Consider the following 60,948-nt stretch of genomic DNA (forward strand, 5'->3'; position numbering starts at 1 on the left):
CAGCTGCTAGCCCCAGTCCAGCTATGCTTTATTGCAGCTGTATATCTTCTGAAGAGACCCTTGCTGGCACCTGAAGATTCAGAAATACTGGAAAAAGGGCTTATGTATGTCTCCAGTCACCCACATGGGCTCACACAAAATAGAGAACATGAAAAGGTAAAAAAAAGGAAAAAAAGAGCAGGGAGATGGAAGAAAAAATAATCTTAGCTAATACATACTCACACTCAGGCAGACCTTATACCTTCACAAACTCCTTCAAAGGAAGTAATATACTCAAATGTAAATCTTGTTAGTTGCTGGACCACTAGTCATTTAAGTTAAACTAACTGATTTTTAACAGTTCACACTCAGGGTACAATTCCTTGTCTTAATGCTGTATTTGGGTATTTATTCTAACACACGTAGTTTTCTGGCACTGCAATTTTGAACATTTGAGCTTCTCTTTAGGGTGGTTAGGCAATGTATCCTGCATTAGACTACAGAGGTAAACAACATGATTTGTAGCTGCATGTGGTTGTTAATTATGCAAAGAAAAACTTTGGGAACAGTACAGTAAACAAATGAGGTTATTTGTAAATCTCTAATTCTCTAGTTTTAATTTCTAAACTACATAATACAAATGCAGTCATATTTTCCTGTATGAAAATAGCATTAATTTTAAAAAAAGGCAAGTTCTGCATCAAAAGATATGATTGTTCAGTTATTTAGAAAAACAAAGATGCATTTCTTCCCCTAAGGGAGACCCTTGAGCTGACAGTTTTTTTTAAAGAGCGTTATTTTCACTAAAAAACATTCTGATACCTCTAGATAACTTAAGAACACATTGTTAGAATTTATTTCAACACCTCTACTGCATAACTGCAGCAGTAGGCTCAGGATAGTTCATTTTATGAAAAAAAAAAAAACCAATCTGCCATTTCCACAAAACTACAATTTAGAGTGGAATGGGAATAATAAGTTGGAACAATAATTCCTGAAGACATCATTTGGATGGCCACCTTTGGAGATGCTCTGGAGGCATTAATTTGTGGGAGAGGAAGGGGATCAACAGTCCGTACTACCCTGCTGTGATGGCCTTGGGCCAGAGGATGTACTGTACATGTTAAGGGATCACCAAGGGTTTCCAACCTCCACCCAGATCTGCAAATTATCATTGATGTCCTGAGCACAATATGAAGGCACTAGATTGAATCAGATTTATTGACAGGAGTAAGACATTGGGGTTTACGGTGTACTTTTAAGAGTTCTTTGAAGGGAACAGAGTTTGGTGGAAGGGCAAGACTGCAGAGAGACCCAGATGTACTCCTGCATATTCAGATATATCCAGTTTTTAAATATTGTTTCACCTGTATTTTTATTTTTTTTTTACTTTTGGACACATCAGAAATTCATTCTTCATCATATTCTGCTTGCTAACTGAGGCAGAGGCAATAAAACACACTACTAATAAATCCAGGGATTCAAACTGCAGCCCTTGGCTGCCACCTAAAGGTTTGCTGTACTTCTTTATAGAAATACCACCAGACTCCATTTCCATGTTTGGAATGTAAAAATGCTTGTCTACTACCATTACAGGCAACCTCCAGGGTCACTATTGCTAAAAGAGAGGGGATAAAATATTTATAGGGTAAAATTATTTTTTATAAAAAAACAAAAAGCCTCACCAAAACAAAATGAAGAAAAAAACCCCACAGTGGTTCAACAGCACTACAGAAAGAATGATTTCTTGTTTTTGCATGCACTTTCAATCTGAAATAACACCTAAAATCTTTTTAAAAATATAAAAAAACAAAGCATGCTTTTTGGTTTTGATGAAAGAAGACAGCCAGATCAAAGAAACAATACAAACTACTGAGCAATGAATGGCTCAAGAACAAAAAAAGGAGTGGTGTGCTCAGCCACCATTTGGACAACACCATGCAAGCAGCAGGCACTTTGCGTAGGTCTTATGCTCTCCACCGAGGGGAGACTGATCTCTCCAGACACTGGAAATTCAAGCCCTTTGAAAACAGGAGGAGCTGAGATGGAAAATAAAATCCTGGACAGGGGTCCTTTCAGCATCAACAAGCAGAATTATGCCTCAATTCTTTAGCTAAGTACAACTATCTGATTGTCATCAATTAACTCAAAATCACTTTTCCTTATTCACAGTGTCTGTACTAGCTGGGCAGTACTGACTTTTTTCAGAGGTTTTTAAAACATTATAAAGTTTAAATTTTCAATTATCTATCATTTTTACACTGATTAAATCATTAAATCATGTGTTGGGAAACCTTTTTTTAAAGTATCTAGAACCTGTAACTTCCATGGTAAATGTTACACTTTGGTCCTTATATGAAGGGACTTTTGCTTTTTTCCTTTCTTTTTTTGTTTTCTTTTTTTTTTTTTTTTTTTTTTTTTTTTTTTTTTTTTTTTTGTTAGACTTTAGAATATTGGGTGCGGATCTGAATGAAAATGGGTGCTCTGAGGTGATGTGGCCAGCAAGAAAAAATGTAAAACTAGCACAGAAACTACATACCATTTTTTGAAGTTTAATCCTTATTTACATATCAAACTCTATTTTGACTTTCCACAGAAACTGATCTGTTTTATTTTTGGTTCATCCACTCCCCTTACAGGAATGACACCTCTCATGTTCTTACAGGAACGAGGACTGACAAAGGGACAACGATGCTCTGAAAAATAAACCAAGAATCTACAGAGAACTAGTGATTTCCACCCACACATGGGAAGAAGCTTAGGGACAGCATTATCTTGGCCTCCATTGTAAAAAAGAAAACACACAAGTAAACAGTAAACTCATAACTGTGCATTTCCAAGCTGTGATCATTGTGTATTTGCAGTATTCCATGGAGGACAGTTAATAGGTAAGGTTAAAGATCTAGTCATCCTCTTATGTCCTTTTGAGTGGTCCATGTGTCTGTGTCATCTGTGGCAGGCACAGTTATATTTGAGGTTATTACCTGGATCACACCTTTTGCAATCATAACTTCCCATGGCAGGTGTTAGGATAGCTTGTAAGGCAAGGAGCATGTCCCTGGTATCCTCTCACACTGCCTAAGGTGCTGGCTGTTCTGTCCTTTATTTTGGTTTGGTACCTGTATTTTTCTGTTCAGCAAGGTGCAGTTTTAGTTTAATTGGATGTAATGTAATCTTTGCCAATTTCAGAGTCAGCCAGGACACATCTGCAGATTAACTTCATGTGTTCTGTTTTCTCTTCCAAAGCCAAGTCATATAGTTCTGTTAATCATCTGTAGGAGTGTGGACACTTAGAAGATTGATAGGATTTAAATCAAGAAGGAATTGTAATGGCAATCTTTTCTGACCTTCTGTGTTGCACAGGCTATGACTTCACCCAGAAATTTAACATTAATGCTTCTGTTTCATCTATAGTCTGTCTCTCATACAACCATTGAGCCTTGAATTCAAGACCAGCCATGATGGAAAATGGTGCCAAAGAAGAAGTTTTATCAGAAACATTTTTCTTCAAACACAGTTAGAATCACTAAATTACTCTGCAATCTCTATTTCCCCTCACCTTCCAGTGATCATTAGTGTGTCATGTCACATGAGGATTATTTGCTGGTACAATATCACATTAGCTAAATTTTAATGAAAAAATAATTATCCTAGCTGTAACTTAATTTTGTAAAATGCTTTCCACTTATAATAAAAATATACGCTGTGGCAAATCCTAAGGTAGCTGTGTACTCTATTCAAGTACATGCTAACAGTGTGGCCTTAATTTTCATCCTCAGTTCATACTGACCTTATATACTGAACAATTCAATTACTCCTGACAGCCCCAACTCAGGTTAGAACTGTCTGTCCCCAAAAAATTCTCTGCTCCTTAGCAATATATTAATCCCATAGTCCCCCTCATGTCTTATCTGACTTCAGTCACAGCTGGTACCAGATGCTTCAGCAAAGGTGGAAATCATCTTTAAAGGAACATGTAATGGTGTGGCTGCAGGGGAAATTTCTGTGCAGCCTTAGAAAGTGACCAGTTTTTGTTCTGAGGTACAAAAGGTTACTTTTGTTATGAACTTTTATCCTGGCTAATGTAAAAGCACATACAATTCATATAAATATTTCATTTCTTTTTAAATCCTACAAATTTCTACAGCCAACTACTTCCAAGAGTTACTTATATATTATTTTAAAAAGAATCTCTATTTTAGCTTAAAGTATGAGCAGTAAAACCAATAACTACAGTTCCACTGGATCCTGGAATTAGACTAGAGAAGACTCACTGACATGAATAAAAAAAATTTCAGAAGTAGAGATATCTTTCAGAAGAAGGGATGAGTTTGTGTGAGGTGCTGCCCAAATACACATGCTCTTATGCCAAAATGAAAACATTGACAAAATGAATCACCTGAGGATAAGCAGGATATAAGAGGTGAGAAGATATATACGCAGACACGTATTTGAAACAATTACAAACATTAATATGCAACGTTTTCTTACTATTTCTAAATGTCCCCATCTGCCTCCATTCTTTCCTGATTTTGCACCTAAATATTTCTCGATTTATTTTAGTTGTCATTTTAGCAATGAGTCTAAAGCTGGTGAGAGAGGAGAGAGGATATGCAGTAAACACCACGCACAGGCTGCAATGTGCACACCATGTTTCAAGACTGAGGACAAAATCAGACGAAATTCTACCAGAGATGTTCAGAACCTTTGATAATTCTGGAAAACCACCCACCTCCTGTCCATATTCTCCATTTCTCCTACTTGCCCCCACACAGAGTTTGCCTGTGGGACTTTTCCATTCATTGGCCACTGCTCAGTGCAGCAGCTTAGCTATGGGCAGGAGAAACGATTTTCACTCATCAATCACCCAATTACAAACTTCTGCTTTTCAACTGTATGACACTTTGAGCTTCATCCATACAGGTTATTCAGAGCTAGAAATGAACTTTAATTTCTGTTAAACAGCACCAATGCTGTTTATGAACCATATCTTAACTTTCCCTTTCAACCTCTAACACCTAATTTCCTCCAAAGTTTCTCAGGAGGAACTTTCAGAAGTCCCAAGAAATATTTCCTACTTACTATCTACTGTATTCTACCTACTTTCTACCAGTTCCTAGTAATACATAACATAGGAAACCTCTGGGAAATAACAAGTGAGCTAATGGTTGTCAGGGGCAAATGTGGGAATTTTCTCTGAAAACTTCCAAAAATGTCAGACCTACTGTACTATTACAAAATATTTCATATGGACATTTGGTAACCCAAGGTCTTAAATCCAGGGTACAGAAAAGGGTAAAATTGTTGTGGAAGGAGTATGAGGAAGAAGATGCAAAGCTGCTTGAGATAGCTGCAGCAGCAGCAATCAGGACCTTGGGACTCTGTTAGGGAAGTGAGACACCGAGGAGTAGGTGGGGAAAGCAAGAGGCCTGTAAGTATCTGAGGATCCATTCAAAGTGACTGAGTGGAGGGAGGGTGAGAAGAAAAAATAAAAACTTTTTAATGCAGATGAGGAAGAAGGCAGAATGGGAGTAGTAGTCTTCAATGAGAAAATAAATTAAAAGAGAAAAAAAAATTTGAGGAAGAAGAAAATTAAAACACCTGAAGTGTAATACAGTGACTTCATGGGCACCTATGTTGGCTCTCAGCACTAAGTGGAGATTACATACCTTTTTCAAGTACCAGAGGGAAAAGTAGGAGACAGGTAACAAGAACAGAAGGAAATGGGTGGAGGTAAAATAAACACACGGAGTGCCAATGTTCTGTGGACAGTTTGACCTTGCAATAATAACAACAATAACAAAAAAAAGTGTGTGACTTGCTAAACTTCACAGTGGCTGTTGTTCCTCTGTATAAATAAAAGTGCTATTTGTGCATGTCACAAAGTATTCTGTGAAATGTGTGTTTTCAGAGTTCAGTTGACTCTGTCTGTGGATCTATACCTACATCTATCAATATGAAACCTGGTCTTCACCTATCCTCCATGGAGCTAGAAAACAACATAGCTTTAAAGATGCTATGACTGTTTTTGGGTGGGCTGCAGTCCTTTGTGAATATAAAGCTAATTAAAACAATATGCTCTTTTTTCTCTGTTAGTCACTGAAGGCAAACAGGAAAATGGCACACAGATTAGTAACAAAGGGTCAGGTCTTCAGTCCTTCAGGCCAAAGTCTCACTGAAATAAGGCTAATGAAATAACTCATCTAGCCTACTGTTCTTCTGTTTGTTCCTTTCAGAAATCAAGCCATGGTGCTTGTAAGTTCATGAAGTAATATCTGGAAAGTATTAATGACAGCATACAGAAGAATCCCAGGTAAATTTTATACTCCAAAGATAGACCACAGGGGACCTCACCTCTCTGAAGTCAGAAGGACTCTCAAAACAGTGTATTTGTCAAAAGAAAACACTGTCTAAAATATCAGTTCAGTCACATAAAAATGCATAGTGGAAATACCAAAAAATCTTAGTGAAACAATATTCTTTAAAACTCTTCATGTGACAACATCTGAAATGTTCTTCTTTCAGAATACATCTGTTCAGCTAAATATACTACTGGGGTTTTTAGTAATTACTTCCAGAAAGAGATTTTTAGACCATTTCAATAAACAACTTCAGCTTTGACCACTTGTTACAATACATATTTTTATGGTCTTAAGTATTCTAGAGGGACTACATAGATAATTTCTTATGCTTTCTTGTGTCTAGAAAAATCACCCTATTCTTTCTTAAACAGAGGACAGGGACACCTTTATGAGCCTCCCCACCGAGCCAATATACAGATCAGCTGCCTGCACTACAGATCTCTTTGGAAATTAATGTGTAGAACTTAAAGCATTGAGTTTAACCTAGTAAATCCTAAACAGAATGATACCTTCTCACCTGTGAAACAACTGCTCTTTCTGTCTCAACTGCTTGCTGACCATTTCTGTCGAGAACCCATCTGCACTGGCTTTTTTTTTTTTTTCTTGAATAGTCTGAAATATCTCAGGTTTATTGTCTTATAACACAGTCTTCTTCACTGGACTTGTCAGAAGCACCGAAGTATACAAAATCATGCTCTGGGATTTCAGGAGGATTACATACTCTATTTTTAATATTAAAAAAATTACAATTCAGTTGGTTATATAAACAAGGAAGAAAAGTGTACCAGTATGGTATTGCAAGTAATGTTCTCAGAAAAGCAGAAAGGAGAAATTTCTGCCACATAAGCCAGAAAAGAAAATAATTTTATAGTTAAAGTTTTCCAAATATATTATGAATAACAACAACATTTAGATGCAGTATGCATAAGTCACCAGGCTGAGTATATGGAAAATAAAAAGTGGAATTCCACCTGTCTCTGCATGACATTGACCAAACTGTTAACACTGAGAGGGTAAATGCAAAAAAGGTATTGGTTCAGATGCTGCCAGATAGTTTCATGCAGGCCTACTGAAGTTGCAAACCTAAGTAAGGTTTGTAAATTCACATAAAATGTCCACCTGAAATCAAAGTAAGCCTTCACAACAAATTAAATAGATTGTTGGACAATGTGGATTACTGTTTTACAGTAAAATTGACCATTTTCTCTTTGTGCCATATACTTCAGGAAGTTCAGTAGCATGCGCTAGTAACTAAGGTAGGTATTAATGAAAAAAATAATGAAAAATACTATTTTGGGGAGTAAAGATTTTTCTAGTTTGGAAACTGACATTGCCAGTTCTTACCAGAACTGAGGCTAGAAATCAAAAACAATGTGCACAGTTTTAATATCTTATAAGGAAATGCATCACATTTTTCATCACATTTGCTTTTTCAGAATTAGAAAATAAAAGCACATTTTGTTAAAAAAAATTGTGTACTGCATTAGGCAGCTGCAATTAAATGTAGAATTTTTCTGTATATAATAGACAGCATAAGTGGATTGTTCATAGTCTGCACTTCTGAGGAAAAGGCCTTCTTGGCAACTGGTTTTTTGGGAATAGTCATTGATTTTGAATTATTCCATCATTTTTAATTGATGAAATATAATGGATTTTCACAATATACTGACCTTTTTATATGAAACAGATGCAGTTTTAGATTCAAATATTGTATAAAGAAATGAACACAAGTTATGATAGCAAATGCAATTGTATCTGACAGACAAGCATATGATTCTTTTTGTTAGTTATACTGCAAAAAAATTCAAATTTTCATGTCAGTGGGATTGAGCGAAACCAACAAGTCCAAAACAATTACTATACTCTTGCAGGATTTTATACTATTAAAATAGGGAAGTTGGAGGAAAGTAGAATTAATTTAACAACACCAAAATGCTTTTTACGGGGATTTTAATTGTGTCTAAGATTCCATAATAACGTAAGAAATCGCAAGATTGAATAAATAATACTTTTCATTTTAAAAAAGCTTTGATACTAGTTGAAAAATACCATCAATCTTCCCTTTGCAGTCCTGGTTTGGACTCCCCCCAAGAAATGGCACATTAAAGATGGTTGGAAACATTCAACCAAAAAAGGAACATGGTTTTTGTAAGAAAAGTTTTGGGGTTTTTGACCAGCTCTAGTTAACATTCATTGCAGATGCAATATTTTCAAAGCTGTTTCCTGAAAAGAGAGACTATACACCAACAATGTGATAGACAATTGCATTTTGTTTCAATAAAGCAAATGTAAATACTGGAAAAAAGCCACAGTTATAACACTTCAAGAAATTTGGGATACATGTAATATAATAACACAGTTTCCACCACAAAAATATGTAGAATAACTTAGTTCGGAAAAAGCCCCCTGAGGCCCAACCATCCCTCTGCTCAAAACAGGTTCAATTAGTTCAGTCTGCTTGGGAACACGGTTCAGCTACGTTTCAACTCTCTCCAAGGACAGAGATTCCACAAACATTGCTTCAAGATTTCACAGCCCTGTGGATAGGACAATGGAGTGAGACTCTAAATCCATTTCCAGTTCCTTTAAATTCCTTGTTACAGGAGTTTAAGAGTTACATACTCTCATATGTGACCTTGGATGACTCCGTTTCTCCACTTGCAAGCCTAGAATTATTATTCAAAACTCCTGCCTAATTATATTATTGCATTATAAACACTGTCGAAATAACAATATATTCAAAGATACTATCACTGCAAGGTAAATGTTTTTAAGTCCTTGGATTTCACCATGAGAAGAATGAAGCTAAAGAAATAGGGCATTTCACATAAAGCAGTAGACTATGCTTTAAGCTCTTACAGCAGCCTCTAGACATTGAGGCCTAAACTATTTGTATCTTCAGTTCTTAGCTCTTTTATTGGTGATGTTATTCAAAGTGCATAGTTTTCACCCAACCCTGGCATCCTTTTCGTTATGTTTTCAGGGTTTAAGTTAATGACCAGAGTAGTTTCATTTTGGTAACCTTATTATCAGATTTTTATGAAAACTATCCATGTTTATTCTTCCACATTAAACTGCAGGTATTGTCTTTCTGCCCAGAATACCAAATCTTTGCATGATGTTCTCATCAGGAGCAGTGCATGTAATGACTGATTCCTACATGTATGATGAACAGCCTTTGCTTAGAAACTCAGAAGATAATTCATGCTGTTGAGGACATAGCCATTTTTTTATGCTGCTTATGATAATTTACATTCTGTCTAATAAATAGTTTCATACACAATGTATCTGTATGGGATATCATCTCTATCATTCCTCCCATCAGCACTACTTAGAACTATGCAGGTGAAAAATCCAAAATAGAGAGATCCCAGTTTCAGTCACTTTTGCTTCTGATGGCATTTTTTTAAAGATATTTCCTTGAATTTCTTGATGTATCATCTGAATCCTTTTTTTTTCCAGATACATTTGAATCACCATAAACTTGCAACATCATGATCTATAAACTAGACACTACAGTACCCAACAGGAGTAAATTGAGTTTATTTCACCCATCACCAGTGTATCCCATTTCAAACAGCACCCAACTGAGTTCTCAAGGGACATGTAGCTCTCCACCTACAGCGTTTGAGACTGTGACCTCTGAAATCATAGGGCTTTTAGGTTAAGAATGTCACAATCTTTGAAGTCCTGTAGATGCTGCATTTCTTTCTGAATGTCATTGCATATGGCTTTCTCACATCCCATATCCCCATTTGGGCTGTGACCACTCAAGGAATGATAGTCAGATGTCTGAAATGGGGAATTTTTCCAAAATGAAGCAAAAAACATGATACATCATTTAAAAACTCCCAAGAGTGGGACCACGAGATTGCTACATTGCCAGCTCTTCCTCAGCACTCTTGAACAAACCTACCGGTTCAGTTTCTGACCTCTGACATTCAGATGCTAAACTATTCATAGCTTCGCAAGGCTTAGCACAGGATCTGAAAAGGCTTCCGCAGCCCTTCATTCGTAAAGACAGTGAAACAGCACATTATTTACACTGGTTGCATTTGCAGGATTTATTAACGTTGTACCCCGCATAGGCAGACTTGGATGCAGCGCAGAGATCCTTTTAGGATCCTGCGTGCACTGTCATCTGCTGCCGGCATCAAAAATTAAGGATGCCCCAGGGCTGGCCCTCAGAGACCCGAGGTCGGCACACATACCCCGTAACGCCGCCGGGCGGGGGCCCGGCCACCGGCGTGTGACAGGGCGAGGTGCCCAGGTGGGTTTTACCTGCCGGCAAAACGCCTCCACCACCCAGAGCCTCCGCGGGGAGCGGAGCCCAGCCGAGGAGCACAGGGGCGGAGATGCAGGGAGCTCCTCCGGGGAGCGGAGCGGGGCCGGGCGGGGCGGCGGCCGAGGTCGCACCTTGGCCCGGTGGGGCTTTCCTGGCCCGCACGGCGCGGTACTTTCCGCACACGGTTAACCTTTGCGTTACTCCCACTGCGCCCGGAGGGGTGGAAACTCCGGGCAGAAATCATTCGGGGAGGGCGGTAAAGCAGGGGAGGCGGTTTTAGGTAGTGAAGTTTTGCCGGCCGCACCAGGGGCCGGCGTGCTGGTGCCAGCGGGAGGGCCCGGGGGAAACGGAGGCGCTCCTGGGGCCGGTGGGCAGCGCCGCGGGTTACGGAGGTCCGGACGGCGAGGGTCGCACAAGCAAGCGGCGGTGGGGTCACATGGAGCGAAGGCCGGCCCAGCCGGCGGAGCGGGGCGGAGCGGCTGCTACAGGGCCACGGCGGCGGGCGAAGTGCGGCGGGGGCCGGCGGCGCAGCGCTCTGCCCGCGGCCTTCGCCCGCCTCCCCGCCCGGGGGCAGCGGCCGTGCCGAGCTCGGGGAGCCGCGACCGAAGCCGGCGCCAAACAAAGGCGCGGGCGGGCGCAGTGACTTCACCGCCGGGCCCGCCCCCGCATTCCCGCCCGCGGAACCTGCCCCGCTGCCGTCTCCTGGCAACCTGCGGGGAGCTGCGGGCCCGGACAGCGCCGCGCAGCGCCGCCGGCCGCGGTCTCCGGCCCTCCCCTCCCCGTCCTCAGCAGACCCCGTCCGCCCGGCGCGGAGAGGCGGCCCCGGCGGCGGCTGGAGACGGCGGCGGGCAGCGCCCACCTGGCCCCGGCGGGGGCGGGCAGGGGGCGGCCGTCTCCGCCCCCCCCCGGCAGCCGCCCTCTCCGCCCGAGGGAGGTGCGGAGCCGCCGCCGCCGCACCCCGCGCGGTGCCAGGAGCCTCCCCGCGCCCCCCAGGCAGCGCGGGCGGCGAGGCGCCCCTGGCCCGCCGGGCTGGAGGCGGATGGAGGGAGCCAAGCTCCGCGCTCGGCCGGGGCCCCTCTGCCGCCGGGGGAGGGCCGGTCCTGGCGGGGCGCGGGGGCGCGGCAGGCGCTGCCCCCGAGATGCGGCGGCCCCCGCCCGCCCCTGCGAGCGCCCTACCTGTGCCGGGCCCGCCGCCGCCCCTCCCCCGGCCCCGCCGCCGCCGCCCCCGCGGGGGCCGGGACTGAGCGCGCCGCGGCGCCGAGACACGGCCCCGAGAAGAGGGAGCGGGAGCAGTGCCGGCCGCGGCGCATGATGTGGGTGCCGCTGCTGGCGTGCCTCACCGCGGGGATCGTCTCCGTGCCCAGGTGCCAGCGCGGCCCCGGAGCCTTCCTTGGGGCGGCCCGGCTGCTGGCGGCCGTGCCGGGACTCTGCCAGCGCTGTAAGTGTCCGAGCGCCTGGGGCTGCCCGCCGTGCCCCGGCTGGTTGGGGCTGTGGCTGGGTTCGGTTTTGGCGCGGGGTCGTGCGGGGGCGGGGGGCTTGCCCGGGCCCGGCGGCTGCCTTGGGGCGCAGCGCTGACAGCTGGGGTCGCCCGGCGCCACCGGCACTCGCCGGCCGGGCGGGCCGAGCTGGCGGGCGGACGGTACCTGCAGGGAGAGCCGGGCTGGAGCGGCTCCTGACCAAGCCTCGCACGGCCGGGGCCAGCCCAGGATTGAACTGCCCAAGCCGGGGGCGTCCCGCCTTTGGGGAGCCGTGGTAGCTCCCGGGAAGCCGGCGGGACTATCGCGCTCCGGGGTGCTGCGGGTCCTGAAGTGCACCCTCCGCAACACTCCGTGAAGCGGCACCCGCGCCCGCCCGGGGAACCGAGCTAGGGATGGACAGTTCTTGGGGATGGCAACACTTTGTTTTTACGTCGTTTCTATGGCATGCAATGGCAGGGTTAAATAGGGATAGAGCTACGAGAAGATTGTCTTCTGTTTACCTTGGGATAACGTGCATGTTGACAGTTTCCCGGGAGCTATGGTTCTCGGGTGAAAAGGGCTCTGGTAAATGTGGGTAACCCCTCGCGTTGTGGAATTGCTTCTCAAAGCCCCCAGCATAAGTTTTAATGTGTGCAGGCTGAGGGGGGTTTGTGCAAATGCACCTTAGGTAGTGCAGCAGTTGACAGAGCAAGCAGGTTAGTCTAGTATTTCATAAAGGATATTATTTAGCTAGCAATGATCATAAAAGTAGATCTGATTGTCAATCATCTTTCTGTATGTTTTTCTGCTTGTGGAATAATTGGCATTTCCCAGTTTAAGCCTGGAGCTGATTTAAAATGTTAACATGTAACCTCTGAAACTAAGATTTACAATGGGAACAATGTATTAGTCTTAAGTTCTTCATTGCATATGTGACAAATTCATGCCTAATTCAGTAGGATTTGCCCAGTGCTATTAAAAACAATGGAATAATTTGTTAACTTTCATAGGATAATTTATTTTACTTTTTTGGCTTCGTACTTTGAATTCAGAACCAAACTAAATGTCAATAGGAAAAATAAAATATATTATTAAATTTCTTATGAAACATGACATCTCGTGTGTAGTATCCCAGATTTTTTTTTTTTATACAGTGCAATTGAGTTGAAAGGCTAATTGAAACTTTATGAAGAGGATGGTTCTGTGCCTGAATGCAGTGTTGTGCTTGCTCATGAGTGTAGTTCCTGGGTACACACTAGTGCAAATAATGCATCAGAACTGAATGCCACAGGGGGGAGGTTGTGCATGGGGCTTTTGTGCCAAAAGATGCTTGCTGTCTTTGTTGTGCTTCATAGTGAAAATATATATGGGCAATGCGTCATGGGTTATGTGTTTATTGTGACAACAGCTCTCAGATTGGGCAGGCTGTAACTCACATAGACCTTGTTTTTTCCTTTTCATTTGAAACCTCTGCTAATTCATGAAAGCTGAAAGCACACTGAATTCTTTCCTTCATACATAATCACTTTACAGGCTACAGCCGCAGTTGAAGCAAGAAGAGCGTTTTGTTTTGTTTTTCTGTGAATGAACACGTGAAATTTTTTGTTATTATTAATGTTATTTGTGATTTTTTACATTTGGCTGTGGTAGCCAGTGCAGCACCACCTGGATTCTTTGAATGTCTGCAGGCTGCTTTGAGAGAGACTGGGCAGCAGCTCCATGTACAGATATTTGGCAGCATGGCTTTGTTCAAGCAGCCACTCCTCTCTGCTTCTGCATCGACAGTGCTGGGCATGGAGAAAAGCATCATGCTGTTCCTGTGCCATCAGCAAGTCCAGTTTATTTATGTGCAGAGTTGGCAGAACCTGCATATCTGTTGCACTGAATCTCCAGTTCTAAAAGAGACTGGAATTAATATGAAGTGTACATGGAACTCAAATTTATTTAATTCTTTTTGGAGCATTTGTGGCTCTTTAATTGAAAAATTGAGAGCTTTATACTACCTGAGGTATTTGTTCTGCAAACTGCAGTTTGAGACGAGAGTCATTGCTTGGGGATAAGTAAAGGTAGAATTTGGTGCAGGGTTTGAAGGTATAATGAGTGCAAAAGGAAATCTCACAATGCTGTAAATTTGCAATTCCCAAATTACAGGTCCTGTAAGCTCAGATAAAAAGAGTAGTGTTGCTGCCTTCTACAAAGAGCCCCTTGTTCAATAAGTCTCACCAAAAGGAAATTCAGTAAGCCAATTATAACAAATACCTGACCTAAGAATCAAGCTAGTTCTGTGGGGATTTCTACAGATCTGTGCATTTATGTTGGAGCATTAAACCTGACAAACTCCTAAAGGTGTAAACCAGTGAACTGAATAAAAGCTGGATTCTGCAGCAAAAGCATGTGTATGCATTGTGCTAACCAGTTGAGTAAGTGCTTACTTCAGTGAAGACAGTTCCCTTGCCTTGTTCAGAAACCAACTGCTGAAACTCTTATTTTTTACCTGCTGTATAAGCGCAGGGGTTATGTGGGGTTCAAGTACTGAAGAATGACTGATTGGTCAGGGTTAATAGATGACATTAGTTCAAATCTCCAGTGTCCCAAAACCAGTTATAATTAATATTAAAACATGAAAATGAAGGTATTTGGTGCTTTCCAAAATACCCAGGGAGTTATTCCTCTATGAAGCTCAAATAAACAGAGTGTACTTGTGATGTGCAAAGAGGAATGGGATGGAATGAAAATCTTTATGTCTGAACTAAAAGTTGGGGAACAGTCATGCAGCAATTCTCTTAGATAATTGTGTTTGACAGGTCTCTTTAATATACCAACTTTAAATGTTTGTATTTTCAGTCTTCTTGAGAGTGTGATTTGGAAAGACCACTGGGGAAAGTGGGGGATCTGTGATCATGAAGGGGTCAGTTGTTAATTGATTTATGCCAATTGCATGACTTCTGATTCATTAATTTTCTCCCATCAAGGTCTTTGGTGCTTCGCCAGTCTGGTCACATCAGATTTCCATGTGACCCCTCTAGTAAGAAAGTTTTATAAACCATTACTCGTGTTACTTCTCAAAGGAATAAGAAAAGCTATTCAAGCCACCCATGGAAGTTTTTGAAGAGAGGTGATCGAGAAATGTCTCATGACACACACACAAGCACACAATAAAGTCTGAAATAAAAGATATATCATGATAGCTTTAATTGGTGTTTGTCTGTTAATTCTCTTGTGTACCCATGCGGCCCATTTTCTATTGAGTCTCAGTGGAAGAAGCTGTGTTATATGGAATACCCAACACTGAGCCAGTTTGGCATTTCCTGAGGCTTAAAACAATGCAAGAAGAAGAGACGACCCATTTTCCATTTCCTGAGTCTGCCTGGGTGATCTGCTCCTGAGGGCTAATGGACCATCTTTGGGAAAGCCAACCTTTTGGAAACCAGCATTTGGGGAAAAACAACCTGGCAGTTTGAGCAGGCTGTAAGTTGCAGTTCTGAGTAATAGTGAGGGAGAGGTTTGTTTATGTGCACATTGCTCAAGGAGCATATTTTGCCAATGACATGAATACATTTGCTTTGCAAATTGTACACTTCTCATAATCGGTTGCAATTTCATGTCTCTGGGGGGCTTCTGTGGTAAGGTGTTTTTTTTTTATTTTATGGTTTTTACAAGTTGAATGAAACTCATTGCATGTGTAGTGTTTACAATGTTTTCATGCTACAGGTGTTTGAGATGAGGCTGGGGAAAGAGAGGAGAGGGGCAGTTTATGAACTAGAAGAGCAATAACCATTCTCTTGGTGCTCTGGAAAGGTTGCCTCTGTTAGTTTGGATATGCTGTTGCTGAGGAAAGTTGTCAAGGCAGTCTGAAGAGTGCATGCATCAGAAATACTCTCTACAGTTTGAAGAGGCAGTTGCTTCTTTTTGGGCCTTTAAACTTTCAAGGACTGGAACTGCAACAACTGAGAAAAGAAAAATTACACCCCATTAGTAAAGAGGCTTAAATGAATAAATTTGATTTTCCATACAATCTAAGTTTAATTTACTTCACTTCCCCAGACCATCGGAAAGATGTCAGAATGTGAACTTCATGGAAGCTAAAGAAAATGTTCACTAAATTACCCCCATTCCACAAGCAGACATTAAAATGTCATATTATAACCACCCTTATACTTTATAGAGCACTTAAATACCGGTAATAATTTTCAAATCCCTGTGAAGAATTTGTGATGACTTATCCATGTTGTGTCTTGAGTTTGGGACAATTAGAACTAATTACCATAGGAGAATTAAAATGGAAGATATTTTATTTAGAAATTGTGTAAGTTGACATGGGCTGCTGATATTTATCAAGACTTTTTAATAACAGTTAACAGTTGGACCAGAGGATTTAAAGGATCTTTTCCAGCCTAAATGATGCTATGATTCAAGGAGGTACTCCTGTGCCTACGTGTGCCTTTCTTATCCTCATCTCTGAAAAGTTCCCCCACTTATATGAAGGTGGAATCATTCAGGACAAAAACTCAAAGAGAAGCCTCAGACAGGTGCATATAAACTCAAGTTTTTCATGAGATATATATCAATGTAGAGGATTACTGGTGGACTTGGCAGTATTTGGTTGATCTTAGTGGTCCTTTCCAACCTAAATTAGTCTGATTCTATGCTATGATTCTGTGAATAGGTCTGATGTAAGGAACATTAACCTTAATTTATAAATTAAATCTGCATTACCTACATGATTATTTTTTTTCAACAATGTATATTTTAAAAACTGATTATAGAAAAAGTGTACTTTCTGAGTTCAGGATAGGTGTATCTAAGGCAGTGATTGGGATTTAATGAATTCTGTCAGGGTAAGAAGAACAAGTGGAATAGCTTGGTGTTCTGAACTTTAAAGTTTGTTTAGTGTTCTTAAAATATATAAATGGCACTAAAGTCATATGTTATATTTTCAAAACTTATATCTGTGAACTATTCAGAGCTTTTGCTGTAACTGGTAATCTAGACATCTTGGTATAAATTTGACTTCTCAAGATGAATTTACTGAAAACAGAAGAGTGGAGAAGGATATAGTTTCCGTTTTGTTAATAAACTTTCTTTGTTTTGGGTTTTTTTTTAAATAAAATTCTTAACACCTCAGTGCTTCTCATTCTACTTGCAACCTCCTTTTCAGCAAAATCTTGTTCTCAAAGTTCCTGTATCTCCTCTACTAATTGCTGACTTCTGTTTAACCAGTGGAAAGCTGTAATAATTCTTTCTCATCTGCTTAAGCAAACATAATTTTTGATGGACAAAGTAGGATATGGTCTGTTATTCTTTTCTAAGTACTTGAACTTCATTAATTTTTTTCCTTTTGACAGTTTACATAAATGGACTTGGGCTATTTAGTTTAACTTTTGGGAAGGAAGTGGGGCTCTAATGAATTAGTTCACTGTACACTGTAATGGAACCTTTCTCCAAGAAGAAAAGTAAGCTTCTTGCCAGCCATTCAGGATTCCCCCTTGTTCTGGTGGCAGAACAAGAATAACCCCTTGAGCAAAATGTAAGTGTTTCAGGATGATCAGAATTTACAGCATTAGAAAGCTGCCAAAAAAGCAACTTCTAGCTGAGGCTAAATTGGCCTAAATTGAAAACTTTGCAAAGCTCATAATTGACTTTTTTCTTTATATGTTTCTCTGCTTCCCATGACTTCATTGTCATATGCCTGTGGTAACTTCTTGGTATTTACCCATGGTGACAATAATAATGAGTCTGAAGTATTTATGGTCATCAAAAGATGCTGAGACAAATATTTTAACTATGGTTATTGGAGAAAGAAATTTCTGTACCTTTAGGCAGGTCAAATGATGTTCCTGCATGTTTGATTTTCATTTTACTTCAGGCCTCTTCTCTGCCCACTGATTTGGGAGTTAGGTTGTTAGCAGCAGTAGTTCATTGGGTTCAAATATTGAAGACTGGTATTTTTGGTGTTTTGCTGTTGTAGCAGTGTTATGAATACAGCTGCATGGTGTATGGTGACATCACAAAAGTAGTCCAAGTCTGATTAAACCAGTAGCTGCCCTTTCTAAAATAAATTCTGTTCCTTCTCTATGTTCAAGGGAATTAGGCTAAGTGAATTCTGTTTGTTCTATACTTGAGAGTACAATTTATTTCCACCTTATCTCTGCAGGGTGGAAAGGGTTAGTACTGTGCTGAGGACAACTTGCTTCTCTCAGATGGGAGCTTCTTCCCAAAATCAACCAAGTTCCCATCTTTTTCCTCAAACAAGACTACCAGGAAATAAGAAAACTTGTAACAACTTACACAATGGCACGAATGACACAAAGTAACTAAATAAAACTAATGACATCAGCAAGCAGCCTCTTCCAAGCTAAGCAGAGTTGTTGGAGTGCATTTTGCTGTTAGAAATGTTGTGGCATTACTTCAGAACATTAAATAAACCACTACCTGTTTAAAGCCTAGAATTTGCCCGTTTGAAGTCTGTCCCTTGAGAGAGCATTTAAGCTGCACCTGCAGACCCTACACAAATGTGAATACTTCTTTGAAAGAGCAGAAGGAGAAGCTTGCATTCAAACAGTCTGTGAGCACCTGTAGTTTACTTATAATTAGTATGTGAGTCCGTATATTTTATAGCCCACTGCCATATTTTGTGTAATCTTTGCCCCCAAATTATAAAATTTAACAGGCTAAACCTAAAATAGATGTTGTACAGTGTCTGTTCCTAGACAGGTTGGTTGGGTTTTGAGGTTTTTAATTATGAAAAAAATCCCAGAAAGTTTTTTACCAATTTGTCTCAGGGACAATAACCATCTTTGGAGATTGAAAATCTTCAAAGATGGTTATTGTCCCTGAGACAAATATTGAAAAGCTCATTACTGAAATAACAAATACCGTAGACTTGGTATTCTAGAAAACAGTAACATTTTTGAAATAGCCCTCTTGAATAAATGCTCCTCCCAATCTTGTGGACTACATACAAATCCTTAAGGAATGGTGGTTATCCTCTCTGATACCAGTCTTAGCTTTTATTTCATATTCTTGAGGTTTTCTCATTGCAAGTGTAAACTATGTATGCTCAATGTCTCTCTAATCCACACGTGCATAGCTTTTGGTTTGTTTCAGGAAAATCTTGTGTAAAAGCACAATTCAGTTTATCATTTTGTGTTCAGAGCTGAGGGACTTGTTCCCCTAGGTTGTCAGCTTTGGGAATTTCGAACTAGAATAGATTTGTTCCAAACCACCATGTTTGCAGATAAAAGAGAATGAAGTAAGCTATTTGCATTGCTATGGACTAAGAATCTATCAGGTTGTCTTTGGTGACACTGTGTGGGAAGAAATAGCCCTGAGCTATTAGGATCCTCTGCACTGCTGCTGGGTATGTGAATGGAGAGAGTGCCAGGATGAGGTCATGCTCCTATAGGGCAGAAAGCAGCAATTTGGTGATGATTAGACATGCAAAAAAGGGTACTTTAGAGAAACAATTAGGGGTTGAAGGCCTGGTTTAAGGAGGTACAGCTATTGAAGATAGTGGGAGATAAACCTTGGGCTGGTCTTTTTTCAAGGTTGATCTTCTTAAGAAGGCAGAAAATAGTCATTTTTATCTACCTTTATAACCATCGTGACCTCCTGATTAGGTAAGACTTTATAGAATACACAGGAAAATACCAACCATTCTGGGCTGTTGATAGGCTACCTGCTAGCAGTGCTTACTAATACAAAAGAAATTAAATTAGCAGTGGTATATGGCAGTAGCCATTCCAGGCTTTGCTGAAGCAGCATGACTGTATTCAAGCTGGTCTACTCTGAGGGAGCTTCTAGCAGCTGTGGATGACTGGAGTACAATTTTTCCTATGCCCATGTTCCATCCTAGGAAACTGAATGAACACAACTCCACACATCTTGAAGTTTCCTTGAAATCAATGGATTAAAAAAAAAACCAAACCTTTTAAGCTCTCTGGTTCCATATGCTTTGCATTTTTATTGGTGTAAAGCTGTACAAACAGGACCATCAAACCTGTGCCACAGAAGCATTAGCTTTTATGACTGTGGGAAATTAGTCTGTTCTAATGATATAATCCTAGTAAATTTTCCTGTATGTTTTATTTGCAAGAGACAGGATAGATTAGTTTCTGAAGCCAAGTAGGCTTTGACTCATTGTTTGCAGGCATGAATTGCATCAACAAAATGTAACCATCTCCCAGAAAAGCAGGAAGTTTCATGGAAAGGAGAGGCTACAAGTAAAGTTGGCCAAGAGACAAAAAAAATTTCAAGGTTGCATTGCTTGTTTTCATTCTGTATTGTCGCTTGGGAACAAAGTCAGACTGGAGTAGTCAACAGTTCTGTCTCTCATAGTCAAGGCCATGTCTGAGGCTGTGGTTTGAATGTTGTGTTTTTGAGTCCTAACTGCAGTACCAGCAGCTACTATGGGTAGTACTTTTTCAAAAAGGCTGTTATATGAATCTTTCGGAAAAAAACAAACCTTCAAAATTGCTATATGTAGGTGAAAAACTTGGGTTGCTATGCATCTGTCTGAGGCTTATGTTCCCCAAGTCTTCATCTTAATGTGCAACCTTCATGTACGTGCTGGAACTTTTCAGAGAGATGAGGATAAGAAAGACTCCGGTAGGCTCAGAGAATTTCAGAAGTATCTCCTTGAATCATAGCATCATTTAGTCTGGAAAAGACCCTCAAGATTCTCAACCTAACCCAGCACAAGCCCACCACTAAATCATGTTCCTAAGCATCACATCCACATGTCCAGTGGATGATGGCTCTACCACTTCCCTGGGCAGCCTGTTCCAAGGCTTGACAGCCCTTTCAGTGAAGATATTTTTCCTGATATCCAATCTAAACCTTCCCCCGCACAACTTTAGGCCATTTTGTGTTATTGTTTGTTAGCTGGGAGAAGAGGCCAACCCCCACCTTGCTGCAATATCCTTTTCAGGTAATTGTAGAAGATGATAAGCCCCCCTCCCCACCCCTGAGCCTCCATTTCTCTAGATTAAACCACTCTAGCTCCCTCAGCTGCTCCTATTAAGACTTGTGCCAGACCCTTCCCCAGCTCTCTTGCCTTTCTCTGGGCATGCTCCAGAACCTCAATGTCTTTTTCACCAGCAGCTTTCCAGCCCCTTTTCCCCCCAGCCTGTAGTGCCACATGAGGTTGCTCTGACTGAAATGCTGAACCCGGCACTTCCCCTTATTGATCTTTATATAACTGCCTCAAAGCTTAATGTGAATATCCTCTCTAATTACAAAAGTGTCCATTCACTTTTATGGGAACTCCCCATCAATGTGCCTTTACAGAGCAGACTTTCAAAGCATTTTCTATCCTCCAGCATCAGCTATGACTCTTGTTCTCTGCCAGGGCTTTCCCAATGCTGTGTTGACAGAGGTGTCCTCCCCTTTTGTCTGCGCTGTTCAGCTGAAATCCAGTGTCAGCTCTCTCCAGTGACGTCACTCAGACCTTGCACAATGTGCAAAAAAGGAAGATCTTGGTGGTTTTTCTTGCGTGCTTTGCAAAGGCACAAACTCATGCAGGGCAGACTTCTGCATGACTTTGCATTTTAATGGCTTTGTAAATCACCTGTGTAGCTGTAACTAATGACCCTCATGTTTAAAAGGTACTTTCTTCATAAGGTAGTGCAGATTAATTTGGGAATCCCAAAACTCTCAGTGTGGGGGGGGGGGGTATATTGGCAGAGTTAGGAATGGGAAGTCCCTATCAGTTATCAGGACTTGTTCGCTAGTGATTATTTTCATTGCATTTATTTCAATGTGCAAAGACTATTTCGATTCTCACTTCTGCCTCTTAACATTTCTGTAACCATATTATGGTTTATCTCTTCCAGTTCCATTTTTCCTATTAGGAACACTGTAAAAGTTGATTCGTTTGGTTTAGAGGGGTTTTTATCTTGTTTGTTTGTTTGTTTGGAAAGGTGTTTTACTCATGTGCCAGATTTACAGAAGTATTTTTTGAGCTCAGAATTTAATAGTGTTTTTAACCTTTCGTTTATACATCTTTATTTTCATAGCAAAAACATGTCCTCTCCCTTGCAGAGTTTTAGTTTACTGCTTCTTTTAGTTACTGGCAAAAAACATTTTAAAATCAGTGTGCAGCTTAGATTCTTTCTGTCTCAATAGTGAAACTAAAGTGCCCAAAAGTTAATGACGAAATGAAACAAATTAACAAATGCCATATGTAATAGGAAAAATAGGAGAGGAAAGAAAAGTTGTTTGGTATTCTTTTGAAGTAATCTTAGAATTTTATTATAAAGCATAAAAAGAGTACAGTATTCAAGTTGAGATCTCCTTTCCTGGGCAAGGTTGAGTACCTCTTAAAGCTGATTTTGAGGTATACCTTGTAATCTTATTGGAAAATCTGGTGATGTCATAGTGTGTTTTTAAGGTATGGCACAAAAGGCAGAGAGAATTATTTCTTATTTGGAAAAAAAAAAAAGGGGGGGGGGGGGGAGAAATCCCTAATTCCAGGACTAGGTTTTAGGATTGGCAGTTAAAGCACAGACACTCTTTTTTTTTTTTTTTCCTGTTATCTGAGCATGTAACTGTTCAACATAATAATCATGGAAAAATAATCCCTCCTCTGTAGCATTTTTATGATGCTTTTCGTTGTACCTGCCTGCTCAGCCAGAGCGAGTGGGGAAGCCATGTGTTAGGTGGGACGTCCACTCTGCAGGGTCATGCTGCTCTGCTCTGAAGACAGAAAAGTGAAAGTAACTGCAGTATACTGCATAAAAGCTGCAGCTTTCCTCATAAATTAGGCTATGCATGAGTTAGTGAAGGCCTCATTCATTATCTGTGCAGGGGGATAGCCTGGCTGATGGCTGCCCTAGAACAAGATTAGATGCACAATTGAAGGAAAACCAGCTCTGTGGAAGCTGGATATTTTCCTGTCTGCTTGCCTCAATGAGTGTTCACCAGTGTGAGGGCCATGATCAGGGAGCATAAGCTGCAAGCTATATTTTGGCTTTCTCTTTTAAGAAAGCAAGTGGTACACCCTCCAAAGCCAGCACAAGCGTGTACCAACTGTGAAGCTGATACAAATCCAAATTCTTGGCTGTACTTGAACAAAGTGCTGTCTGTTTGAAAACCTGTTTAACATCCCCTCTGAGACGCCAGAGTGCTTTATTGCTATTTCATCTCTGAGATAAATACCCTGATTGTGATAAGGTTACTTTCATAATAAGGAGGCAGGATATAATTATAGCATATAGGATGTTTGCCTTGCCTTGATCGATCTTGTTGCAGAGAGTCTAGGCTTGCCACACCTGTGATCACTGTAAATAGCTGCAGTTGTTGGAGCATGGTTGTAATTTTGTGGAGTAGGCTGGAAAAGTGTGGTTTAACCTGATGCACTTTTTATTATATGCATATGCCTTTGCAGTTCCCAGCACAGAATTTGGCCCTTGTCGAAAATACCTTTTGGCATACATCAGTTCAAACTAAGCCAGTAGAAACTAGCCCTTAGCTTTGGCTGAACAGTAACTCAGTCTTGTCTGGACTCTGTTTTTGGTGAAGTGGCAGGAAAAATCTCCGTTCTTTTTTAAGTCAACTCATAAAAAAATATTTCTTGCTTTACCATGGTTTTTTAAAGCAACCGAAAAGTTTATACTTCAACAGTTATGGTTTTAGTGTAGGTTTACAACTAAATACTAAATATTTGATGAATGAAAGCATGTCCCTAAATGTTACTGTTATTATGGACTATGTACTTGGGAACCAGAGTAGTGATGTAGACAGAATAATAAATAAAGAAATTAATTCAACTTTTTCAAGTTTCTTGTTATTAAAAACATAAAATTTCAACCTTTTGTTCCAATGGTACCAGGCTTCTCTATTGCCAATCTGCAACTTAATGTTATGAAAATTGAGCTCTTGAGACTGGAGAGTTACCAGCAAAGAGTTTTGCATCCAGGAGTACTGTACATCTCATTTGTTAATGTGATCACTCTGAAACTAGATTTTAAGATATTGTTTCTGACTTAGCAGTCTGCAAAGTCAGAAAGACACAGACCCCCCTATGTTTTACTGGACAGGCTATATTAATAAACTAAATCAAGTTTCAATAGATTCAATAAACTAATCATACAAAAAAAAATTGGGACAGTTATTTTTCAGTCAGCTTTCCAATGCATCTGGAAAATGGCACATAGACACATATTGTTGGGTTTTTTAGGAAGTGCATATTAAAAAAGGTGTTAATATTGTGCTGTGTGGTCAATGGCATTTAAATTAAAGTATATGTTTTGCAGATAGGATTATATGTCTTAAGAAAGGAGTCTCAGATATTATTGCAGGAACTTAATTAGGCCATACTTATTATTTGGCTTACTTGGTTTACTGATTGCAATGACTAGGAATTAATCTTCCTTATTCCATATCTGAATAGCTAGAAACACAGGTTTCTCATTTTTTTCATGTCAGCTATTTATTCTTATCAGACCAGCTCCGTCTCCTGCAATGAATATTAATTTGAATGGGTAACCTCAAAATTCATGTAATTTTCTCCCTATTTTGCTCCATGGGGGTCTTAAAACCACTATTGGGCTGCAGATCAGCAACTTATATTTTTCCTTGTCCTTTGACACTTTACTGAATTTATCACTCTCTTTTTCTTGTAACGCCTTTCATCTCTCCAATCTTTGATATCCAGTTGAAGATGGGAGGGGTGTTTGTGTGCCAAGAACAATTACATTCCTTTTATTTTTATTCTTTCAACAACTTTTCATTCTGACTCTTTGCACTTTATGAATACTGTCTAGAAAAGGATCTGTGGCAAGGTCTACAACCCTGTGCATGTCAGTACCTACCCAAAATCTTCATACTTTTTCCCGTCTCCTGAAGTATGTGGTAACATTTTCTATGGCCTCTAGGACTGCTCTTTCAGAGTGCAGAACTAGAACTGCATAAAGTACAGTTGCTGTCTTCTTATAATTACAAAAAAAGTTTTATTGTGTTAGTGCTGAATGAGCTTGCTCTCATTTCACATCCAAGTAAAACTTGCTATGCTTGTTTTTATAACAAAAGGAAACAAAAAAAATCCCTTCAGATTTTGTCTTGTTCTTTTCTTTCTCCTTAGCAACTCCTTCTTTATTTATCCCTACCAACCTCTCCCACCCTTTAATCAGTTTTCCCTGCATTCCAGCACCTTCCTGGGCTGCTTTTCAACTTACTGTTTATATCATACCTGTAGCTCTCCTTTTCATTTATGCTTTTTTTCCTCACATTGCCTTCATGGCAAAAATTGTCAGCAGCAGTTGATATGAAATAGAAATGTTGGTTTGACCTTTGAAATTAATTAAATTGCCACTAATCTACACATTATCAGTATAATGCTGCAGCTTTGCTGCACTAGGCTTGTTAATACTGGTATATGTGTTGTTGATAATAATAACAATGTGCAAACTGTGATTAGTGCCTTGCATCAGCCATCGTTCTAAGTGACCTCTTGAATACTAGCTGTTTATATGATACAGGATCTCATCTTAGAATCCACAGATGAAATCAGCAAAATAAATTTTAAAAAAAGATATCTTAGTACATATTCTCCTAATGCAATTGTTCACTATGAGAAGTTTGCCACATTACCTAAAAAGAAAGATGGTTTGCTTTATTATTTCAGGTTAGAAGGAAATAATCTCAGACAATCATGTCACCAAAACTTTGGATGAAAACCAAACTCTTCATCAAACTGTTTTGATATGACGATGCACACTATCACAATGGACCAACTAACATATGTAGCCTTTTTATGCAGAAATTAAATTTATTTTGCTCCCTGTATATTTTCTAATATGGCATGCTGAACGTGCCAGAAAGCAACGTTGTTTAACACAGTACTACCGAGCTGTGCTTTTTGGGCCCTCCATATAACTCCTAGCAGGTGACCTCTGTCTTGTTTAGAGGTGCACTGGTCTGCAAGAGGCTTGTGCTCAACATGGTGAAAGGATACACTAATGCTGACATTCTAGCTGAGCTGACCCAGTCCCTTGAAAAGACTCTTCTTCTCCATACCAACTGCCAAAGTTTCATAGGAAAGAGTAGTAACTTAAGCAATGATCTATAAAACAAAGACGTGAAAAGGATGTAAAGGACTTTGCTGGTAGACATGTAAGTAGGCACAATTTTTGCAATTGTTGGTACAGAATGATGTGTCTTCAATCTGTGACACATGTAGTGTTGGATTCATTTCTATTTGCTTCTGGAAAAGAAAATCTTCCTCTTCTGGGAAACTATTCATTGCAAAAATGAATATGCAGAAGGGGAATATTTATAGAAGGTGAGAAAATACTTTGGGTTTCATGAGGAGTGAATAATGAATGATTCAGTCAAGTGTAAATGACTTAAAGGGAAAATGTCTGTGAAATGATAAGCTACCTAGTAAATTCTTTTCTCTTAGGCAGTAAATCAGCAAGATACATGCCAAAGATAAACTTGCACTTCAAAATTATTCTAAATCAGGATCTTAAAAATTTGGCCTTGTTAATTGTGAATGGAGTTTATTCAATTTGTGCAAATATTTCTAGACTGTAGAGAAAAGAAAATACTGTTCCATTGCCACAGTGCCTTTGTTATGTTTCACTTCTGTTTCAATATATTGTCATCACTCTTAATCTGGAGAAGTAATTTTTGAAATGTTGGTTTAAAATTAGATATTTTACAATTTCACATATCATCATAAATCATGAATGTTTGGGTTTGTATTTCATTGCAGCAGAAAGCAGATGTGCCACTTCAAATGCAGTAACATGCACAAAGTGTCTTGCTTTGGGTCCAGAGTGTGGATGGTGTGCTCAAGAGGTATGGCATTTTACTTAATTACATTTGACTTTATATTTTAGCTGCTTCTGATCTTTTTAAAGATAAAGACCTTTAAACTGAGAAAATTATAGTGAGAAATAGAAAGAAAATCTTTAAATGACCCCTAGAGACAGAACCTGAGAAATCATGTGAAATACATTTTGTTTCCAAAGGGGAAAATGCAATCTTTTATTTGGAAAATTGCAGTAATTTTAAATAAAGTGAGACCTTCCTAATGCATTCCATCTGCTTTGTAGACAGCTTTGGCAGACTTACAGTTGCTTTGAGATTTTAACAGTTTTTGGCTTCCAAAGCAAAATTACTTATCACTACTTTGCATTAAGTCCTTATCATATATGAAAACAAGTCTATACATATATGTCTACTGCGTTTAGCTAAAGGTTCTACTAACAGTGGAGTTGACTTCAACTTCACCCTATATTATGATCATATCACAAATGGAAAAAATGATGCTTTTCTCATTTTGACACTGGAAACTATCAGTTCTGAGACTTGGCACGGAAGATAGATCTTCGGTAGCAAGAATTATTCTGAAATTATTGTTACTGTTCAAGCTGTAAGAATATGAGAATTTTTGCTTTTGTTTGACAGAAAACACATAACCCTGTTGATAGCATGATTTTGAATAATCACTTCAGAGGAGCAAGCTTTTGAAGAATATCACTGCCAATCGCAAGCTCATATGCTCTTTAAGTTCACGTGGAAATTACCAGTGGTAGCTTTCCGGTTAGCAGCAGAGAAGGTAGATAAGTTCCTACCTATAATATAAGGGGTGTATCTGGCAGAGATAAGAAGAGTAATGCACTGGTAATATCTGTGTCTTGGAATTATTAACTTAGTCTGCCAAAGGTACAAGGCTGAGTAATGCAAGGATGGGTAGAGGCACGCAGGGCTTGCTTTCCCAGAGGAAGCTTCAGACGTGTAGATGGCACAATGGATTACAGTGTTCATTATTCTGGCCCCATGTCCTGTCTTACAAAGGGCAAAGCTTTATCCTCCTCCATCTGCATTTATTACAGAACAGCATTTGCTAACTCTCCAGTGCTTTGGAAGCTGCAGTACATCCCCTTCTAAGTAGGCACACGGACTTGGCCAGTTTCGCTTCTGCTCTGCTTGTCCTGCATCGCTTCTCAAGTCAATCCTGAGAGCTGTTCATGGACACCAGGGCTTTCTCAAACCCTCTTAAATAGCTGGCGCACCTACACACCATCCATGGTTATGGAACAGCATAACTAGTATTATTGCAGATGGAAATATTGCAGTGCAGCTTAGCCTGCCTGCTTCACGAGAAAAATCTTTTTAATAAGATAATCAGGCCTGAGGAACTCTTGAAATGCTTTGAATTTATACCTACACACAGTGGACCTCAGAAAACATTACAAATCTATTAGTCATTACTGATAACAAGAGTAGCTAAATTCTTATGCATTTAAAAATCTAGCTTTTTGAAAAGTATCCACTAAAGAATATGTAAATAGCAGTAACTTAAAAAGCAGTCTGTTGGTTTTAATAATAGGTTTGGTTATAGAAAAAATATATCTGGGATAGACTACAAAAAGAAGCTTTGAAGATAGGAAAACAAGATATAGGACTGTCATATTTCATTGTTCAGGGGCTTTCTCTAGTCTTTACAGGGTCTGGATGACTATTTATTGTCTAATACACAGTTCGCTGTAGTTTAGCTTGCTTGTTTTTGCCATTTGCATCTGAAAGATCAGAGCTTGTCCTTTGTTTGGTGGGTCTCCAGCTTTGACTCAGATGGACCAATACTTTCAAAGACTACAAGAGATCTTGTCTTTCCCCCCCACACACACATGTTCAGAATCGTATTAATCATCAGATTAGTGGTCGGGAAGGAATTTTGGATTGGATCATTTTGGCACAATTTTGGACAACTTTTCTCTTTCAATGCAGAAAAGAATGGGCTGCTTCTGACATCATCCTTTTACTAATCACTTTTCATTAAAAATCATAAAAAAGCTACCAGGGCATTTTTATGTTGGTGACATCCTAAACTGTCCACTCCTGTAGTTATACATGGATTCTTCTTTCCCGAAATTGAAATGATGTAGTTCAGCAGGTCTATGGATTTTGTGTAGTGAGATAGATAAATTCAAGCTGGCTAAATCTAGAGCTGACCTCTGGTGCTCCTACTAAATATCAGCCTGAGTAACATTACCAATGGATTCTTCTGAAAACTAACCTCTTTTGATGTTGTGGAAATGATGCTTTCTTGCTAAAATGAGCTCATAGCATGGCACAGAACTTTTTTAAGTGACATAATAACAGTGTGTAATTTCCTTTTTCTCCAAAGTCAGGTTGTTCTGATTGTGCAAGATCCTATTTCTCATTTAAATTTTTTTTTTTGTGTAGAAAAGGGTCAATGTGAAATTAGGTTTAACTTCTAATTTAAATATTGCATCATTGCCATTATTAAAAACATATGGCTTCATGAACTTGTCCTATAATTTATGCAATTATAGTAGCATATTTTATTGTTTCAAAGACCGATATTTTGGTTTTCTTCATCCTTTGAAGTTTATACAGTTTTTTTTCAGCTCAGATTGTTTTGTACTTTTTCTTTCTTATTAAACAGGATTTCATGGCTGGCACAACACAGAAGGGACGCTGTGACACTGTTTTCAACTTAATGAAAAGAGGCTGCCAATCAGATTTGGTTGAAAACCCCATGGTTCATGTCACAATACCTAGTGACCATGAAACAAATACACAAGTGACACCAGGAAAAGTTTCAGTCCAACTGCGTCCAGGTTGGGTCATCTCTAACACATTGATATTATAATAAATTTAAAATAAAAACAATAGTTCTAAGTACAGATATTTTATGAAGAGGCATCTGGAATAATTATTTGTAAGAATGATGCTATAGCATTGTATTGTAGAACTGTGATGGTGTTGCTCCCATATTCAAGTATCATCTTCACCAAGAATTGTTTCTGTCAAACACAGCTCGGAATAATTCAAGTAATAAGTGGACAGGGAATTTTAGATGTTTTTTCCTGTTTTCTTATGTGGTTTCTTGATTTTTTAGCCACTTACACTAACAGTTTTGCCTTATATGTGTATATATATTCCTTCTGAAAGAAAATAGAGTTATAATCCCTAAATTCATAATTTGATAAACTTCTTAATTATTTCTCTACTTTCAAGTACAATGACTAGACAAGTAGAAAAATACCAAAACCATAATATAAGACTACATTCCTAAAGAATGTTCACTACCTGAATTTTTTTATAACTAGTATATCTCCATTTACCCTCAGCACAAGTCTAGTTAAATCAGTGTTCATTCTCTGTCTCTAAAAAAGCTGTAACCAACAGCAGAAGTGAAGGTGATATAAAGGGATGCAAGGTTATCTTTCACTCAATAAAATTTAATTTATTTCTTTTACAAAGAGAAAGAAATATGTGAGAGGGATCAATCTTTGTCTTAAAAACATTAAATGCTTAGGAGAAGTATTTTGCTGATCTTCACTGTAGAAATGGTAATTTTCTGTAAATTACAAGGGAAAAAGGAAGATCTGCATGAGTGTAAAGCACAAAGGATCTCTGTTTTTCACACTTTATAATAATAAAACAGTCAAGGTAACATCAGCACTTCTCCTTTCTTCACTCTCCTTTCAAAGTGACTGATCGCTGCTTCAAGAAATGGTTCGAGGAACTGAGCTACCTCTAAGCCCTGTCTGTGATCACATTAATTTCCAAAGGCATACTGGATTCATAGGAAAAAAAGTTAGCTTTCTCAAATTTGGTTTCCTTAACCATTTTTTCAGTAAATAATGAAATTAGGTTTGGAGTTCCTTATGCTTTGTAGAAGTTTTTGCATCAGGGAGGCAAAAGAATGAAATTTCAAGGACTCCAGAAGAAAAACTTTTTATATATAGATATCTTGCCCATATTTTCCACCTCAGGGAAACACACAGATATCCCACTATAGTTTTTTCTCAAAACAGACATTTGCTACAGTATAATAATGCAGCAAAGATGCTTTTGTTTTGATACTGGGGGGGCTTGTCACTGTTTTCATATACTCATCAGTTAGGATTTATGTGGGGAAAAAAATAAAAGCTGCACTCAGTATCTCACTCTATGCAACCTGGAGACCTGCAAGGGTCGTTTACAAAAAGTAATTCAATTTACATTGGCAAAGAGGAAACATAAATTACAGCACACTGAAATAGTTTTCCTCATGCAAGGCCTAATACAGACAAATCCTGACATTTTCAGATGGATTATGTTCAAAGACCATTGGAAGAAAGTACTTTGCATATTTAAATTTTATGAGTCAGATCTCTATACTGGATGTACCTTTTGATAGTTTTAATTGAAAACCTGCATTGTTCTTCGGTAACATCTTCCTTCCTCCTGTCCTTTGCTGTATCTTCATTGCACAATACTGGATTAGATTCTCCACTCATCACATGAAGATCCTGAACTCATTTCTGCTCTAAGCTCACACTTAGGATGACATAAAATGATGGCTAATTTGAAACTGTGAATTATTGTACCCACTCTGCCCATACAAATCAATTCAGTCATTTTCCTGACATTACCGAATACTAGACCAGCAAAAATGTGAGGACTGGTTTAAGCAGCTTCCAAAGCATTAACATCTATCATCTTGAAATAAGAGTTCTATTTTGTATATACCAAAAGATGGATTTTTTTTTATATTAAAACATTTTAATAAAATATATATATTTTTATCCCACAGAGTTTTATCATCAAATCTTTGGGATTTGATGAGCAGTTTGGGATAAACTTGTATCATTATTTATGTGAAGTTTTGAGGCTGTGCTGTCCTTGTGGTGTGTATGTAGTTTTAGATTCTGTCATATGACAAACTATTTGCAGGATACATTTACATACTTTGAAGTGACAACCTTGAAGTGACTGACCCCAATTTGTATGCAGATCTGTGTCCTTTGTGAGCCACAACTGCTTTTTGTTATAATGCCAAAGGGATTGCGTAACCATGAATTTAAAACAAAATGGAGAGAAGTTAGATTTTTACAATAACTTGCACAGTGCTCCTGCAAGAAAAAAACCCAAGATGTTCTCCAAAACAGCCCTTTATGGCTTATTTTTGAATGCTTCTTCAAGGTTTAATTTACTCTTGGGAGATTTTCTTGTTTGTTTGTTTTTGTCTTTGCTGACACAAACAACTTTGTGCTGAGGTTGCTACAAAAATAAATGTATTTTTAAGCATGTCCATTCAAAAATAGTAAACAAACATATTTGTTTCTTTTGTTAATCAGGAAGTGAAGCAAACTTTATGTTAAAAGTTCGTCCTTTAGAGAAATACCCTGTGGATCTTTACTATTTAGTTGATGTCTCAGCCTCTATGCACAACAATATAGAAAAGTTAAATTCCGTTGGATTTGCTTTATCTAAAAAGATGGAAAATATTTCTCTTGATTTTCGACTTGGATTTGGATCCTATGTGGATAAAACTGTGTCACCCTATATTAGCATTCATCCAGGTAGAATCCATAACCAGTGCAGGTATGTAGTCTTTTAACATTTACTGTAGCACAGAGACGTGTATTTAATGTCAGAATATGCATTATACATATTTATTTTTAAAATTCTTCAGAATTTATCTTGGTTTCCTTGTACCACAGTTCTTTGACAAAGTTTCTAAGAAAATGCTGAAAATTCTTTTACAGTGATTCCTTCTGAAATACCTGCTAAATGATTTCAGAAAAACTGTTTCTGTATCAGAAAAATGTGCTATATTTTCTTTAGCAAAACAAGCCAAAACCCATGCTGCTTTGGTGATGTTTTGTATTTAATTTTAAATTCAACTGTTGTGGTTTTCATTATTTTGGGTATAATACCTAGATTCATCACAAAGCTTTTACTTTCTGATCTAGGTACTTTCTAGTGTATGGTCATGTATTCATTAACTCTTTTGTGATAATTCTACTTTTGTCAACATGATGTAGTTTCTTTCAGCACATTTAATGAACATTAGTGATTCTCTGATCTACAGTTCTAATGTGAAGTAACTCCTCTTTTAAATACAAAAGATGTTCTGGCCTCCATTTCTTTGTTCATGCCATGCCTTATATACCTTGGGTTCAACACTTACATAAAGTGAGGAATCACTTCCAAAACCCCCAGAGAACAAGATTATGCACAACAAACTCAGAGCTGTATAAATGATAGTAGTGGGAAAAGTGAATATTAATTCTTCATACTTTCTTGCTTGCCTTTCCTGGGAAGACATGATCCAAAGTTCTGTCAAGTCCCTAAGTACCCTTTATGATTTCAGTGGGTTTTGAATTGGTTCCTAGTAGTGGAGTTCCTTCTAGAGATGTGACTACCTTTGGATAAAGCAGTCATCTGGACCATCTATATATAGTGAGTGGATATTGATTAGCATTTCTAGGTCACAATGTATTTTGCCTAAGAGGAGACATCTGCAAAGGTATTAATCCTTTCAATGCCAGTTTCTCTTCTTTGACTGTACCTTGATTTGGAGGAGAGCAGGTTACAGTCTGGATGCAGCAGAAATTAAGAGTTGAAAGCTGCTCAGCACCTCTGGAATGGATGAGCACTTCAACTTGTGCCATTAATCACATCTGGGAATGGGTCCCAGGTCAATGACCTGTACAAGTGCTGCTTCACTAGCTTACCTATGATAAAAATCAAACTTTCTCCCTTATGCATAATTTGAAAAAGTATCATTTGCTATGATGTTACTGAAAATGAATTTTCTCATCTATTTGATGAGGTAATTATTATTAATATCAGTATTAATTTTGTGTACAGTTATGTAACACTAGTGGATATAGGAAGTTAGATTTTATTACAGTTCAGTAGACTGTGTAGCAACCTATTAAAAGATCTTACTGTTACAGTATGATAGTCTTTTCTCAGGATAATGAAAAGCGAAGTTGTACCGCACTGTAGATATTCCAGAAGGTTTCATATACTCCCTGAGATCATCCCATCCCTCTTGTTGCATTTTTTGTTCTGTATGAAACACTACATATATACTGTTAACATATTAGCTAAGTTATTATATACACAATTCCATAAAATACAAGATAATATACATTCTTTGTAGTTAATTATAACTACTTCCCACTGAACTTAATTTCACATGGACTTGCTCTTTTTTTCTGTAAATGTTTCTTATTGTGTGTTACCTACATCTTCATTAATATCAGGATTTTATGGGTTAATGGGGATTCAATATTTTCATTTCCTTCAAAGGAAAAATAAGTCTTTTTTTTGTTTTTGTTTTTGTACAGTGATTACAATTTAGATTGTATGCCTCCTCATGGTTATATTCACGTGCTATCCCTGACTGACAATATAGCAGAATTCAGAAATGCAGTGAATAAACAAAAAATATCTGGGAATATTGATACACCTGAAGGAGGTTTTGATGCGATGCTCCAAGCAGCTGTGTGCCAGGTAAGGAAGCAGCTTATTTACAAAAGAGTAAAGAAATAGTAATTCAGGCACTATATATATATATATATAAAGAGAGAGAGAGAGAGAGAGATAAACTGGTGGTCAGTGTTCCTGAATTCAAAATGCCAGTGCTATGCCTAATAATACTAAGATTTTTTTCTGCATTTTCCATTATTTCCCCCTTAAGTAAAAATTTCCAATTGAAACTGAAAAAGGAGAGCATGAGGGAACATGTTTCAGTATTGGTTAGGGATGTTCAATTTCTGGCTTTAACCAGCCTAACCAACATAGGATGGATGATGAAAGCAACTGCTTCTTGTTTTAACAGACACATGTATGAATTTCAGTCAATTACATAATTAGTTTCATAAATCATTAAAGCACTGCTTGTGTTCCTCAATGAAGACATACCATTTGACATTTCTGCTCCTTAAGAACTTGAAAATTGAAGATGTTTTACTTAACTGCTTGTGTAGATAAGGATAACAGAAGAACTTCTATGTTCTCAGCTTTTAAAATTTTCAAATTTTAAAACAGTACAAATCAACTAAAAATTAATTTTTGTACATTGATAAAATGTCATCACAGTCTGTCCCATGCAGAAAAGGATAGAAAAGATCTGTATGGATAAGTCTCAACCTTAAGTATATTAGATAACAAGAGTTTGTTTTTCTCTAGAGAGCTATTTTTTGTTATTGTTTTTCTTCTTATGCATATTAATGCAATACAAATTTTGAAATTTTGCTGTTTCATGGGTTTGGTAATGCTCTATAAAATATTCAACTTATATTCAAATCACAGGCTTGGCTTGTTTCTCATCTGTTAGAATGATGTCTGGACAATTGTTTTATCTTGTCCATCTTCACACTATTTTTCTGTACAGTACAATATCTCAAGAACAAAAAGTAATCCAAACTATGCTAAAAATGGATAGTTTGGTCCAATTTTATTTTCAAATTTTGATGAGCAGGTAAGTAAAAACCACGCTTTATAAACACTGTGATTGAAGCTGTTACAAAGAATTATTCTGGAACTTTGGAAAAATTCCTAAAAATTCAGTGTTTCTCACTGGACACATTCCACACTTATGACATATGAGTTCTAGAATAATATATGCTTCCAAGAACAATAGAATGGAAACATTCATGAGAATGTGGAGGCTTTCCTGGTAAGTGAATTGTGAACTGAAATGGATGGGAAGAATGTGCAATTCATAATGACCATCATGAACTATAAATTATATTAATGTGCACTCATTTTGCCTACAATAGACCTTTATAACTTGCTCCATCTTGCTTTAACCAATACATCATAGTTGCAAGTAGCAGGTTAGGACATGGAGCTGCTTTAAAATTTAGATTGCTGTGACATATGTAGGTAGGAATCATAGAGTCACAGAACATCTCAATTCAGAAGGGACCCATAAGGATCATTGAGTACAACTCCCTGCTCCTCACAGCATTACCTAAAGCTAAACAAGTCTCAAGGTGACAAAGTCAAATGATGGAGTCTTAGGAGAAGATGTTTTTACAGTGCTGGAGGAGAATTGGGAATGATTTAAGACAAATCCTGTTTACAAATACAACTTAAAATACTCCTTCTTTAGAGGGATGCTGTCTAGGAGTGTCCAAGAGAGACTGATGCCTAAAGTACAAGTTGGAAAGACATGACACCCCTCTGTACTTGTTGTTCTTGCTGGCTTGAGATATTTAACCTCCTTTCAGAGATAGGAGAGAGTGAGCCTGAGAAAGGAGCTAAATTCCTCTCCATGAAGAAAGGAAGGCAGAGAGTAAATCACAAAACCTGGCTGAGTACATGAACTGTATGCAGGTTCATGTTTCACATGATAATCATAGAGATTGTGTGTCATAAGAAGGAGATAAAATGGAAGCAGTGAAAAAGTAGATGGAATAAGCAAGACAGGGAATAATGAAAAAACATATGATGTGTTTCCTGTGTGCCTCAGAAATTTGATTATAATCAGGGAGATAAATGTTTTGAAAATACAATTTGGCATGTCTAAATTGATTTAGGTATAAGTTTACCCTGCTGCATCCTTCACATCACCAAATTCCTGAAAGGCATTCAATTCACCCTTGAGGCTGCCACTTTGCTATCAATCCCCTAAGATGGTGAATAAATGTAGCATTTTGCTGCTTAATAAGGAATTTCTCAATTTATAATTGCATTAAGTCCTTCAAACTTTAGTTTATTGATTTGTGATTGTGTGAAACTGATACTAATGCACTTTCCAGGAAATTGTGTAGGGAAAGAAAATTATAGAGTGATGAGAATATAAATCAAAGTAAAAATAGAACAGTGCCAAGTATCAATATGGATGAATGTATGTTTACTGATTGTAATGCTTCCTAGGACCCAAGAGGATTTTACAAACTGTGGGCTTTGCATTTGTTACTTAACAGTGATGTACACAATGTGGCAGCTGTTATATCAAGCCCTCGATATAAAGCATAACTGACCTGTATAGTGAGACATGGCTGTTTAAAAAGCAAAGAAAATGGTAAATGGAAAAAAGCAAAGAAACTGGTAGATTTCAGATGTAATACATTATGTGTATTTCCACACAAAATGCTTTAAATAGCCTGGTCTAAATGCAATGGTGCCAGGCAGTGTAACATCTGGAAGGTGGTCTTTCATGTTAATTTTTCATTTTGTTGTTGATTACTTTAGAAAATAGGTAGCTTCTGCTTTCCTACACCTAATTTTGTTTTCTTTATAGAGCCATATTGGATGGCGTAAAGAAGCAAAGCGACTGCTTCTTGTGATGACAGATCAAACTTCCCATCTGGCCCTTGACAGTAAATTAGCAGGAATAGTAATTCCCCATGATGGAAACTGTCATTTGAAAGATAATGTGTACATCAAAGCTACGAGTATGGTAAGGTATATGTCATGGATTTTGCTGTCAGAGAGGCAGTGCAAAACTGTTTTAATGAACTTTTTAGACTCCTCTCAAAATATTGTTTTTATTTCAGTTTTTATAATAATATTATTCCAGGTAGGGAAGTTGTGAAATGAAGAATTGGTCACCTGGCACATTGACATTTTTTTTGTGTGAACTAACGTATTTTGGAGTTCTGAAAAAAACGGTACAGAGCAAAGAAGGATATGTTGTGGTTTTGGTGTGAGTTTTTATTAGCATCTCATAAAAATCACACACATATTGTATAAAATATAAGTAAGAAGTGTGTGGTGTGATATCTTGCACAAGTAGAAGCTGGTAATATGTAGGAGTTGAACAATCGTGCTCACAAGACAAAGGTAGTGGCTATGGTTTATGGTCAGAGGATACACAGGAGTGTTGGTTGAAAGGCTTGGTAAGAATAAACCAGAGGGCATACAACAGCAAAGAGCTATCTCAAATGGATGGACTAGCATTAAATGCATTCAGATTTCACAGTGGAAAGCCAATGTGTGGTAATACAAACGTCTGCAAAAAGTTGCAGCAAATCTGATGTAGCAAAATAAGATGCCTTCAACAGACTTTTTTAACTTTCAAAATATTTTCTTCAGTAATAGATAAGGTAGTTATAAGTGACTGAAGAAAAGAATTTTTCCTAAGAATTATAGGCTTCAACTGCTTTGGCTATTTTCTTAAATAAATATGAATTGTTTATTTAAGAAACATGAATCACTGCTTAATTGCAGTGTAATCCCCAGAAAGCAGAAGTATGAGCTATGGTACAGTTAGAACACATTGAAGTTTTGTTCTCGGTGCTGGCTGCCCTTAGTTAAAGTGTACAGCCTGTGTTCAGCCAGAGCCAGCAATGTGAAAGTGAAGTCAGTGAGGGCTTGTGTAAGTGGGGTTAGACCTGAATGTAATCCTGGCAACTGTTATTTACAAGGATGGTGGAGCAGCAGGAAGAGGCTGCTGGCTGTTGTGCTATCATGAAATACAGGAGGTTTCTGGGAAGCAGTGAGTGTTTGGGACCTTGCTGAACGGAGGAGGGAGATCAGTGTGTGCCAACAGGAAGGTTATTTAGATTTCCGTTTATCTGACGTTCATGCATTCATATACTCCCTCTGTCACCTCTTGGATATTTCCTCACAGATGTCAGATTTTTTTTTTCCATTCTAATCAGCCTATTCAGTTTATTATACTTAGAGCAAATAATCCTGAAACTTTTCTTTCCCAACGCGGAACATTCTCTGTTTTTCTTTCTTTTTAGTTTTCTTAGTTGCAGTGCTATAAATCAGAGAATATTTGCGCTGCTTATTCAATAGTTGCTAAAGGTACAAATCTTTTTGGTGTTCAGGATTCCTTTGATAATAAAGATATTTTCTGTTTCAGGAAAAAAAACCCAACAACTGTATTTATTTTCTGTCCAACTTTGGGAATTAATTTCTGTTGCAACTGAAAAACTCACCAATGGAAAATATGGGCAAAATGAATATATGTCTATGCAGCTATGATAGATTGATGCTCACTGAAAAAATGGTGTTTTTACTGATATTCTGCATTCTGGTTTGATAGCTCATAATAGAACTTTCCCATATGGAAAATGAAATCTCCGTGATGACTGCTACTGATGTATTTTATGAAATTGTTTTTTTTAGCCACTCCAATGAAATGACCTTGAAAGATGCTTAGATCTGTGTGGAACATTTAGAGCCACATGTTTTCTGGCTGCTAACTCCTTTTTTTTAACATATGTGCTAATTTTTGCATGCCCACATGTTAACAGTAGGCATCAACTTAGTACTAGGAATTGCATTTTCTGGAGCAGATTTGATGACAACACAATAGTGTCTGTAAGGGAAGATGTGCTGGTTTCTTGGTTTTTTCCTCTCATCCATGGTAGATGTGATTATTTTATTTATATCCAACTTCAGATGAGTGAGTGAAATCAGAGGGCTGAAATAACTATTTGATACTTAAATGAAATATCATGAAAGTCTGTCAGTCTTTTAGAAAACATAATATGAAACATATTTTTGGATTTTTTTGGTATCAATACAATTTTGTTTGGCTGTACTAAATTAAAGACTTCTGCAATTACATTGTTTTCCTGCTTTGATTCTTAGCTTTGGGTAGTCATGAGAAGATTGTATTTTGGCATATTTTTATTTCTTACTTGAGCCAGTTTAGAGGACTTTGCTTTATTTATTTGAACAAGCTTAGACATCAGAAATGTTTCCACTTAGACAATTTTTCTGCATGTTTCTTTCTAACTTCTGCTAAGCAGTCACAGAAGCGTCAGCAAAAAAAATGCATGATAGGAAAGAAATCTAGTCTCTTTTAATTGGACCTGTGCTTGGTTAACTCCCTTTCTGAAATGTTTAACATTTGTATTAGTTATCTTCTCAGCTTAACCAAGTTAAAATAATAAAATGAATTATGCAATTGAAACAAGAGAGATGATCTAAAATTAAAGTACATTTACCTGAGCAGTAGTGGGAAGAGATAAGATGAAAATGCATAAATTACAGCAAGGTTTTCACAGCAAGCAAAGTAAGGCTCCATGAGTGACCACTGGTACCTTATATCATCTCTTTACATAAACAATAAAAAAAAATCATCAGGTACCTTATGTCATCTCTGGTACCTTATGTCATCTCTTTACATAAACAATAAAAAAAACTTAAAATGCTAGTGTGGGTCTGTTGATGCTTTGGGCTTTGTTTGGTTTTGGTTTTTGGTTTTTTTTATTCTATTCAATTCTAATAAAAATAAACCAGAAGCTGGACACTCTAGAGACCTATTGATGACAAGTACATAGAAGTTCAGCCTTCCTTCAGAGCAGAGGTAGTCTGGGGATCCTGTCCCTGCAGCCCTTGCATGTCTGTGGGTGTCATAAGCTCCATCTGAGTAAGTTTTTATTTTATGAAGGCTTGGAAAGCTATTTCTGATACTCCTGATGCCAGAGTTCAGCCAGTAGCTGCAGAGTTGCTGAGGAGCTATTCTGCTGTAATTCAGACAGATCTTGTATAATGTGCTAAGCCAAAGGACTGACCTATTTTGCCAGCATCTCACGATCTCTTGGTACTGCCCCTGTCATTCTCACATTTATGGTGCAGGAGGAGTTTGCAGAACTTCTGGCTTCACTCGTGTCCTAGGGCCACTTGGTGTGCCTGTGGTCTGCCAGCCCATTGCACGTGGCCTGCAGGGTTGGGCAGCACAGCGGAGGCCCCACCACTGTGCTCTGTGCCATGGAGAAGGAAGGAGGGCTTAGCACTGTGTGGTAGGCTACTCTCTCCAGCTGGAGCTGTAAGAAGGCCTGTTTGATACTGTGTTATCTACCTTTCATCAGTTATCTTAAGGAACATAATCTTTTACCAAAGCATTGAAACATTGAGAGAGGAATGTACCCGGGCCAATATCAAACTACACCAAGAAACTCTTTTGTTCTCTCTGTACGTTATACAGGCTCTTTATAATCGTGCAATATGATGGAAAATGGATTTTGGTCTCTTGCATAAGATTCTCTTTGTCTCAGTTGTCTTGCTATTCAGATTATTGCTAGTAGGACTGTTGACTTGCAGGGTCTCTTAAGTAAAAAGGGACAATCTGAGGAGAAAGAAATTGTTCAGGGTAACAGACTGTGTTTGTGCAAGAGAGAGACAATAGGGGTGGAAGACGATGAAAAATACAAGGAAAAGAAAGAGCAAAATTTGTAGGGGATAAAGGTTGAAGTAGCTGACGTAAGTGGAGGTGTCCAGATGAAATCTTTTCAAGTGGAATCACAGGCCAAGACCCCAGTCACTTCTTTCTTTTTAGTCATGAATTTTAACTGTTGAATTTACGGGAGAACTGTTGAATACTTCTTGAGAAGTATTCATTTAAGGCTGGTTAATAAGTGGTGATTTTCAGATACAGTTTGGTTTGGAGTACTGGAGCTGAAGGGATCTCCCATAACCCAGGTGTACAAAGCCCATTGGGACCACACAGACACCCTTGAACTTGCCCAGATCTTGGATGAAGAGGCAGCAACACAGCTCTTGTTCTCAAATCCATGTCAGATCTCTTAATGAGAAGTGTAGAGCAGGTCATTGGCACAGGACAGGCTGTCATAGGTACTCCCAATGCATTACTGAGGAGAGCTGTGAAACTCATGCCATCTTCTTCAAGCACAGGTGTGGTTAAGAAAATGTAGCAGGTCATCATGGTGAGGACTAGAGTCATCAGCCCTTAGGTAGGTCTTGAACACACCAAGGAGAAAGCTGTCAGTTGTAATTACCCTCCTCGCTGTGCCCAAAAGCACACCTCATCTCAGTGTTTCATGTTTTACTTTCTCTCTGGCTTTTGCACAAGAACCCCCCTATTATTCCCTGTTCTTCTAGATGGACCATATCCTATCCATATTTCTTTAAGCATAAGACTCAGACCAACAAAATAATACTGTAGAGTCGTCCCACTGTGCAGCAGATCAACATAGATGGCTACAGATAACCCTAGGTGATGCCCTGATGATTTTTTTTTAATTGTTTTTTAGGATAGCCCATCCTGGTTTTGATATCAGTCTACCATTCTCTGTATGTTTGGGAGTTACAGTTGGATTGGAATCAATCCAATTTGATTGATTTGAAAATCTGTAATGTGTCATATATGAAATATAAGATTTTTCCCTACTAATCTGCAATCTTCGCTTTCCTGTTGTATTTTGCAGGAGCATCCATCTCTTGGGCAGCTTTCTGAAAAATTGATTGACAATAACATCAATGTTATTTTTGCTGTTCAAGGAAGCCAGTTTCATTGGTATAAAGTAGGTTAGAAACCTGTTTTCTTTTTTCAATTCTGAAGGCACAATATTTATACTTAAAATTAAAACTGTGCATAAATTATTTCTTTTTCATAGGATCTGTTACCTCTCTTGCCTGGTACTGTTGCAAGACAAATAGAATCCCAAGCAGCAAACCTCAATGATTTGGTGGTAGAAGCCTATCAGGTATGAGGGGAGTGACATGTTCTATGTAATATTTGTATATTTTTCATCTTTTATAGCCTGAAGTTGGAATTTCCAGGATCTCGTCTTCCAACTGAAGTCTGCAAGGATACATTCCGTACTTTTCCTAATGTCCAGGTGGATAGGTGATACTATCTTTTGATAGCTCTCCCAGTCCCAGGCAGTCAGGGTCTCAAAGCCAAGAGCTTCTCATTTTTAATTTCTAAGGATGCTTCTAAATATTGTATTTGGTTTTCTGTATCTGTTGCTATGTCACTTCAAAAGATGGTTTATTTATTTGAATTTTGGCACCTCAGATCTTTAGTTACAGACCAGACACCACTGTCTAGGCACCATATAAATTCACAGCAAAAGCCTAATGCAATATCTGGAGAGTTCTGCAGCATAATTTTTAGAAAACAAACAAGAAATGGGAGTTTACAAGGAGGTAGTTTTAGAACAGTGGATATTGTGAAAAGCAGTATCTATATTGTAAAAAGCAGAGTAATGACTTGGGGGTTTTAGGCATGGAAGTGAAGAGTTTTGATAGAATCTGGGAGAGAAAAATGGAAATGGCTTTGTGAACTCTTGCTTGGAATCATCAATTGAACATAATAGTTTGAGAAAGAGAAAGTAACAGTGTGGGAAATACCATAAAGTCATTTTCCACACATGATTGACACAGAATGGCAGTTTGAAAGTGAAACAGACATGTTGTTAGTGAAGGAAAGACAGTGTAAACAGCTTTGGTAATGAAGCCAAGAAATAGACATTTGATGTACCAGAGCATGGGGAGCCCACAGAGCAGCATCTGAATGAATGTGATGGGTTGCATGCTTGAATGCTGTTAAGATGTGCAGTTACGCACAAACATTCTGTTTCAGAAAGTTGAAATCTCAGCTTCAAAAGTATATGCAAGGTATCCACATGTATCACTTTTTTTTTTTAATTTGTTAGATTTGGGAGGCTGAAATTATCCATTTTACTTGCTTAACCACAGAATCAAGCAATTTGTTTTCAGCAAATTGGCTATAATGAAGAGCAAGCCCCCACGTCTGTTCCTAATTCATAGAGTGCTTTTGCATACACTTTTCTCACTGTCACGTTGGATACATTGGGAGAAAGGCAAACACATTCAAAAGCAGAGTTTAGGGGTAGTCAAATTGCAGAGAAGTTCTCACTGGTATTTTATTTCCTCTTATAAAGTCAAGAGATCTCATTTTAAATATGGAGGCTTGCAGGAAGTTGCTGGCATAGAATTTTGAAAATTGTAGTCCTTTTGTGTGACAATTTTACACTGTCCTTCCTAAACTGAAACACAGTTCTTACTCAGTGCAGGCAAACATTCAAGGGGAGGAAATGAAATTTTATGAAGCAATTACTTTGTTCAATACAAGATTCAGTGGGACTTTCCTGGTCCAGCCACCCCCAGTTTTCTTTAGGTTTATTTTCATTTTTTAGACACTGACTTTCTTCCCATTCTAACCTTCATTGGATTTCACAATTTGAGCTTTTTATCATAGTTTTAGGGGCTTTTTACTATATAAACACATGGTGAACAGGTCTTGAATGTGTTGCATTCTAGGAAAAAAAGGACTTAGATAAGAAAATAAATTTAGTGTTGATATTCAGTGACAGTGGGCCTCTTTCACTCTTGTTCCAGGCAGGGAAACCTTAGCCTTAGCTATGGAAAACCCTGGCTGAAAATCCCTGGCTAAAAAGCCAAGGATGAGTCACTAATTTTCAAAAAGTTACTACTAAGATAAACATGTGTTAAGATTCATATAATTGTGTTTCCATTTGTAGCAGTAAAAATATCCCACTAAACTTATTTTTAATAGTAATATGACAGGAATTTTAAAAATCCCTCTGTGCAATTTTCAGTTCATAAATTTATACAGAGCTTTAATAAATTTTTAAATGGTCAAGAAGTGTTTCTTCTTTGAAGGAAGCAGGATTTTAGGTCATGTAGTAAATACAAGTTACAAAGTAGTTGCTTTTTCATTATTTTTTATTGCAAAATCAGCCAATTGCTGGCTTTTATAGTCTTAGTTTACCCAGAAAAATCAGTAAGAATAATCCCAATAGCCTTTAGGTCACCCTAAGGTTTGTTCAGAGAAATTTTTTTTAAGATAAATGCAAAATATCAGAAGTTTTTAAAGTGTCAAGTCAATTAGAAAACTTTTCTGCTGGATAACAATGGTTCTATGTATGTTTACTGTTGTATTTTAGGTGTGTTGCTAAAAGCCAGCGTGGACTCAAACAATGAGCAGTTTTTGTTGCACATGGTTGTTGGAATAGATTTTCAAATTGTGAAAAATGCAGTCTCAAAACCAAGTTAGCAAAGCTGAAAACATTTTTATCTGGAAAACCTAATCCTCTTTATCAGAATTACCAGTTCACTGGTTGTGTATATTTGGAATGTAATTGGGTCTCTACATAGGAAACAAAGCTTTAATTCATTCCTTTATTCACACAGACAAGCTTTCTTCATTTTTAGTCAGACATAGGAGCCATACTTGGTGTTAGTCACTAATGTACATTGTATTTTGAGATGCAGTGCAATTAAAACTTGTTTTCTGGTTACAGAAACTAATCTCTGAAGTGAAAATTCAAGTGGATAACCAGATCCAAGGTCTTCATTTCAATATCACTGCGATCTGTCCTGATGGAAGTAAAAAACCTGGCATGGAAGGATGTAAAAATGTGGGATATAATAAAGAAGTATGTTGATAGTTCTCATTCTTCAAGGAACTGGAATACTTATTTTTCTGTTTGGTTGGGTTTCAATGGTGTGAAATCTTCTGGGGATTTACTTAAACTGAAAATGGATTTATGTGATTAATGATCACAGGCTCTCTATTATTCTCTGGGTTTATTTTTCCTGAATCTTATTTTAATTCTCACTAATCCTGTGGAACTAAGGCTCAAAGCTTTTCCTGAAAGCTAACGTCCATTAAAACTTTCCTTCTTTGTCCTTCACTGGGCACAACCACCACATCCATTGTGATGAAATCTGTACGTAAAGAGGTTGAAAGATAATCACCCAGTGGAAAAAAATCACTGGAATTTGTGTTCCTTGGGACTAGATGTCACCTTTCTCTCTTCTTGCTTTAGTAGTCTTCCTGCACAATCAGGGTTGTGGATAATTAGTTTATTTTTTAAACCAAATTAATAAAATAATTTATTCCCATTTGAATTGGTGGCACCTACTGAATGAAACAGAGCATCATGCACCATGAAAATGCAGGGGAAGATATCTGGCTGAGGCAAAGAACATGGTTTTCTTCCCAGAAAAACTTCTCTGTGCATTGATATATTTATTTAATTGCTGGACTACTGGAGTCTTTTCACTTGCCAGGAAGAAGTCTGTGTTTCTAGAGAGCAGGGTCAAGTTCTTTCCTGCTTGACATGTACATATGTCTCAGCTAGTGTGAAAAATAGCTTGTGTGTAAAAATAGCAAAACAAATTAAATGTGTGAATTGTAATGTAAATTTGAATGTATTTTATGTTCTTCTGAATTTTCTCTGCATGCTGCTGATTGTAGCTTTTACAGTTTACAGGACATCTGCTGTTTTAATTCTTAAGGCATCTTTTCCCCTCTGTTGGTCCCTGGGCATGTCATAAGAAACAGGACTGGAATTTGTTCTGTTTAAAGAAAAGAAAAATATTTATATCTGTTTCTTTTTAATAAAAGCCAAGCCAGTTGATTGTAAAAGATTGCATGTGGTCCTAAACCTCTATGGCTGTTGAAAATGAGCCATCCTTAAGAGATTAATTTATTTTAACCGTAAATCCTTCTTTCAGTATTTGTTTACAGACAAAATGCTTTTCCTTAATTCTCACATTCCTTTCATTGTCTAATCCTTCTTCCTTCCTTTTCTTACCAAAACACAAAGTGGATTAAATTCTGGAAGAATCCTGTGGCCTCTTCAGGGTGCAAAACCAACTTTGGCTATTAGCAAGTGTCATGGTGTTGTAATTATTTAGTCACCACAGGCTCAATCTATCTGCTGCTGTGTTCAGAATCAAATTTCATAACTCATATGCACGACATGATTTTCCCTTCTCTCCCATTTCCCTGCAATTCTTCCAGTACTGTTTGGTACATGAAGATGATGTTTTCTGGCAGGGCTCTGTGTTGAATAAATCACATTCCTTAGCTGCAGCCTGTCCTCCCCACATGATATGCACCTGCTGTATGAATCAATTCCTCTGTAGCCACACTTTTGCCCTGCAACCCAAGGGAAGAAATCTCAATGCATGGAGAGTGTGGGCTGCTGAGGGGTTATGTGTGTAGTGGCACATTTGAGAAATGAGAAGAAGAAAAGCAAAGGGTGAGACAAAGCCTGTGTGCCCCCTCAATATGACATTAAGTGCATGTTTCTGCACAGCATTCTTCTCCTGTTGTCCGTGTGGGCAGCCGCAGCCCCACTTGCCACAAAGCCACCATTGTCCCCAAGGGCTGGGTTGTTCTCGTGTGGGGGCGCAGCGGGAGGGAGAGACAGTGATGAGAGATGAATGGCCTCAGTATTTGCGGGTAGTTTCAGCCTCATATGTAATCAGTTTCTCGGGGTTTCTCCTTTTTTATTTGGAAATCTTTATTTTTTTTTGGTAGTAAAGATTAAAGGTATTTGCTTCTCTTGTGTTCCTCTCTCACTTTTCCCTCCTGGTTACCTTTTCTTTATGAGGAGATGAGAAAGAGTTGCTTTGCATCAGGAAGCTGAAAAAATTCAAAACTTTAGAGAGAATACCCTGTCAGAAGTGTACTGCACAAAAAAACTCGAAAAATAATTGTGAAATACAAGATTGATATCTAGTGTGTCAGACATGTCAGAGCTGTCAAAAACTTTTAGGGGTGATTGATGGAAACTGTGGCACTCACCTAACTACAAAAATGATCCCTAGTCCTGTGCTAGAACTGCAAAAAGCCATGGGAGCTGCTGCTGTAGTGGGCACTGCTGGGATGAGAACTTGGAGGACGGTGGTGATGGCCATGACATGGCCTGGAGCTAGGCACTGGGTCCATGGAATTGAGAAAAGTAACTGCTAACGTGTGAACTGTTTCTGTGTTTCAGTAGGGGTAGTCAGGGCCATCCAAAAATCTATGTGGTTTATGTGTTCATGACCAATTCTGCAGCAGGACATTCATTATAGATTCTTTTTATGAAGAGTATCTCTGTTTCTGTTTGTGTATTGTCTTGTTCAATCTAGTCCTGATTCTTACCTAAATATTCCTGTGATATAACAGAATATACATGTTAAATAATAGCAGGAGCATGGTGATGATATTTCTATTTCCATTTAATTTGTATTAAACTTGTCTTTTGCAACTACGCTTTCTTAACTTCAAAAGTGGACTTCCTCTATTATTAGGATTTTACCTATATTTGTGATGCCTATCATTACTAATATATAATGTTTGAAAAGTGACCACTTGTATTTTGCTATTATCAGCTAGTGCACATTCATACAACATAAGATTCTGCTTTATTTATGTGTTAAAATTTTTAAACAAGTGCAAGCAAGAAAATAACAATATTGTTAAATCCATCTTTATTTCTTCTTAGGTACTTTTCAATGTATCAGTTACAATGAAAGGATGTCATACAAGCGGAGGAAGAAAATATGTCATACTTAAGCCTATTGGTTTCAATGAAACTGCCATTGTCAATGTGCAGCAAAGCTGTGCCTGCCAGTATGGGGACAGCACAGGGCGCAAAGGAGTGTGGGCTGATGAAACTTCTGACAGCCAACAGTCCCCATGCAGTGACAGTGACTGCAGCTCTAACAGAGACATGCTTCCCTCAGAGAAGTGCAGGCAACACCAGGACCAACCCATCTGCAGTGGTCAAGGAAATTGCATAGATGGGAAATGTTTCTGCTACAAAAACAAGCTAGGCAAGGTGTATGGCAAGTACTGTGAAATGGATGATTTTTCCTGCCCCTATCACCAAGGAAACTTATGTTCTGGTAAGTTGCAGTGTTTATGTCTATGTTTTCTTGGTTTGTTTTGTTTTCTGAGGCTACTTTACATGATGCAGCTGAAAACAATGATATAAGGCTGTCAAGAACTAGAATTGTTTGTGCAGAATTAGTGTGGGAAATGTCCTGAACATCCTGTTAGGAATTCACACTCCTGGACTTTTTTTACCACAGGCATACTGTCTTCTAAATTTCACCACCGTTTTCTAGGGGATAGATTGATTTTTTTTTTCCAAAGTTTAGCTATTTTAATATTTAAATCTCAAAATTCTTAATAAGTAATTATACTGACTTCTCAAACAAAAAATAACATTATTCCAGGAAGCTAGTTGATACATTTCAGTATAATGGAAATATGAGATACTAAGAGATTAGGAAGTGATCATAGCTTCCAGGTGAGATTCTGATTTTCTACTACCCTAAATCGGTCCTGTGAGACATACAGTGGCACTTGATTTCAAATACTGGTATAAACATGAACACTGTAGGGAATGCCTGCTTCAGAAAGGAGACTTAGTGAAACAGAGTTGTTAGAAAATTTCATTCTTTTGTAGTCCACTTTATGGTAGGGAAGAGGAAAAAAAAAAAAAAAGGAAATGGAAATTGAAATTGAAATGGAAATGGGAGTGGAAAACGAAAAGGAAGGAAAGAACCTGGCCTGTGCACATGAACTTTATACTATTTCTTCCACTGAATCTTGCTGTTTATTTGAATGGAATGTTTTCTTGCTAACAAGAAGTTTGTTTAGTTTGCCTGAAGACTATTTTCCTGGTCATTGTGTAATTCCTAATCTCCATTGTTTTGATCCAAAGCAAAGGAGCAGAATTTTAGTAAAAGGTTTTAGAGTAACATCATAGTAGCAACTTATGTGCAACTTAACAATGAACAGCAGCCATCAATATTGATCATGCCAGTAACTTCAGTCCAAGTTGTTAACTTAAAAACTAATTAGAAAGTCCAGGTCTAAATTTGCTCCGTTCAAGGTAAAGCACCAGCAATACAAACGTATCCATATAATTTTTTTTTTCTGTGTTTTCATGGAAACGTATGACTCCAGACTCTCTGTATTGTAGGTAATGGTGAATGTGAAGGTGGTAAATGCAAATGCTTTGCTGGCTGGGAAGGTGATCGTTGTGAGTGCTCATCACAATCAGCAAAGCACTGCCTGAATTCAAAGGGCCAAATTTGCAGTGGAAGAGGAAAATGTGTATGTGGAAAGTGTGAGTGCACAGACCCAAGAAGCTTTGGCCGTTTCTGTGAATATTGCCCTACTTGTAACAAAGCCTGTGAAGAAAACTGGTAGGTTTCTTGTGCTAGACTTGACTTTTTCACTCCCTAGTATTGAAACATGAAAATATATTTCTGCTTCTATTTCTTAGTTATTTAGATTGTAGGAAATTGGTACAATTCATACTTGATACTTCTCTGTGTAGTTGGATTCACACTGGCAATTTAGAGAATTGCATGTCAGCATCTATTTTAACCATTTTTCATATGAGATCTCCTGGAAATAAAGCTATAAGTTTGTATTTTAAAAATGGAAAGTAGTTCCTACTTTTGAATGCCACCAAGTCAAATAATAGTCTCCACATTTGTTTTTGCACACTCCTTGTGCTTCTCAGCTGAAAGAAAGCGGTGTGGAGCTAAAGCAGTACTTGTAGATTGTCACTGCCATTGATCAGCAGAGCAGAGCTGGTCTTACCCAGAGAACAACATTCTTCATTGCTCAATTTCAAAGCACTTAGTCTTTGCCATGCTGGTCTTAAAGCACGTCATTTTTCCTTACTCATGTAAAGGAAGGGACAGTGTGGATGGAGGTCAAAACTGAGCAAGCCCAAGAGGGGACAAGCTAGACCAGGCTCTCAGTGGTGCCCTCTGTGGTCCTGGCACAGAGAGCAAATGAAGCCCTTTCCTTGGGCACATCTCTTCTGTGCCCTCTCGTCACTCATGTGATGTTGTGCATCTCACTGTGGTGCAGAGGGTGAAAGATCAGCCTTTCATTGGAAAGGTCATTGTGCTCAAAACAGAATCATTGTTTGTTTGTATTTATTTCAATTATATCTCATCTGGTGAAAATGCTGGAGAACCAAGCTTGGCCACATCTGGAAATGTTGCTGCTAATATTTCACTAAATAAAATGCAGTTAATCTTTCTGGCTTACACTTGTTCGAAGTCACTGTGAAATGTGTGCCTTTAATAAATTCAGAAGATGGCATATCTTCATTAAAAATTCAGTTAGGGCTTTTTTGAGGATCTCTTGTGACATCTGTCTCCTTCAGGGCTATACAGTGAAGACAGTAAGACTGAGAACATTGCCTCCCACTTGTGCTCTCTCTCTAAACTGCCCAGCAGTGCAGACTTACTTGGCTTTGTCTTAACATAGCACCCAAAAATTATTGGCAAAACTGTGTTTCCTCTACTTACCTCTACCTTTCAATTCCAGCGTGCATCTGAATGAGATTGATAGGTAAGGAAAGACTAGAAAGTGGAGGCTGAAAGCTGAAGAAAGCTGGACCTTAGCTACGCCCTTGCATCACAAAAGGCAGAGCAAGGATTGGGTGAAGGTGGCTCAAAGCCAAAGACATGTTTTAGTTTGCAACTTCTGACTAGTTGGTTCTGAGAAGCATCAGGGGGATAAAATGTTGAGAGAGGCATCACATTTCAGAAAAAAATAAATAAATGTCGCAATGTTTTTGCTAACAACAGGAAAGCATTATGTGCAAGCAATACGTCAGCCTGTTGATACAATCTCTTAAAGGGGAAGGCAGAGAAAGACACAGGTTTTCAATTGTAATTTACAGGAATTATTATTAAATTAAAAATATTAAATATGAAATTATTAAAATTTAAATTATTATTTTACAGGAACTGTGTTCAGTGCTATCATTCTAATAATGCATCTCAAGTCATACTTGACCAGTGCACAACCTCATGCACTTACCTACTGCATTATATTGATAATACTTCAGGTAAGTGGCATTTTCTAGGTAATTTTAATAAGAGATTAAAATCTTCTGTGATTAGTAATTTAATTTGTCAGTGTTAGAATGTCTTGCAGAAGTATATCACATTATTGCAATAGCAAAGAAAGAAAACAGGAAAAAGAAAAATCATTCATAGTTTTAGGGAAAGTGAAAGATAAATAATAACAGGAAATAAGATTGTCAAGCATTGCTAAGTTCAGTTTTCCCAGATCCTCAAGAAGTCATGTCTAATAATGATGAATCCTGCCTGAGCAATGCTTAAAGAAATATTTATAAAAATTTGTTACGGCATCTGTATGTTTTATTACATTGACCATGTTTATAGTATTTGACATTACCAGAAACAGGAAAGAAAGAAGTAAAATGCTTACCTCAAGTTCAGTAATGTTTAAAAGTTCCTTTCAAGTATAAAACACTGCAGTTATGAGGTCTGTGGAAGAACAAAATCTTTTAAAATAAAATGTCTCCAAGTTTAATCACTTCATGCAGCAATTAAAATGCAGGTAAATCGTTACCTTTTGTTATACTTTAATATATATATAAATCTTTTTATATTACAGTTCATCAATGTGAAAACTTATTGTGAATACTTTTTTCATAACTTTAGTATTAAGGAAAGCTTACTGTATTAGTCTATCAGTGAGGAGAGCACTGGACAGGGATTCAATAAAACACATTTTCTTTCAAATTTTACCAGTGATCTTCACTGTTGTCTTGTGAAGATTAAATTCTCTCAGCCCCAAACATCTCTAATATTTCATCCCCTCTACTTCAGCTATAAACTCACTAGTCTACAGAGAATTTATGGTGGGCAATACAATGAAACCTAAATTCTTTTTCTACCATGGATCTTGATCTGAATTGCCTTTCTTGATATGCCCAAATTTAAAAGCTTGCATATGACAACTGTTCCTCTTAATTTCCCTTAATTTATTTTCCCTTACTTTCTATCAGGCTTGTATTACATTTGTGCAGCATTACTAAGCAGTGGTGGAGATGCCTGTGTTAGAGGGATGTGCCTGTTCCATACATTAGGCTTTACCCCTGTGTTTTCCTTTCATTGCAGATTGTTTCTCTGGACGGAACTACTTTAGAGTCTTTTCCATAATCTTTATAGTTACCTTTCTGATCGGGTTGCTTGTTGTCCTTATCATCAGGCAAATAATTCTGCAGGGGAGTAGCAATAAAGTTAAATCTTCATCTGATTACAGAGTATCTACGACAAAGAAGGTAATTGATTTCAGAGCCATCATCTTCAGTAATCTTTTTCTTGCTTATAAAAGTTAGCTAATTGCTGATAAAAATTGTATCTTCTCCTTCAAGGATAAGATGTTTTTGCCTACAGTTTGTACAAGAACAGTAACATACAGACGTGACAAACCAGAGGAAATAAATATCGACATCAGCAAGTTGCGATTAAACGAAACTTTCAAGTGTGAATTCTGAAGACTGCAAATGTCTATTTCCATGATGCTCGACTTTTAAGAAATTACCTTTTGTACTCTGTGGGAGTCTTGACTGTTGCCATATGGTTTTGTGTTGTGCATTTTGTTGAATACTGTAACAAATTGACATGTAAACATATTCACATTATGTGATTATGTTTGGAACTATAGCTGCTGTATTTTTTAAAATTTTTTTTGAAAGAGAAATGTGCGTTACTACTGTTCAGAAACATTAGTGTTGATGTAGCACTTTAGCATATTCTAATTTATTTAGTTATGGCCTAGAATGTAGATACAAACTGGTCTGACAAAGCACTGATCTCACTCTACATGTAGCTGGTACTGATGTGCTCTGTGGGAATGGACAAAAGCTGTGACTGGAGTATTAACATTGCTGTATATTATAGCAATAGATGAAACTATTAAAATGCTCTTTAATAGAGTAAATGGTACTTTTATAGTTCTCTCAGTTGACAGATTCCACTAATTTGTCTGCTTATTCCTCTCATCTTTTCCTCAAAAAAATGATGGGATTGAGTGTTTAGTTGCTGGTATAGGTGTATGTTGTGTGTGTATACATTCACATATGCATGCATACACAGATAAATTATATATTTATGGGGGTTTTTGAATGGATGATGTCATTTAAGGATAATTTATATCTGATAAAGAGTAATTTTAAGCTGTTTTACTTGTTTAAATATAATGCCCCAATTTTATACAAAACATAAGGTGTTTGGAAACTGAGTGGCTACAGAAAATGAGAGTTCCTTTACCCAACAGCATGGTCTACATGATGATCACTGCCAGCAGACTACACCTTTAGAGTCAACAGCATCAAATCCATTGCAAATAGATAAATTACACCAGAGCTGTGTTTGGTTTGCTAGCTACATGTCAGTGTTTTGCCAAATAAGGACTTGGATCTTTTTATATGATGTCAGGCATAAGTCTGATTTTACATGTGCTCTTTTTCTCTATGTAAATTAGTTGATGAGATTAGGTTTTCTAAGATTTTTGTAACTACTTCACTTTTTTGTGACTGTGCATTGAGAAGTGTGTCCAGTGTGTGATGGAGAAAAGAACCTGCAAACTAGAAGAAAGTGAGGAAAATAACAGTATTTTTCTCAAAACACAATAATTGACTTTATAAATATGGATCGGATTCTGCATTCCAGAAATGTGCAAAACTCTTCCAAACATGGCGGAACCAATATAATCTTATCTAAGAGCAGAATGGGAACTAAAAAGTCAAGCAGAAGCATCTTTTTTTATCCCTGAAACCAGCTAGAGTGGTAGAACATGTTATTGTTATATGCTTGCTGGAAGTGTCAGTCTGATTTACTAACTGTATGCTGCTGAAACCCTATGAAAATCTGATCAACCTCTAATGCACTAAAACCTTGCTGGTTTTAAAAAGAAAAATCATCTCAGAAGACAGTCTATAATTTCACTAACATTTATTACTAATACTAAATACTGTTACTATTTGACATAGATAAGAGTTACAGAAACAAAGCAGGACTTCCTTATGTGCAGTCTTTAGAAATTACTTGTATTTCCTATTCTGTATTTCTTCTGTAAATTCCCACTGAAACTTGAGCACTGTGAGGATTGAAAGGAAGGCAGGGTGTAGAAAAATGATGAGTGTTTTATGAGTGTTAAGTTTCTTGGGTAACAGATCAAGCAGGATTGAGAAAAATAATACACAGACAATGGACCTTTCATTAGTCATAAAAGCTTAGGAATTTTTTTTTTTGAATGCGTAAATTGGACTATTAAATGTTTTTAAAGCAGTCTCTGAAGTAGGTCCTGAGCTTTCTACCACACAGGTAAAATTATCTTGTTAAAATATTTAACAAAAAGAGTATTTCTTTACACTGACCCTGACTTTAGTGTTAGCTTAATTGTAGAAGCTTAGTCATAGATTAATTCTGTAGTCTAATACTACACCTTAAACTCTCATTTTCTTTTAAAGTGTATAGGACTGTTCTCCTCCTGTGTAAATTAAAAGATTTCAAACAACTGGTTTTGGTGGGATAAAGATAAAATATTTATAAAGGTTGACCTGCTTTTATCCTTGTCACAATTCATGGCAATTTGTGAGTGGGACACAATCTCTTGTTGCTATTTAACTTAAATTTTAAAAATGCTTAGTGAAGTATATGTAAGTATATAAAAAAAGAGGTTAATTATATTCTTTAAACAGTGTGATAAACCCTTTAAAAAAAAGATTCCTCAGAATCTATTTTCACCCCATAATGGCCTTTAAAGCATGTACTAAAGCATTTATTGAACTGATAAATGTATTTTTTTCATTAGAAATTACTTTTCACTGTTAGAGGGAGTTCAGTTTTGTGGGTAAGGGATAATGGAAGTGGATTCTTGGTGGAAGAGACTTGAGCTGTAATACCTATCTTCCAGACACATCACATCGTGCTGCTACCGCTTTTCTTCTGTAGCACTTGGCATTGGACTGCTGCCTGTGAAGGGGCATGGCCAGTATTTCCTTATCAGACACCTGCCTGAATGTTTAAAATACTCTGGTCAAAAACAGCAGGCTCACAGGACAAATTGCACTGTAAGCCGCTTGCTGTCCTGAGATTAAAAAAAATGTATATATATTAACAAAAAAAAAAAAAAAAAAAAAAAAAAAAAAAAAAAAAAGAGAGAAAAAGCTTTCTTGCATCTCCCTCATGCTTTTGCTGTATTGTGGAAGAGGCTTGGTGAAAGAGAATAAGCTGCTGCTAATGTGACAGGTCAAGGCTTTTAGAAGGCCCGTGGGGAGCTTATACAGAGCAGGATTCTTGGGAGGAGGCTTTGTTTCTAGGGATGGAATCTATCCATGAGAAACTCTGGCTTTGCTTGGTACTTGTTTCCCTCTGCCTTTGACCATGTTTTTCAGAAGAGCTGCTGCAGGAGATGAATAGCTCAACAAAAGCCTCACTATTTAGGGAGCTGTGTTCCCTCAGCACATGACCTTAAATGAGAAAGCAGCCTTTAATTCACAAGGAATTTCTTCAGTGATTGCAGGAGGACTGTGCTTCCTATAGTGCTTAATATGGGAGATATTAAAGACAAATTAGTTCATATTAGTTTTCAATGTATTGTGCATCAAAGATGTTCATAAAAATAGGGGAAAAAATAACTAACCTCAGAATAGAGTGTTCCAAAGTTCTCAAATAACACTTTTTATACTGGGCTTCTTCAAAAAAATTTAGAAAAAAGTCAAATAATCCTACTGCATGCTTATATCCAAAAATATACCAGCAGATACTGCTGCTTCTCATCATTAGTTTGGGGAATTGTTTTTAGATTTGGTCCCACAAATGAAGAATGTACATGACTTTTCACAGCATATTTGTTATTGTTAAAATCCATATGTATACTTTTCAAATTCTAGTTCCCTTTTTTAACCTTTGACCTGTTATTTGCCTGACACTTCAGAAATTGCATGTTTATGTAATTAAAAAGTATGTATTTTACATCAGATTTTTTTGAGTACTATAAAATGAAAAATGCTATGAAGTAGTTCTTTCCAAGAATCATTACTACACTAATAAGATTGCTGCAGAAGTGTGTGGGAAAATAGCTGTTTCATCCAGAAAACGTGCACATGGTATGCAAGGAATTTTCATTGTGCCCAGCTGAAATCCCCTTACATTTGCAAGGTTAAAAATGAACCTTAAAAAGGAAGGATGTTCGTATGGGCATAGTTTACATTTTAGCTATTATTTACAACTGGATTTATTTTTTCCTCTCTATAATGTCATGAAAACCTGCTATGTAAAGCATTCTTCTGACTGCAATGGAAAAATATTTTTTTCCCAGTATGATCATATATAATATTTATTTCCTGCTTAGTGTGCGTGTTTTGCAACCGTGGGAGTGAATGTGTGAAACAGCTTCAAGCAACCCTCTGTCCTAAAGTAGGCATAGAGTCTGGTGATGCCCAGGGCAGAGACATGCAGGGGCATGGCTGCCTGTGTGGAGACTTCAAGAGGGACAGTGCTGGGGCAGAAGTGGTGCTCTGAGATCTCACTTTGCCTTTTGTCAGGGCAGGAAGCCTCTTTGGAGTGGGCTGGCTTGGCAGCGCTGGTGGCCTAGGTTTGCATCGCAGGCACTGCACACAATGCAGACTGGGACTGCATTGTATGCACTCTGAACCCTAAGGCTGCAGGCTTTTTGCATCTTTACTCATCAAAAATGCCTGCACACAGCCCAGCAAGGGACAGCCTGTACACGTGGATGCTGCAGACCTCCATTAAAGCTCCTGGGGAGCATTTGGGCACCTGCCCGCTGACTTCCCACCAGCCCCTGGATCTCCACCAGCCAGCCTTAAGGAATGTGAGCAGAGGCTGTAAAGGGCACTTCTCACAGAGGCATTTGTGCTGAGTCAGTGCTGGGTGACTCCTACTCTGTCCCAACTGAGTGACGCCTGGTGACAATGTCCTGGCTACCATTTTGCAACAGAGGGGAAAGCAGAAATGAAGCAATCGTTAAGAAAAACACTAATTTTTAGTTCTTATCTCAAGGCTGCTCTGATGCACAGGTATCTGTTGGCTCTTACACAGGACTGAAATTCTTGGAGAGGGGGGAAAATGTTAAAGTTAACCAACAGGAATGAATCTTTATAGCATGCCAGATCAGTGGGGTTTCACCGAGAGCAGGGCAGCTCAGAATGGTTGGCATGTCTGGGGGGAGGGGTTGAGGGGTTAAATTTCTAGATTCTTAAGCTTTCTGCTGGTCTGAATTTCATATTCTCTTTGTTTCCTTTTCTGAACATGCTTTAAAAAAAGGTACCTATTAAAAAAACCTTAAAGTGTGTGGCATTTGTTAAAATAATTACTTCTGTTGAAATTCTAACATTTCATCCTGATACCTATATTGTATTTGGGCTGTTTCAGTTATATTTTGAAGGGAGATGTTGAAAAATGTGTCTTTTGCAGATGCATTAGTGTTGGATGAATTCACTGTGCTGGCATCTTCACTCTTAGCTACTACTGCTTCAAAAATAATGCTACTTTAAAGTGTCTTACTTAGCAATTGTGTGACAGCTATTAATAATACTACGGTCTTAAACTTTCTATTTAACATATACTACCTTTTGTAAAAAATAAATATAGAGAAATAAATAATGTGTGTCTAGATTTTATGCATAGAGAATTTTAGTAAGGGAAGAGGTTTTAAATTTGATAACTTCTTACTGCTCCTTTTACATTTTGAATGATACTTTTAAATCACTACTTTTGTTCATCTGGAAATATATTGAATATTTTATTATTTAAAATAGTATACTTTTATAGCTGTTTTATTAATTTCAGTTGACTACTAACTTTTATTGTGATATTTATTAATGAGTTACACTGTAGCATATTGAGATGTTTATTTTTCTATCAGAGCTGTAACAACTATGACATAGCATTATTTTAATGCAACATCATTGTACTTGCTCTCTAAAAAATAAAATCAATATTTAATCCATATGGATTTTTTATATTTTTGATATTAAATATATCTGTGACAAGAAAGAGACATTCACCTGCTTTTAAAAGTATAAAGCACATTTACTGAGGTGTACTGATATCTGCAAAGGGAAGATATGATTGTGGTTATTTTAAAATTGAACAATACTGTGTCCAAGGAGATAAAATACAAAGAGAACTTTTTTTATCAGATGTAGGCAAATGAGTAGATGCACATTCAGGTTGAATTTTGAGAAGATGGGAAGGAGCAAAAAACTATTTATCAGTTTGGAGGTGCAGCTGCCCACCACCAAGGGTTTACCTTGCCCAACCCATCTAAACCTGGAAGCACTAGGAGGTGCTAGTATTTTGTAGAAGACAAGAAGTTACTTCCTGTGTAAATACAATCTCTAGATTGATACACGGTTGTGATAGCCTCTCTTTTCCCTTGCCCTGTTGGGTGGTAGAGGAGCTAGATTTCTGGAAATGGGTAAATCTCTGCAGATGCCTCATCTGTGCCACTCACTGCACACTTGGGTCGCTTCATGAGTACTGGTGAAAACATGTCACTGGTGGGGAAGGTTCTCTCATTCTCTCCTTGTGCAGAATCAGTCACAGCATTTGCCTTGCACAGCGGCACGAAATTTTTCTTGAAAAGGATTTAGATATGCCTTGGATAAGGACATTTAAAATTTGCCATGATGCCTCAGTAAGAGATATCTGTGGCACTAAAACGCTTGCCAGATATCACTAATAAAACTGCCCATCCATGCTGCTAACATGATCCAGTTTTTGCTTTAGGAGTGAGAGAGAATCAAGTGACAACTGATGTGTTCTCAATCATCATGTAGCTTAGTGTCCAATAAAAGAGAAACACTAAGAAAAAGTCAAAACTGTAAGGAAAAAAAAAAGTAATTATCACAGGAAAAATCTGTAAATATTTTTTGCTTCTTTTATCAAAGCAAGGAACATCATCTTAATATATGCATGATGAGACTATGTCTGAGAAATTTCCTTTCACAGATAATCAACCTTCACTGACACCCAGAGCAAGCAGGAGGAGCGAGTCCTATAAACAGAAATACATATTTTCTTTGAAAGCTTTCTATTGGGAAAACATTCATGTTATCATTACTCAGAGTGAACATAAACCTAGATCTGAATTTCAGATGAATTCAAGCATATAACTTGAGCCAGAGCTATAGGCCTCCATTTTGAGGTTTTGTTAACAATTAAGTCTCCCATAGCCAGTGATCCTGGCACCAAGCAGTGTTGGCATATCCTGTATGTTATTGAAATTATGGTAAGTGCTCTGTATAAAATCTTTCTTCCTCTCTTCTTTCCTATGTTGTGTAATCCAGTAACTAATTCATAGCTATATACCTTTAAATATCCAGGCCAGGACAGGGTTTGTGACACTGGCATTGTATTTAGCCAATTTTTACCCACATATACACAGTTGTCAGCAACAGTACAACAGGAGCTAAATGTGTCTCTAACCTAATGCAAGTGCTATTTTCTTGCAGATGCCATTGCCAAGGAAAAGGCTTGCTGCCCAGACTCTCCAAAGAGAAAAGAAACCTAAATTACAGCCTTTAAAGCTGGAGGAGGAAAGAGATCCTGATTTCAGCCACTTTTTTGACACCAGTCATGTACGTGTATTCTGTTACAGAATTTCTCTGCCTGCATGATTCCTTTCATGGTAGATGCAGAATTTGATAGAATATTCAGAGCAAATGGCATTAGAGTTGGTTTGAGTGAGTATCTGAATACGCCTGATAATAACCAAAATATGATGATTAGAATTAAGAATAAAAACTTTATTATCAGACTGATTTTGACTAGTAAGGAGTTAATCTGACAAGTGGGTGGTTTCTTTTGGTTTCAGGTTCTGCAACAAAGACAAGAACCTTGGAAACGCATTCCTGCTACCCTGGGTTTAAAAGCAAGCAGTTTAATGTATCGTATAAAGTAAATAAAAATCTAGTTTTACAGAATCTCAAGTGGTCTGAAGCTGTGATTAGAGCACAGGTGCTGTCAGTTCTTCTGGCTGCTCATCTTCTGCTTGGGAGTCTTGGAATGGTCCAAGTTGGGTTGGACTGTACAGAATTCATACAAAGCAGGCTTCCAGTCTGATTTATTAGTACTCCAGAAGCCCCAGCATTATCATGGGCTTACTCATTCCAGGGGCTGTGGTGGGTGACAGAAAGTAGAATTTTCCTTATATTTTGTAAACTATTCTATCTCCTCAGCACAGAGCATAGCATGGTCTCTGATTATTTTCTTGGCCTTGAACTTCATGATTCATGAAGTACAGTTACGGCTTAATAAAGATGATGTGTATGCAAGCAGATAAAGCTAAATTATTAACCACAAAAGCATAATAATGCCAAGTTATGTCACATATGCTTATTGAAATCAGTACTTGTGATGTATTTCTTTCAGCTCTGCAGCTTGCCAAGTCCCCCTTTTGGGACTCTAAGCCTCATCCTAAGCCTCTTGTTTATGCCTGAGCAATCTGGACAGCCCAGAACCTGTCTCTGAGTGGTGTTTCTCTGCTCTCAAAACTGCTCACAGGAGAAGCCTTCTCACAGACCCCCTTCTGATATTTTGGGCTTTGACCATAGCCTTGCCACAGGCATTCTGAAAGCATCGCTGAGGCTGTAAGATGTGTGGCCTGCTGAGGAGATGGAGGCATGACTGGATGGGTTTTTCATACAATTTTTGGACACACTTTTGCTTTACTCTGCTCTAGACAAAGCAGGAATTTCAAAGACTTACACAACTTAATCATGGTGTTCTCTAGGTT

At 38.1% G+C, this 60,948-nt stretch overlaps 1 protein-coding gene and 1 long non-coding RNA gene across 3 annotated transcripts; one reads left to right on the plus strand and one right to left on the minus strand.

Annotated features, from left to right (window-relative positions):
* Positions 1 to 11,902: 11,902 nt before the first annotated feature.
* ITGB8 (integrin subunit beta 8) lies at positions 11,903 to 60,136 on the plus strand. Of its 2 annotated transcripts, XM_063152887.1 has the most exons (15): positions 11,903 to 12,064; positions 26,800 to 26,885; positions 29,503 to 29,677; positions 32,186 to 32,432; positions 34,190 to 34,355; positions 37,096 to 37,254; positions 41,984 to 42,079; positions 42,173 to 42,262; positions 44,849 to 44,983; positions 47,831 to 48,233; positions 49,319 to 49,544; positions 51,111 to 51,214; positions 52,296 to 52,459; positions 59,666 to 59,791; positions 60,028 to 60,136. In XM_063152887.1, the coding sequence occupies exons 1-15, from the start codon at positions 11,935 to 11,937 to the stop codon at positions 60,112 to 60,114; spliced, it is 2,394 nt and encodes a 797-aa protein (XP_063008957.1). In that variant the 5' UTR covers positions 11,903 to 11,934; the 3' UTR covers positions 60,115 to 60,136. The 2 variants fall into 2 exon arrangements, with proteins under 2 accessions (XP_063008957.1, XP_063008967.1); XM_063152897.1 differs by lacking the exons at positions 59,666 to 59,791; positions 60,028 to 60,136 and adding an exon at positions 52,553 to 55,351 and having other exon boundaries at positions 11,905 to 12,064.
* Positions 15,252 to 51,661, minus strand: LOC134416358 (uncharacterized). Its single transcript, XR_010027245.1, has 2 exons — positions 51,601 to 51,661; positions 15,252 to 16,030 (listed from the first exon to the last, which is right to left on the minus strand). It is a non-coding gene; the product is annotated as an uncharacterized LOC134416358 (long non-coding RNA).
* Positions 60,137 to 60,948: the final 812 nt, after the last annotated feature.

Source organism: Melospiza melodia, chromosome 1, assembly GCF_035770615.1.
Source record: "Melospiza melodia melodia isolate bMelMel2 chromosome 1, bMelMel2.pri, whole genome shotgun sequence".
Lineage (NCBI taxonomy): Eukaryota > Metazoa > Chordata > Aves > Passeriformes > Passerellidae > Melospiza > Melospiza melodia.

Excerpts from the sequence above, each read along its gene's own strand:
- ITGB8 (XM_063152887.1), top strand. The coding sequence starts at position 11,935 with ATGATGTGGGTGCCGCTGCTGGCGTGCCTCACCGCGGGGATCGTCTCC. Across the intron at positions 29,678-32,185 it reads TTCAGTCCAACTGCGTCCAG|GAAGTGAAGCAAACTTTATG; the intron begins GTTGGGTCATCT and ends TTTGTTAATCAG. Across the intron at positions 51,215-52,295 it reads TTATATTGATAATACTTCAG|ATTGTTTCTCTGGACGGAAC; the intron begins GTAAGTGGCATT and ends CTTTCATTGCAG.